Raw genomic sequence first — 72,089 nt, 5'->3', positions numbered from 1 at the left:
CTGGGGATAATCTCTAACTTTGTGGCATGGCTTGCCATATCCGAAATAGACATCACTGCCAGCTCTGTAAATATCCTTGTGGTTCTTACCACAAATCTGACAAAGGGGATTAAATCGGGCACTACTAGCACTGCCTTGACACTTAGAGCCTAGTGCCCTATCTCTGTTGCCGTCTCTGAATTTTGGCACTAGAGAACTGGCTAAGGAAGGAGCTGGAACAAAAAACTTAGGATGAAACTGAAAATGATTTCCTTCTTCTGACTTAGGATGACTGAAATTGTAGCTACCTGTTCTAGCCCTCTTATTCTGCTTCTCTCTCTTCTTAATCTTTTGCTCTTTTATCTGCTTAGCATGGACCATAAGCCTAGATATATCCATCTCACTAATCAACATCGCGGTCCTGCACTCCTTGACCATACTATCATTCACCCTAGAAACAAACTTACCCATCTTAGCTCTGTTATTGCCACTACAAGAGGAGCATATCTAGCTAATTGAGTAAACTTAAGAGAATACTCTTTCACTGTCACCCTTCCCTGTCTGAGATTGATAAATTCTAACACCTTAGCTTCTCCCAGCTCTAGGGGAAAAAATCTATCTAAGAATGTAGTGGCAAACTCCTCCCATTCTACTGACCCTGCATCTGCGACTCTATCTGATTTCCACTATTTTGACCAAGTATAAGCCACATCCTGCAACTGATATGCAGCTAGCTCAACATTCTTACTAGCAGAGACCCCCATGATATCTGTAACTTTCTACACCTGATCTAGGAATTCTTGAGGGTCCTCTTCTGACTTAGACCCAGTGAAAGATGGAGGATTCATTCGGGCAAAGTCCCTAATCCTAGATGCAACAGAATTGGCCACTGGGTTGGCCAGAACGGCAGTTGGCCACTCATTCTGAGCAGCAACTAAATTAGCAAGAGTAGTGAATGCAGCTCTGAACTCTGCATGGGAGACGTGTTTGCCTAGGGGATCTGCATAGATGGGTTGAGGTGCTGACTAATTTCCAGTTCCCCTTTCGTTTATCTTCTTGGGAGACATGTTCTATAAATGGAAGAGAAAAGGATTAGACTGAGATTTTAACTTGAGCTCATGCTCATTCACACGACATGAATATTAAAAGAAGGGAAAACTATTCCTAAAACCTCTCATAGCTTTATGTCCATAAGTGTGGTGCGCGACGCACCCATGCACAAGACTTTACTAGATGCGACTTTCATACTTCCTAGGACTCTATTAAACCTTAGGCTCGGATACCAAGTTTGTAATGCCTTAAAATCTGAACCCCAGATGCTATATGATGCTAATAATCCTGAAGGACCACTAGCTAACTCATGACTGATACCTGCTGCAATAACTGTAACATAATACTCTATAATATGAGATGAAAACTGTCATAAGGTTTAATACTGAATAACATCTAAATAATACGATATCACAATACCAAAACTGAAGTACTGAACAAGATATAGTCTGAAAAATATTTAGTCTGAAAACACTGTATTCTGAAAGCCTCTAAAACTGTCTGAAATAAGGAGTTGATGGGACATGTCCCCAACTAACTCCATCTACTAAAATGAACTAAAATAATAAAACAATAAAATAATCATGTCATCCTCAAATGATGATGACTCATTGCTAGTATACTGCTGCTGAAATCTGAACTGCTAAGTGTGTACGGGAACCTGAGCATCTGTAATACCCCGCATTTTGGGGCTAGTATTTGAACCATTGTTCTTTCATGTCTAAGTTATAATCCAAGTGATTATAATGTGAATATAAGTTATACAATATTAATCATAGTCTATGAAGTGGTTTAGAGGTGAAAAATGTTCATAACAATGACTTAGAACAAAGTTGAGCTAAGATTATTTGATTCATCCAAAATTCAATATTCGATAAAGGGTCTACTTCAAACATATATAACTCTTTATATACATAGAATTTTTCAGATCAAAACCCACTAAATTGTATATAATTGAATTATATTTTCAATGATACCAATTTCGCAAAAATCCGATAAGCAAATAAAAAGTTATGCCACTTTTCGTGTAAGGTAGTAAGCCGACGCGATCTTGGCGCGTCGCATCTACTTCACCTCGACACAAAAAGCTGACGCGGATCCAAGGCTATTTTACATGCTAATTCAATTCCAAAAGGTACTAGGGTTACTTTGGTAAATTCCTCTCACCCAAATCCGTCCATAACATCAAATTTCATTCCCCAAAAGCATTACATACATTCCCAATCATATTTTCCTATCTAAGAAAGCCCTAGATCCCTCAAGAACACCGCGAAAATCCATTCAATTTTTCTTCAAGATAGTCAAGAATTCAATGTTTGCAATCCATGAAATATAAACTTCAAGAATGAAACCAAGAATTAAGCATTACAATTCAAGAATCCCAAGAAAGCATTCAAGATCATCTCCTAAGGTTTTAAAGTCAAATTCAAGATTTCTTCAAGGATCCATTGAATTAAGGTATGTGGGAGTTCATCCATGGGTCATCTTTCACCCATGGAGCCTAAAACTAAAATTTCAAGTTTAAAGTCAAAATCTTTACATGTTTCCATGAATTTTGTTTATAAATTTTCATGAATCTCAAGCTTAAATCATGTTTCCATAAAATTGTTGGTGATATTGAACCTTATATGTTTGAATGTTATTGTTTGCTAAATTTAACCCAAATTGATGATTGTAGAGGTGAAAGCATGCTATTACTACTATTTTTAACTATTCCCATGCTTAGCCTAAACCATAAAGTACAAGTGTTTGATGAAGTGCCTACAAGAATGATTTTTGAACAAGGGCTTACATATCATGATTTAACTAGTTTCAAGATGAATCCCCAAGTTATGAATTTTGCCATGTAACTTTAGTATTCCCTCATGATTAAAACTCTTGTTTTTTAGTAATGAACTTTACATGTTTTGATGAAAAACCCATGTTCTATTTCAAGTGAATTTCATGTAACTTCCCCCAATTCACGATTTTGGTTGAGTAACCATACTATGCTTCCATGCTTAAGATATTCCCATGTCCAAGTATTAATCTCCATGTGAATTGAATAGAGTAATCATGACATGTTACTATGTCTTCTCCTTCATATACAAGTCCATAACCTCCAAGTATTTAATAACATGTCTCAGTGAATGAATTGCAAATAATTGGCGATTGTTGTGTGAGTATGATCATGCCATACTTTACTTTTATGCTATCGAGTCCTGGGGTATTTAATACCCAAAAATTTACCAACATACCTAGAGCCAGTATCAGTTATAAATAGTCTCAGTCATGTCACGATCAACAGTATTCTCAGTCAGTTACAAAACTCATAGAACTCAGCCAGTTACAGAACTCAGGAAAACTCAGTAAACTCGGTATTAGTCCAATCCAGTTCAGTATTAAATTTAGAACTCAGTAGTATTCACTATTCCGTTCAGGCCTCAATAAATTCAATCAGTTAACAGAATTCAGTAATATTTTCATCAATCAACGAAACTCAGTGAACTCAATTTAGTTTAGTGAAACAGTACTGTCAATAATAGTTTAGTCAAGCCTAGTATAAACTCGGAAATCAGTTTAGTGTCTATTCAGTTGGGAGTAGGATTCAGCACTGAGTAAACCCAAGGATGGGAACTCACCTACCAGTAGAGGGTGTGATTCTTATAAATAATCCTTGCATTCTAGAACTACGTAGCCAGCGTAGATTGAGACATCAACCTGCTAGTTGAGGGTTGATGAGGTGGCTTAACCTGTCAGTTGAGGGTCACTCATAGCTTGTCCTTACCAGTGGCGCAATATTGACACCCTTCTAATTGCGGTTACAGATTGGACTCCAATTCGGTTATCTTATTTGGGGTATGTCAATCAAATGACTACCTTCCACAGTTTCAGTTTCAGATTCAAGAATGTCATCTACAGTCACTCAACTCAGTAAAGAACTCATATAGTTCTTCAGATTCAGGACTGTCAGATATAGTCACTCAGCTCAGTAAAGAACTCATATAGTTCTCCAGATTTAGGACTTTCAGATATAGTCACTCAGTTATCAGTTAGTCCTGGATCTGTAGAACTAAACTGAATTCTATACTGAGACTGAATCTGAAATTGGGACTGTGGAAGGTAATCATCTAATCGACATGCCTCTTTTTCTGAATAGATTTGGGTTCCAAGCCTGTAACCCTAGCTGGAAGGATGTTAGTACCGTGTCATGGGTAAACACAAGTGTTGAGTCACCTTCATCTGGCAGGAGCTCTAAATGAGAATAATGGTAGCCTCAACTGGCAGGTAGGTTACCTCACCAACCCTGAACTGGTAGGTTTGATGTCTCAACCTATGCTGGCTACGTAGTTCTGGAATGCAAGGATTTCTTCTAAGGATCACACCCTCTACTGGTAGGTGAATACCCTTCCTTGATTTCACTTAGTGTTGACTGAACTGTTACTGATTTCACTGAGTTCTGTTGAATGACGAAATACTACTGAATTTTGTTAGCTGACTAAGTTTACTAAGGTCTGAACTGAATACTGGGCTGGGCTGGACTGGACTGATACTGAATTACTGAGTTTTTCTGAGTTTCGTAACTGACTGAGAGTACAACTGATCATCACATAACTGAAACTATTTTGTAACTGACACTGGCTCTAGGTAAGCAGCTAAATTGTTGGATATTAAATACCCCCATAACTCGATAGCATAAAAGTAAAGCATCACATGTTCTTGTGAAGCATAACAATGCACATTTGTTCATAATGCAACTATAGAGGCATTTTATCAAACACTTGAATGGCATGAACTAGTATACATGCTTACATGATATAATTTCTCTAGTTTAATTCACATGAACAATTCATCAAACACTTGAAAGGTATAGTATTTGCACATAATAATAATCAACACATGAGTATCACAATTTCAACACCAAGTTCACAATTTCAAGGCTCTAACATAAATTCACATGATACTACATATATAATTATTAATTTCACATAAATCTTGCACTTTATCATGGATTAGAAACCTAATCAACGTTATAATCATGAATACTCTTAAATCCAATCATGAATACTACTCTAACTTGTAGTTCAAGAGCTCAACATGAAGTTCATATAAATCATACTACAATTAACTAGTTTTCATGAATCTTGAGGTAAATCATGGAACTAAAACCTAATTTAATCTCATAATCAAGATTAAACTTGGATCCAACATGAGATCTATAAAATCAACTAACTTGTAGTTTTAAAGAGATTCTTGAACTCCAAGGGTGGAAGGATACCCAAGGATGAACACTTAACATACCTTAAAGCTTGATTTTGAAAGAGATCTAACGTTTCTTGAACATTCTTGGATTGGGAAACACAAATCTTGATGTTTTCTTGATGGTTCTTGAACTTAAAGAACTTGAATATCTTAGTTTCTTGAAGAAGGATTTGAATCTTGTTCTAGGGGGATGATCTTGAGAGAAATCCTAATTTTGATGTTGAATATGAATGAGGAGTTATGTTCTTCAATTGATGGAATTAGGGGCTATAAAGGATGGAAAAAGATCCAAAAATCCCTTTTAAAATATCTTTAAATCGCTAAACGGAGGTGCGGGATGGTTTGGGTGACGAACCGTCGCCCTGGGGACTGACCGTCCCTCAAACTATTGCTTTATGTCCAGAAAATGGACTTACTCCTCAGTTGCGATGGTTTGGCCGACAGTTCATCGGCTTTCCCTTCACACTTTGGCAATTCAAAAAGCTCACTGTAAAACGTCCATAACCTTTTACTCCGATATCATATTTTTACAAAATTGGTATCCTTAGAAAGCTAATTCAATTATATATCTGTTGGTGGGTCATGAGGTCAAAAATTCGTAGTATAACTCAAGATATGCTCATTTGAATCTGACTATAACAATATTCTTCTCAAGAATTCAATTGGTAAGGGATGTTTTGTTTCACCTAGTAGCTACGAGGTATTTAAGGATTTAATACTCTTCAAACTAGATTATAAAACTACCAATGCACTATAATTTATTTCTCATAAGCTTGAAACATGGTTCTAATATTCGTTGGGATTCTTGGAGTATTACAAAAATAAAAATAACAGTTAAATAAATATCAATAGGTAATTGAATAAAGTAAAAAGTTGACAATATTTACCTTACACTCAAACTAGAAATATGGATCAGTCATGTTCATCAAGTTTTGATAATTAAATTCACTAGTCAAATACATTTTTCTTTCCTCTTCTTTCTTACTATTGAAGTCATTAAAGACCTCTTTCTTCTCCACATCAAGAGGTTTGTACAAATTCACTTCTAGTCTATTCTTTCTCCTTGCATTTTTGGCCTTAGAATTCATGGTCAATCTTCCTTTTAAAGCAGGAGTATAAGGAGATTTTCTTACATAGCTTGGATATATAGTCCTTTTTTATTGCTGCCCATCTAACTTTGTTGATAAAGATTTCACTTCATTCAAAAGGACATCATGTTTATCACAACATATTTGACATTTACAACAACAATCAACATTAGAAGCATTCAAGTTTGTTGTTTTTGTCACACCCGGAGTATCTCCCCCCAACCAAGATCAGTAGTATATGAGTCACCTATTTCTACTCCATCAAAATATCCATAAATATCAAATGCAATCTTACCAATGTTATCTCTCTCAACACCATAATTTCTCACAACACTATTCTCCCCACCAACCCTATTAAGATTTTTCTCATCACCAACTCTCTCAAAATTCTCCTCACCACCACTTATATCCAACTTTATTGCAGTTACACATGACAACTCATCTTTTAAAACATCAATTTTTTAATTCGAACAATCTTCATAGGCCTAAATATCTTAAACAAAAATCCTTTCTTTCTCTATGTTTGTTGGAAAAGAAAAGGGTAAACAACCTAATTTTGCATCTGCATTTAAACTTTAAAAAATTACATATAGTTTGGAACAACTAATTTAATTGTTCAACAATAATTTCGATTGTCTGTTGTTATAGGAACAACTTTAACAATTATTGGACAACTGAACTAGTTGCAGGAACAACTTTAACAGTTGTTGGACAACTGAGAAGTTGTCGGAACAACTTCAACTGTTGTTGAAAAACTGAAGAAGTTGTGGGAACAAATTCTACAGTTGTTGGACAACTGAAATAGTTGTGGGAACAACTTAAGTAGTTACTGGAACAACTCAACTGTTGTTGGACAACTGAAGTAGTTGTGGAAACAAGTACAGTTGCCCAGTATTTGAAGTTATTGTTTTTCACAACACAACTAAAATTATGTACATATATAATCTTCACAACTAAAATTATGTAATAGATAATCTTACTTGTTCTTTTGTCTGATCAATAGGATCAACAGTTAACTTGTGAGCAGTTGTTGTGATCATCCATCTAATCATTTGTGGGAATGATCTTTTCGGTGAAGGATCCTTAGAGAGTCGTTGAATTGTCGAAACAGCTTCAATTGTCCAAGCCTATAATATAATAGTAAAAAGTAGCTTATTGTGCACAATAAAGTCAAAATAATAGTTTAACTGATAATCAAAAAATGAAAACTTCAATGTAATTACTTACCGTGAATGCCCATGAAAATCCATGAAGGTTATACTAAGATTTGATTGGATCAAGCTTCTTTAAAAGATAGCTAATGGTAAGATCAAAGCTTATCCGACCCAATGGATATGAATCAAATATATTTTTGTTCGACGCTATCTTTAATTGCTGAGTTTCTATCTTCTTATTTAACTTTTTGAGCATAAAATATAATGCAAGAATCAAACCACACTAAAAGCCACCTTTTGCTTTTTTGTCAACTTTGAATCCATCATCTTCTCTATGAGTACATCAGCATTTGGAGACTTACCCACTATATCAATCAACTTTTCACCTTCTTTTTTAATATATGCTAACTGCTGACTAAGAGGAGAAAGAGAATGACATCAAAGTCCAGTCACGATAGCAAATTCATTAATTTCAAAACATATCGGCAAACCATTATAATCAAACCAAATCTCCTTTTATTTTTTACAAAATATTCGACGAAGACAAAGTCCATGTACTAACTTCATTGAAAGTTGTACTGCTATTTTTCATCCAACTTCAGAAAATGATCAAAAAAAGTCTTTTTGAAATCATTTTCAATATGCTGACTTCTTAGAATCTTTCTAAACTCAACAAATTGAGCTTCAAAGCCAATTCTCGCATTGATCTTTGATTCATATGGCCCAAACACATTTAAATGGGTTTTAAATTTATACTTTTCAATAGAAATTGTTTTAGCATAATCTGGAACTGAAAGAGACCTCACTATTATTATCAGATGATTCAGTACCTTGTGAAAAATCATCACCACCAATATCATTGGTTCTATCTTCTTTTTCTTTTTTGCCTGATTGCTCACTTTCGCTTTCACTATCTTTTTCATTTTTGCTTGATTCCTCACCATTACTCACATCATCTTTTTCTCTTCACGTGATTTATCGCAGCTGTTCTCGCCACTTTTTTCTTCACCTGATTGCTCACAGTTATTTTCACTAGTATTTTCATCAGATTGCTCGCTGCTACTTTCATCACTTTTTTCTTCAATAGATGGCTAGCAACTACTATTTTGAAGTGTTTCTTTTTCACTAATCGTCTGCTCATTATTTCCAGTATTTTTCTTTTGGACAACGGCTCTAGATTTTTTCCTAGCATCTGGGACGGGTGAAGATGCTCTTCTTTGCTTCCTCTTATATCGACCCATTATCTACATAAAATAGCAAGAAGATAAACTAAAAATAGAAAAACTATAAAGCAAAATAGTGCAATTATAGAGCAACTAAAGCATTTCGTAACTGTTAAAATATGTCAAATATATATACACCAAAATTCATTAAAATACTACAAAATAAAAGCTTGAATATAGAAAAGAGAAATCTCCTAATTTTTCTTTTCAATCAAACCCTAGTTTTAAGCTTGGATATAGAAAAGAGAAAGAAAATTTACCTTGTATCAAAAAATTTGATAGAATTGATTATCTTTTTGATAGAAAAAAATGTAAAAAGAAGAGGAATGATTTGTAAGAGAAGATTTGAAGAAAATGGTGGAGAAGAAGAAAAGAGGAAAGGATGAACTGGAGAATGAACTGACGTGAAGAGGAGATGGAAATCAATTTCTCTATTTCATCTGTGAGTTTCAAGAGAGACCATTTCAAGGATGCAAATTTCAAATAATCTAATTTAGTCCCTTTTATGTTAATTATGTTAATTAATTAACTTAAGTAAAAAAAAAAAAAATGGGGTCCACTTGTTCCTTTTATTTAATTAGAAACTTGGGAAGGGTTCTTAACTCATTTTTCGCCACCAACACCCTCAACCTCAACTTTGTCACCCTTAAACCCTCACTTTCCACCTCTTCTACCTCATAATGTGTTGTTAAATTTCAAATAAAGTAAAAATATTTGAAACTTATGTCAAAAATCCTACTAAAAGAAAGAAAAAGACATTCTTGGTCCATCCAAATTGTTGGCCATCAAAATGAAAGAAAATCTAAAAATACAAAAGATAAAGGGGATGAAAAAAAAAAGACCGTGATGAATTACATACCTTGGAATATGCAATCAATTCACACAATCCCAATAAAGTTCCATTATATAAAGTGAGAGAAGATTGAGAAGAAGCCTCAAGGGTTGTTTGATGTGAGGTAAAATGCATGATGTACAGTAGTTTCAAAATAAAAGCCTTGAGGATTAGTTATCTTGTGTTTAATTGTAGGTATTAATTAACCTCAAAATTATTTATAATGAATAATTGATATTTTCTTCATCTTATTTTATGTGTAGTTATTTCTCTTTTGGTCCATCCTAAAAAGGAATATAATATTTCTTATTTAATAATTATTTAAAGACACAATTTCAGTTTTACACTTTTTCATCCCATTTATAAAGTCCTATTTAATTTAAGATAGCAGTACTATATTTTTTAATAAATGACAATTTAATAGACATTATTAAATATTTTTTATTTCTTAAACTCTATATTTGATCAAAATATGTCACATAAAAGAAAACGAAAAAAATATTAATAGCTAATACCAACATTAATTATTTCAAAATAACGTGTTTCAGACAACTCCTAAAATACTAAATATGTTATTGCTGGGATTGGGTCTTTATGTCTATTTTAAAAGACAAACATAAATGCTCAAGACCACCAATAACATATTTCATATAATTTCTTAACATAAAATCTAAAAAAAAATATTAAGCCTCAAAAATAGAGATATTATTTTTGATATATATTTAGAAGAAAAGCCCAAGCCCAACTGATCTATTCGGAGAGGCTAATGATATGATGGATTAATAGTTGGGAGAAGGAAAACAATAGCCTCTCCATACAAAATACAGACACGAAAATGGCTATGAATTCAAAATCTCATTTTTTAGCCATTTTGGTAGTTCGCAACTTTCTTTGACTTTTAACTTTTTTGTTTTTTAAAATTTTACTGATTTTATCTTTTTTGTTTTACTTTTGTTGTTGCTCCTTTTGCTTCTTTTATTATTATTATTATTATTATTATTGTTGTTGTTGTTGTTGTTGTTGTTGTTGTTGTTGTTGTTGATATATAAAGTGTAAAAAATATTTTTATTTTCTGTTGTTGGTTATTTTTTTTTTCCTGGTAGTGTTTTCTTCTTTTTCCCTTTTTGTTTGGTTGTCCTCATTTTTTTTCTTAAAAATTGATGTTCCTAGTTATTTTTTTAATTCTATCAATAAAAAATCAAATAAAATTTTGCAATTCTCTTTTAAAATAATCAAATACTAATCTATAATGTCATGACCAAAAAATTTTTGTAGTTTTTTGAAATATAATTTTTTTAAAATAACATATTTTAATGACTCATATACTTGTTTTAATAAATGATGATACAATTTTTACACACATTTTGTACATATACATATTCTATATAATAGTTATACAATAATGATATAGTTTTTATACACATCGTATATATGTATATTATACAACTATTATACAATTTTTATGCACATTTTAAACATATACAGATTTTATACAACAATGATACAGTTTCTATACCCCTTATATATATATATATATATATATATATATATATATATAGTTTCTATACACATTTTATACAATAATTATATAATATTTATACACATTTTATATAATAATTATACAGTTTCTATACACCTTTTATACATATATAGATTTAATACAACAATGATACAGTTTCAATGCACCTTATATATATATAGTTTCTATACACATTTTACACAATAATTATACAGATTTTATACATATTCTATATAACCTTTAGCTGTAATTATTATTCGAGTGAGTGTGTGTATATTATAAAATTATATAATTTCTATACATATATCTTATCAAGTAGAAAAGGTGAAGTGCAAAGAAATAAAATTGTAGGACATAAAATAGTTAGAATTAAAACAGAAATAAAAAAATAAGATTAATAAAGTGAAAACAAAAAATAGCATTGCTATTTGCATAATATCATCGAGAAGCCGACCAAAGTGTTAGGTCGTGTTATGTATATTTATATAACAATTATATCCCTTTTATACAATTATACTTAATTATTATTTTTAAACAATAAAAAAAATAAAATATTTTTCAGTTTAAAATTTCATATATAAAAAAAAAAAAGTAAAGAGCCAAGGGCCGAAAAATGGCCCAATGGCCAAAGGAAAGGCCTGAAGATGGCCAAGTGGCCCAATGGCCATAAAGTGGGATTTGTTTCCGACAGGATACTATGTGTCCATATGTTCAAACTTAGGCTATTTTTTATTTTTTTTAAAGAAAAAAAGCCTACACAGAGTGTGTTTGGTATGATGGAAAATGTTTTCTTATTTTTTTTTGTTTGGTTGTACTAAAACATTGGGAAAATGTTTTTCAAAATGACTTATTTTCCTCTATTTGAGGGAAAATGACTTCCTTCATGGACCAAGGGAAGTCATTTTTTAGAAAATGACAGATGTGACTTTTATGCCCCCACCCCCACCCCACGCCTCTTCCTCCACCCCAACAACACTCAAATTCATATTACTCAGAAACATTTTTCACTGTGCTTTACTCCAATTTTTCACTTCTTGAAATAAAAAATATTGAAGTCTGAATTTTTTCTTGTTTTCAATATTCGTTGAATGTATTGTTATTTCCATGTGCATAGAGGAAGACTTATCTATGCTACTTTTGTTAATTGCATATTTCATTTTGTCATCGTTGTAGCTTGTTTCACAAGGTTGCATAAGCTCGTTGTTCAAATGTATTTCTATTAATTGTGGTATCTTGAGATTGTCCTGATAAAATGTTTAAAAGTGTCTCCTATGTTTGCTAATTAGTAATTGCTTAAAATTTAGTGACTTGTAATATCTTAATACTTGATATTGATATTATTTGTTATGCTTAAATTTGTTTAGGCAGTGATATACTAGTTAATAGTTAGTAATATTTTCTAAAAAAAAAAATTTCACTCATCAACCAAACACTAGAAAATATATTTCTGAAAATTATTTTCTACTTACCAACCAAACACCATAAAATATTTTTCAAAAAATATTTTTCACTCACCAACCAAACATGAAAAAATAAGTAGAAAACCAACTTATTTTCTAGGAAAACTTTTTACAGAAAAACATTTTCCATGAAAAATATTTTTCATCATACCAAAAACACCCACAATGTCCTTTTCCTTTAATAGTTTGCACGTATTGTTATTGGAAATTAAAGTTGCCACGTGCCACATGTACATTTATTATACCTTTTTTAAAAGTTATTTTAAGAAAATGTTTTTTATAATTAGTAATAATTATTTTTAAAAAAATTCTTTAGTTCTTAATAAAATAATTTATAATTACATAAATTTCTAGGATATAACTATAAAAAAAATAAAATAACTTTATACTAAGTCAAACAATATAGAATAAATTAAAATAGAACATTCAAAGTATTTGGTAAATGACCTACGTATATGCATCTTCCAATTTCAACTTCAAACTTCATTGCTTTTGCATCTTTTTGCTTTTGAAATTCGGGAATTTCTATAATTTTTATTTCGGTCTTTGTCTTTTGGAGGAACACCTTCTGGGAATGTATTTATTATGTAATAACTTATAAATCATATAAAAGATATAAATTATATACTAGGCAAATATGATGCAATGAGCTCATAACTGACGCGTTAAATGAGGATTGGATTCAATTCTAGATTCCCCGAGTTTTCTACGTGAAAGTCCCACATCCTAACCATCCAATCATGTCTCTGTGAACCATTGCTTTTGCATCATTCCTCAAATTTCGGGCCAATTTGAAACCTTCTCTTCTCAACAGGGGTAGCTCAAGCATATTTGTGGTCTAAGACCCAAATCAAATGGAAGTCTTAAATCTTTTTAAAAAAATAATTCTTTTTTAATGAATTTTTTTAATTATATAATCAATTTTTTAAATTAAATTTTTTAAGTAATAATATAATTAATGCATTTAATTTTTTTTGAGATATAGTACTCTAGATATATGAATTTCTTTTAATAATTCTTTATTTTTTTTTATAAATAATATGTAACTTTTTTAGAAAAAAAAAAACAATATATCAGTAAAAAATAGGCCCTCAACTTTGAGGGTCTAAAATGGCTGCCAATTTTTTTACGAGGTTTCAGCTGCCCTGCTTCTCAAAGTGAAGACAAGACACCTTATAGCGAGCTATTTTTGTGTGTTGAGGAGCCATTTGGAGGTGAAATAGAAATCTCAAAAGATTCCATAATTGGGCTGAAATTGAGATTTTATCTCTTTTTCTCTATATAAATAGTGTGAGGTTCTATTTAGTTTCATAAATTTGTTAATTCAAATATATAGTAGAATATTTTTAAATTATAGTTCGTTCTTTCTGTAACAGTCGCCTTATATAATATTTTCGTCGCCCTTTTATTTAACACTTTTTAAATGTTAAGAGTTTAATGAGTTTTTTTTATCGCAACTCATATGTCTTTTAAATATTAATTGTTAATTATTGTAACTTTTACTATTTCTTACTTGTTAGATTCTAAATACATAAATTTTATTTTTAAATATTTTATATTCAAATTTGCGGTTAGAATTAAGAAATTGACTCTCAAAATTCAAGTTAATCACATAAATTAAATGGAGCAGGAAATCACTAAAAGTCAATTTTTTTTGGAATCAATCTTCATCATATCTTACCTCTTTATAACAATTTTTTAATGTATAAAAAAGACATAATATAAAATTATATATTAAAATAACAAAAGAGAAAGGAGTAATACGTGAAAGAAGAGTGCAAAATTTTCTCTATTTCTTTCATTGATTATGGCTATATATATAGCCAAAGACAAAAATAAAAATCATAAAATAATGGAAGGGGTATAGTGTGACTAGGTCTTTTTTGTCTATCACAATGTATGCCACATGTCCTTCCAAAAGGACACATGGCATCCAATTTTACAACACTCCTCCTTAGATGTCCATGTAAAGAAAAATCTACTGAATACGCATTTGAGTGCTCCCTCATTAAAAACATTAGCAAGAAAAATTCAGCGGGATAAAAACCTTGCTTGAGGAAAAAAGAGTACAACGCGTATTCTTACTTCCCCTAATGAAGACCCCGATTCAACTGGTTTAGTCAATCTTCACATTCCAATCTTATGTACCACCTTCTCGAAAGTTGAAGTGGGTAACGATTTAGTGAAAAAATCTATTGAATTATTACTGGAACGTATTTGTTGTACATCAATATCATCATTCTTTTGGAGATCGTGTGTGAAGAATAACTTCAGCGAGATGTGCTTCGTTCTATCTCCTTTTATAAAGCCTTCTTTTAATTGAGCTATACATGTTGCATTGTCTTCAAATATGACTGTGGAACCTTGATATCGAGCTTCAGGCCGTATCTCTCTTTGATGGAATGTGTCACTGATCTCAGCGATATGCATTCTCTACTTGCCTCATGAATAGCTATTATCTCAGCATGACTTGAAGAAGTAGCAATAATAGACTGCTTTGTAGATCTTCATGACATAGCAGTACCTCCGTATGTAAACACATAGTCTGTTTGAGATCTTACTTTATGTGGTTCGGATAAATAACCTGCAGCTGCATGACTCACAAGATCTAAACTATCTTTGTTAGTATAAAATAGACACATATCAATATTCCTTTTTAGATATCGCAATATATGCTTACCTCCATTTCAATGCCTATATGAAAGAAAACTGTACCTGGCTAGCAAATTAACAGAATGGGCTATATGAAGCGTTGCATATTAGCAAAACACATAAGTGTACCAATAGCATTGAGATATAGTACTTCAGGATAAAAAATCTCCTCACCTTTTTCTGAAGGTCGGAATGAATCTTTACTCACTTTAAGTGATCGAACAATCATTAGATTTTTTAATAAATGTGTTTTATCCGAGTAAAATTATTTCAAGACATTCTCAGTATAGGCATATTGGTGGATGAAGATCTCGTCTACTAAATGTTCAATCTGCATACCAAGACAAAACTTTGTCTTTCCAAGATCTTTCATTTCAAACTCTTTCTTTAGATATTCAATTGCCTTTTGGACCTCTTCTGGAGTTCCAATGAGATTTATGTCATCCACATAAATAGCGAGTGTAATAAACTCTAATGTCGTATTCTTAATAAAAATATAAGGAGAAATGACATCATTTATGTAACCTTCGTTTATCAAGTACTCACTAAGACAATTATACCGCATACGCCCTGATTGTTTTAGATCGTATAATGATCTTTATAATTTGATTACATATAATTCTCGAAACTTTAAACTATATGCTTCAGGCATCGTTAATCCTTCTAGGATTTTCGTGTAAATTTCATTATCAAGTATGCTTCAGGCATCTTTAATCCTTTTGGGATTCTCATCCAAATTTCATTATCAAATGAACCATTCAATATTAAATACATGACATTTTTTAGTGTCAGGATTGCAGTCCAAATAAACCTTATGCTAATCGAGAAGCATATTTCACTTGATAATTATTTCTACGTTAGCATGCTTAAATAAACATAGAATTCAGATTCTCATAATATTATACAATATTAGGTGCTATTGTACTAAAGATATCGTCGATGAGATATCATTTGTATCGGTTCAAATTATGACATAACTTATTAAGATCTCATCGTATCATTATTTTCAGGTACCTGGATCTCTTCTGGAGGTTTCACGAAGCGTATGTCGTTGCTCTTCAAGAGCATATTGCCTCTTTATTATGATCATTTGTTCCATTTTCTTTTCAAAAATTATTTTATTTGGAACCGATTGATCTACCATGCTTCATGCATGCTATAGGGTTTGTCCTTCGGGGACATATAGTAGGAGCATTTGCAACTAAATATAAAATCAATTTTGGGTCAACAAATGCTTCTGGTATTTGACTAGAATTATTTTTTAAATGAGGATCGTACTAAGGATAATTCTCAACATATTTCTTAGTTGTTTATTATCTCCCCCTTATGTTAGGAAAACTAACATAGACTCCAATCTACTTTGGAGAATCCCTCTTTGTGAATCATGGTATATCTATTAATTACATACCACATGTCAAAAGCTATTAGATGGAAAATATATGGTTCCTGACCCTAAACCAATTGAGAGGGAAGAATTGATCATAATTTATTGATCTAATACACACAAGTGCTATTGTATGCAATATATATTTCATACCAATACTTTTTATCTTTGCTCTCATAAACAATGATTTAGCTATTTATATGAGGTATTCAATGCTAAATCAACTTGAATATTACCAGCATTATCTGAATTGTCTTGACTACATTATCTGAAAATTATTCTCTTGACTCAATTTAATTGAGAAGGCAACTTTATGAATGTCAAACTGCAGATTGACAATAAACGTACATGTAACCATCTTATGAATGCATCATAGCAATTGACGTGTGAATGGGCCCTTATTCATTTACGTTTTTCAGAATTTAGGAAATTCAGTCCCAACATTAGTTGGTTCAATTAACTTATCATGAGAATAAGTTAATAGTTTTGAAGAATCTTCCAGTTCTTCATTATATGTCTAAAACTCAATATGCTCATCTTCAGGATGACAACATCATTTACGCAACAAATAAAATTATTTAAACTAGTAAACTCCAAATTTATCATGGCATGAGTTATTTACTAGAGTAAACGGTCTACTACTTCGAGAGTAGTTTGCAAGATTTTACTATTGCACAATCTTACTACTTCGGGAGTAAATATCAGATTTACTACTTCAGGAGTAACTTTCAAGATTCTATTATTTCAGGAGTAGATTTGAGATAAATTTCAGACTTATTACTTCGGGAGTAAATTTTAGAATAATTCATTCTACTACTTCTGAATGTGGTTTTCACAGTCAAGTGCACATTTATATACCTTACTAAATATTACATTCACTTCAGGGAATGGATTTGTAATTGTAACATTTATCAAAAATTCTTATTCCCTGAGAATGGAGGATAATTAGCAACTTATCAAAAGTTTTCATTCTTCGAGAATGAAATTAATTATTACAACGTGCCTTAAGCATACCAAACTATGATACCTTAGGACTTTTGTCAATATATTGCTACTTCAGAAGCAAATCTAGGTATACATATAGTTGTAGGAAATTTCTTTATCATATCTTTAATTTCATATTTAATACTTCAGAAGTAAATTTCTGATTTTCTACTTCAAGAGTATTCATATATTCTTCAAAATGAAAATATAAACAAAGTAAACAGTATAGCATTACTAGCACATAACGTATTACACAAACTTTATTTATTTACAAGATTAGTGAGATACTATTAACGAAAATGTAAACTAACATAGCTTAATAGGAAAGTAAAACAATCAGACTATTTCATATTCATCATCTACATAATGATTAACACTCATCATATCCTTTGGAAATTATAAAGAAATCTGAGGCATCTAAGTTCATGGGCTCAGTGTTATCTTCAGAGATATGATTTGCCTCAACGTCATTATCTGATTTCTTAAAGGACACCTGATAGAGTTTCACCAGATGCTTTGACGTACGACATATACGCGACCAGTGCCCGTTTCCTCCACATCGACAACATTTATTTTTAGTGTTCGTCCTTGACGCTGCTTCAGGAGCTTCACCCTTCTTTTTAAACTGTTGGTGCTGAGGGTCATTGTTTAGTGCATGGAGATCACCATGATTAAAATATCTAGCACGACCACGGTCACGATCACGAATAGGGCCAGGGCTTCTTTCATGCCTGGTTTGATGAAAATATGCAGCATTCACTTCAGGGAATAGAGCAGTACCAGGAGGTCGACTTTCATGATTTTTCATTAAAAAATTATTATGTTGTTTCACGACAAGAAGATGAGAAATCAATTCAAAATACTTCTTGAATCCCATTTCTCGGTATTGCTGCTGCAGGAGCATACTCGAGTCGAGAAAAGTAGAGAATGTTTTCTCTAACATGTCGTGATCATTTATATTTTTTCCGCATAAATTCAATTGCGATTTAATTCTGAATATCGCAGAATTATAATCAGTTATATTTTTAAAGTCTTGAGACCTCAAATGAGTCCACTCATGATATGTTTGTGGAAGAACGATCATGTTCAGGTGGTCGTATCTTTCTTTTAAATTATTCCACAATATAAGTAGATCCTTAATTGTGAGGTATTTCATTTTCAAACCTTCGCCTGTCTTAATTTGATGCCTGATTTTCATTTTTGATGGTGTCTGCCAGACCCATTACATCTAAATATATTTCGGCATCCAGGGCCCTAATATACTCACTACTAGAAATTCATATATTTTCGACTGGAAAAAAAATCAGTCGCAAAATTTTGACTACTTCGATCGGAAAATATAATTTTTTATTTTTATTTTTAACAAAATATTTTTTTGATACTATTTGCGACAACAATAGTCAGAAAATTTGGCGATAAATTTTGAAAAATATATATTTCGACTACTTTAGTCAGAATATTTATTGATAATTAATTAAATATATTATTAAATATATTTGTGACCATTGTAGTCGAAAACGTAAATAATTAAATAAATATATTACTAGATATATAATAAGATCCTTATACAGAAAACGAGTCTATATAATTCAATATATACTCAAACCCTTATACAGAAAATTAATAATTAATTAAATATATTATTAAGCATTTATCCGACTATAGTGATCGAAAAGTTATTTAATAATATATTTAATTTATCAATTAATAATCTTCCGACTGAAGTAGTCGGAATTAGATAATTAGATATATTAAATATTTCTGACTAATGTAGTTAAAAAATTATTAATAATTAAATATATTAAATATTTTTGACTAAAATGGTCAGAATATTATTAATGATTAAGTAAGTATATGATTAAATATATATATTCAAACCCTTATACAAAAAATTAATATTTAATTAAATATATATCCGACTACATTGGTTGAAAAGTTATTTAATAATATATTTAATTTATTAATTAATAATATTTCGACTGATGTAGTCGAAATTAAATAATTAAATATATTAAATACTTCTGACTGAAGTGTTCAGAAAATTATTAATAATTAAATATATTAAATATTTTTAATTGAAGTGGTCGGAATGTTATTAATAATTAATTTAGTATATTATTAAATATTAAATATGTCTGACTGATGTAGTCGGAAAATTAAATATATTCAATTTTGCACTGGCCCAAGATTTTACCGACCCAAGTCCATTCTTCAATTAGAGATTTCCCTCAATCTCTCATTCTCAGAAACATTGCTCTCAATCTCTCAATACGTCTCTCATTCTCACAAACGTTGCTCTCAATCTCAACAAAAAGCTCACGACAACTTAATCAAGCGTTTTTCGTGACTCAACAGCTCTTGGATTTTTCGTGACTCAGCAAGAAGCTCACGACAGCTCTTTGATTTTTCGTGACTCAACAGTTTTGATTATCAAGTGTCAAGACAACTTCTTCTTAGTACTCCCTTTTGATTTTTGTTTTTGCTTACAAGTTGCTACACCCATTTATTGAAGCACTACAGATCAAAAAATACTTTTATGAGGCCCGGAGAAAATTGGTAAAACCTGGTTGGTTGAATGATGAAGTGTGGACTCAGTTCTTGATATTATGGGACACTCTTGAATATAAGGCGAAGAGGGAACAAGTAAAGGCAAATCGAGTCTCTGAAATGGGTGGCTCGCTGCACACCGGAGGTTTGATGAGATTCGCTACCCACCAACGAAGACTGGTACTATTCTTGTCCAACCCTTTTATCTATTTACATGTGATACTTTGAGTAGATAATTTGTTGTTATTGTCGAATTTGTGTCTTTTGTAGCTACAATTAAGCTAACTGGAAGTCTGAATTTAGTTTTTATTAATAACCTACCTATTAAGCGTTTAACTATAAAGTCTGAACTTTGATAATGCATAGTGCTTATTAGTCGAATTTCTTGTTTCTTTTGGCTGATAAATATTCCTAATTAAGCTAACTGGAAGTCTTTAACAATAAATGGATAGGGAATACAAGGATTTCGTACTAGAAGTCTTTAATAATAACTGGAAGTCTTTAACTGGAAGTCTCTCATTCCACATAGCATACAGTGTATTTGTACAGGTCATTTTGAATAGCAATGTTCTTGAAAATCTAGGAAAAGAGGTTGTGTGTATTGAAAACCAGCATAATATTATAGTTATATTGATTCTGATCATGTTGAGAAGTTGTGGTATATCCACAGTAAGTGAAAAACTGACATCCTTTTTTGGTCTGTACATTCTAGTATGTTTGCTCTACAAAAGAATATGCATAAAAGGAACTGAAAGTATCTAAAGAGTAATAAAGTAAAAATTAAAAAGTCTATATGCTTGATAGTTCCATTCTATGGCTGCAGACACTAGTTTCACCATTGATAACCAAACAATCCAACAACTCTTTAAAATAAAAAGTAAGGAAAAAAATATTGAAAAAAGTTCTTTGTGTTGTTACTGCTGATAATGATATTATAAAAGGGTTGTGATGATTGCTTCCTTCATTTCTGGACTATGTTCAATCACAGCATCGAGAATAACACGTCCTATATATTGGCAGGGTGACCCGGTTATGGCTTTGAATAGCAAAATGGTGTCTGTAGCCATGGCGGTGTTGCTCCTCTTTTGGTTTGTTCTAAAACAGCAAATCTGAGCCCTCCATAACCTATTTCATTCTCTTGGATGGTGATTCTAGTCGGGTCGGAAAACCAATAGACTCTTGTGATCCGGTCCTTCTCTGGAACTCGTGTATAGTAGGATCTTAATGCACTGGACTGCATTTTTTAAACTAGGAAAGTCTCTTGTTTTTTTTTTTTGTGTATGTGTTACTGTGCTGATAGAAGTTACATAAAGAGGTAGTGATGATGGTGTTTCTATTTCTGGGCTAACCGATTCTGGCATGGAATGACCCGACCCATATCTTGGCGTGGCAACACTGTGTATGCCCTATGATTGAGGCTTCTCTCTCCCCTACAATCAATGTGTGCAGCCACGGGGTGGTTGTCTTCTCTTTTGCCTTGTCATAGAACAAATCTGAGCCCCATTTTCATGAAAAGAGTGAAAAAAGTAATCTTTTTCGTGATTTAATTTTGGAATATGTTAAACACCCAATTTTATACTACAAGCTTTAATTTGAAGCATCTTACAGTCCTACTGTATGACACCATATTTGTTTAGTATCAGATGAATACAACCTTGAAAGGATGAAGAATGAGGCAGTAGCGATTGGGATTTTTCGTAAAGGGTGGTTGCCCTCTCTGCTGTTCCAGTGATTTTCATGGATAACTGAAAAGTCAATAGCCCTTTGAAATAAACATGATAAATAAAAAAATAGAACTGTTATTCTGACACACCCTTTTTGACTATGTTCAGTCATTGTATTGAGATTATCGGACTCGTATCTTAGTGGGGGACCTTGTTTGCCTTTTGTTTAGCAAACTAGTGTCTGCAACCATAGCAGTATCCCTTTCTCTTTTGCTTTGTCATAAAATAAAGTGGATGAAAATCTTTGATATATCAGGGTTCAAATCTCAGCCGAGACATGATTAGGTCACTTTTCATTTATATAAGCATACTTGTGTTGATAAGAGTGATGATAAATTTTCCATGTTCTTTAAGTCCATACATAGCTGAACTTTTACAGTAGCATTGACCTGTATATGGGTAAAATTTTTCAGAAATTCTTAAATGGAGGAGTAGATGCACCTCTTTCTAAGACCTTTGAAGAGACACATAAGAAGAAAAACCCGGACGGTACAAAGAAGAATGGGTCAAATCGTGAGCTAAGGATGCATATGTAAGATAATAAAATTTATATACATTATTTTCTTATTATTAAACTTATCTTGTTTACATAATGATAATTAGTTTTCTTTCAGGAAGGATTTCTAAAAAGCATTGAAGATTGGCGTCAAATCCAACCTGCTTCAGAGGATGGTACCATGGTCTAACCATCGCCTGCTGATACGACAGAATATGGACAACTGTTGTAGGTGGTCCAAAGAAGGGTAAAACCTACGGGCTTGGAGTTAACCAATCCTTAAGTAGTTCTTCCCCAATGTTGCCCAACTCTGCTTTTATTTTGCAAAATACAGAAGAAATGGAAACGATGAGAACAACAATTAAAAAGTTAATGCAACACTGTGCAGTTGGTTATGCCAAGTTTGAAGCATTAGTCAAGAAGCATATGCCGCAAGTATTTGAGGATAGAGAAGATAGTGAATCAGAAGATTATATTGTAGTGGTTGGTTCTTGTTTATGATTATGACATTTAAACTAAAAATATTAGAATTGGTGTTTGTTTTGGATTGTGACGTTTAGACTTGTCTTGAAGTGCTTAAACTATTTGATTTTGCTATTTATTTTGGCTGTTTCAAAGTGGTTGAATTTTTAAGTTTCGATTTTATTTGTAATTTTTAAATTCTAGTTAAACATGAGAGTGTAAGATCCCGCCAAGTCCTAAGTCTAACTTATTCCTTTAAAGCATGATAAGGGATCCAACACTTAGAAAATTTTAGCTAAGTGTTAAGGACTTAGTCTCTTTTTAGGCCTTCGAACTTTGAGGATTTATTTCTGACCTTTCCAACCTCAAAAATTTAATTTTTTTATTGATTCATGATCGGAGAAGTCAATAGTACATCTCGGGTGAGTTTTGGAATTTTTGGACACGCGTAAGGGCATGTTTGGTATGGCAAAACAGTAGCTCGGGGCGATTAGCCCGCGACGCCTCGCCCAGTACAGTACCTGGGGGTCACCACGATGGGCAAGGTGGCGACACGCCTAGTCTGGTGGACTAGGCACCGTGGCGCTCTGGCTAGTCTGGCTAGGCCAATTTCTGCAGTTCAGCCCAGAAATTTTAAAAGCAAAAGGGTCATTTCCCCACCCCTATATAACCCTAAAACACGAGATTCAACCCTTATTAAGCAAAATATACTCACTTTCTCTAAAATTCTCTCAAGAACAAGTCCTAGGGTTTCTAATTGAAGGTTCATATCATCAATATTTCACCATCAATCTTCTAAGAATCTAATAACAAGGTATGTAAGGTGGTCATCCAAGGGTCCCTTCTACCCTTGGAGTTCAAGAATCCATTTTAAAGCTTGAATAATGATGTCCATGTTGTGTGTGTTGATTTATATCCATGTTGATGTGGTTGTATGTATTTCAAGTTGAAATCTTTAATATATTTCATGATATTATGAGTATATATGTGGAATTTTGGTTCTCTTATGTTAAACCCTTGAATTATGAATTTAATATGATGATCATGATGTTTTACCATGTTTTTCATGCCCAAGTACAAGGTCATGCCTTCTAGGTGTTTGATAAAATGCTTAAGTGAACAATTTGTGCACTTATGACCTATTTGTGATCTAAATAATGAATTCGTGCTATACCCACATGTTCAAGATGACTTTCATGTTAAAGATGTGCTTTGAAAATGTTTGATGGAATGTTCATGAGATTGAAATTATGGAATTATTATATGTTAGTATGCATTCCTATTCATGTACAAGTTCATGACTATTAAGTTCTTGATGAAATACCCCATTGATTGTATTATGAATTGTTGACTATTGATATGTACTCGAGAAGTGTCATGTTTTATTAATATTCATGCTATCAAGTCCTGGGGGTATTTAATACCTAATAATTTAGTTGTGTGCCTAGAGCCAGTGTCAGATATAAAGTAATCTCAGTTATGCACGATCAATAGTACTCTCAATCAGTTTTAGAACTCAGTAGAACTCATTCTGTTATAAACCTCAGGAAAACTCAGTAATCTCAGTAAACTCAGTCAGTTAGCAGAATTCAGTAGTAATCTGTCAATCAACGAAACTCAATGAACTCAGTCTAGTTCAGCTCAGTATACTCAGTTCAATGTCTATTCAGTTGGGAGTAGGATGCAGCACCGAGTGAACGCAAGGATGGGAACTCATCTGGTAGTAGAGGGTGTGATTCTTAGAAGCAATCCTTGCGTTCTAAAACTACATAGCCGGTGTAGGTTGAGACATCAAACCTGCTAGTTGAGGGTTGATGAGGTGGCTTAAGTTGTTAGATGAGGGCCCCACCATTCTCCTTAGAGTACCTGCTAGATAAGGGTCACTCACAGCTTATCCTTACCCGTGGCACGGTATTGACACCCTTCTAATTGGGGTTAATATTGGAACCCAACCCAGTTATCTTATTTGGGGCATGTCGGTTAGATAATTACCTCCCACAGTCTCAGTCTCAGTCTTCAGAATAGAACTTAGATTGTTCTACAGATTTCAAGACTGTCAGATACAATTACTCAGTTTAGTATGGAACTCAGGCAGTTCCCTCAAAATCAAGACTGTCAGAAAACAGTCACTCAGCTAACAGTATATCAGTTATCTAAAATTCATGTTATTAGTAAATTCAGTATTGCGATGACTTCAGTTACAGTCTATGTATTCATGCATGTATCCTCATTCAGTCATGTTCATGTTCTCAGTTAGTTATAGTTCATGCATATTAACCCCTTGCATACATCCTTACCTCACTTTGCATACCAGTACATTCCCACGTACTGACATATACTTTTCTCTTACGCTATGGTGTTTTATATCATAGGTTCAGAAGCACGAGCTCCAGAGCACCCTTAGCAGTTCAGATTTCGGCAGTCAGAGTCAATGATGAGTCTTCATTTTTTGAGGACATGATTATTATATATTTCAGTACTTATTTATTTTCAGCAGTTGGAGTTAGTTGGGGGACTATCCTATCAAGTCCATAGTTCAAACAATTTTAGAGGCTTTTCAGACTAGATATTTCAGACTATGGTGTTTTTCAAACAGTATTTCAGTTTTGGTATTGTTATACCGCATTTTAGTTATAGTTCAGTATTGAACCTTATGGCATTTTAGACCATTATTCCATATTTTATAGTATTATTATTCAGTATTTGCAGCAGGTATCAGTCATGGATTAGCTTGTGGTCCTTCGGGATTATGAGCATCGTGGAGCATCCAGGGTACCATACTCGGGGCATTACAAACTTGGTATCAAAGCCCAAGGTTCAACAGTGTCCTAGAAAGTATGAAAGCCGCATCTAGTAGAGCCTTGTGCATGGGTGTATTGTGCACCACACTTATGGACAGGAGGCTATGAGATGTTTTAGGAACAGTTTCCCTTCTTTAAGTATTTATGTCATGCGAATGAGTATGAGCTTAAGTTAAACTCTTATTATAATCCATTTCTCTTTTTCGTTTACCGAACAAGCCTCCCATGAAGGGTAACAGAAGGAGAACTGGAAACCAGGCAGCACCTCATCCTGTTCAAGCAGATCCCCTGATGAGCACGTCTCTCACGCAGAATTTAGAGTTGCGTTCACTACTCTTGCTAATTCAGTTATTGCTCAGAATGAATGGCCAAATGTCGTTCCAGACAACCCAGTGGCCAATTCAGCTGAAGCCAGGATTTGGGGCTTCACCCGAATGAACCCTTCATCTTTTACCTTGTCTAAGTCAAATGAGGACCCTCGAAATTCCTTGATCAAGTGCAGAACGTCACAGATATTACGGTAGTGAGAGCTAGTGAAAGTGCTAAGCTAGTTGTATATCAATTGTAGGATGTGTCTCACACATGGTTTAAATAGTGGAAAGCAGAGAGGGTCGCGGATGTAGGGCCCATTGAATGGGAGGAGTTTGCCTTTGATTTCCTAGATAGATTCTTTTCCCTAGAGCTTAGAGAAGCTAAGGTGTTAGAATTTATCAACCTCTGGCAAGGCAATATAACAGTGAAAGAGTATTCCTTCAAGTTTACTCAATTATCTAGATACGCTCCTCATGTGGTGGTAGACAACATATCTAAGATGAGTAAGTTTGTGTCTAGAGAAAATGATAGTATGGTCAAGGAGTGCAGGACCGCAATGTTGATTAGTGAGATGGACATAACCAGGCTTATGGTCCATGCTCAACAAATAGAGAAGCAGAAGAATAAAGAGAGAGAAAAGAAGAATAAGAGAGCTAGAACAGGTAGTTTCAATTTTGCTCAGCCTAAGTCGGAGGGTGGGAATCGTTCCCAGTTCCACCTGAAGTCTTTTATCATCTGGCAAAGCCAATGTAGTGACTGATTCTCGCATTAGGATGTCTATGGGTAATATGGCTCATGTTGAGAAAGATAAAAAAGAAGTTGGTTTAGGAAGTTCACCAGCTTTCCCGACTAGGTTTCCGCTTAGTCGATTCAGCCGAAGGTAGTGGGTGGGTTCAGAATAGTTCAAAATCATCTCTAGTTTCCAAAGTAAAGCAAAAGCAAGATAGAGATCCCAGTGTAGTCAAGCTAAAAGAGTCAGTCAGAGATCAGAAGATTGAGGTTTTCTCCCAAAGGGGAGATGGTGTGTTGCGTTGTCAGGATCGCTTATGTATGCCAGGTGTAGATAACTTAAGGCAGCGTATTCTTGCAGAAACTCATGGTGCGCATTACTCTATTCATTCAGGGGATACTAAGATATATTATGATTTGTGGGAGATCTATTAGTGGAGTGGGATGAAGGGAGATGTTGCAGAGTTTATAGTTAAATACTCAACATGTCAGCAGGTCAAGATTAAGCATTAGAAGCCTAGTGGGTCTATGCAGGAGTTCAGTATTCCCACTTGGAAGTGGGAAGAAGTGAATATGGACTTTGTGATGGTTTTGCCTCGTACTCATCGTCAGCATGATTTAGTTTGGGTTATCGTAGATAAGATGACTAAATCATCTTATTTTCTTCTAGTTCAGACCTTTTATTTAGTTGAGGATTATGCCAAACTCTATGTCAGAGAGTTAGTTAGATTGCACGGTGTTTCATTATTCATTATCTCAGATAGAGGTGCTCAGTTCACTTCTCATTTCTGGAAAGCATTCCAAAAGGGTCTTGGTACCCGAGTTCTCCTCAGTAAAGCCTTTTATTTATAGACAGATGGTCAGGCAGAAGGGACCATTTAGACCTTGGAAGATATGCTAAAGGCGTGTGTAATTGACTTTAAAGGTAATTGGGATGACCACTTGCCGTTGATTGAATTTTCATACAACAATAGCTATCATTCCAGTATTCAGATGGCTATATTCGAAGCCCTCTACGGTAGGAGATGCAGATCTCCAATCGGTTGGTTTGAAGTCGGTGAGGCCGTAATTTTAGGGCTTGACTTGGTATTCGACACCTTAGAAAAGTTTAGTTGATCAGAGAAAGGCTTAAGACAGCTCAGAGCCAATAAAAATCGTATGCAGATGTACGTAGAAAGGATATCGAGTTTGATATTAGTGATTATGTGTATCTGAAAATCTCTCTTGTGAAAGGAGTGAAGAGATTTAGCAAAAAAAAGAAAGCTCAGTCCTTGATATGTCGGTCTCTTCAAAATTCTCAGTCGTTTTGGCAAAGTAGCTTATGAGCTAGAATTGCATTCAGATCTAGCTTCAGTCCATCCAGTGTTTCATGTCTCCTTACTTAAGAAGTGCATAGGTGACCCAGCAGTTGTAGTCCCTATAGAGGGCATAGATGTTTAGAACAGCCTCTCTTACAAAGAGATTCCAGTCAAAATTCTTGACAATCAGATTCGTAGACTGAGGAACAAAAAAGTCCCTCTAGTCAAAGTTCTTTGGCGGAATCAGTCCATTGAGGGAGCTACTTGGGAAGCAAAAATAGATATGCGGACCAAGTATCCTCACCTCTTCTCCGTAAACTCAGACTCAGCCCAAGGTAACAATTTTCCTTAAGCTTACTTAGTTTCATATTCAGACTTTCATTATAAACGTGGTATTAATTACCATTGCATATTCAGTCATATGTTTATGTATCAGTTCAGTCATGTACTCATACATCAGATATGCATTCTCACTATGAGAAAACTCAGTTTATCAGAAATCCCAATCATGCATTCATGATTCAGATCAATCATGTACTCATGCATCAGATATGCATGTTCATTATGAATCTTAGTTTTCCAGTAGTGTCAGTCATGTAATCATGTTTTAGATGTTCATGTCCAGTAAATAAATTCAGTCTATCAGTGTTCTCGATTCAGTTAGTCTCATTCGAGGAAGAATGTTCCCAAAGGGGAGATATTGTAAGATCTTGCGAAATCCTAAGTCTAACTCAGCCCTTTAAAGTATGATAAAAGATCTAACACTTAGAAAATTTTAGCTAAGTGTTAAGGACTTAGTCTCTTTTTAAGCCTTCGAACTTCAAGGATTTATTTCGTGACCTTTCCGACCTCAAAAATTTAATTTTTTGGTTGATTCATGATCGGGGAGTTCAATAGTACATCTCGGATAAGTTTCAAAATTTTTGGACACGCGTAAGGGCATGTTTAGTATGGCAAAACAATAGCTCAGGGCGATTAGCCCGCGATGCCTCGCCCAACGCGGTACCTGGGGGTCACTGCTATGGGTAAAGCGACGCCTCGCCCAGTCCGATGGACTAGGCACCGCGGCGCTCTGGCCAGTCCGGCTGGGCCAATTTCTGTAGTCCAGCCCCAAATTTTAAGGGCAAAAGGGTCATTTCCCCACCCCTATATAGCTCTAAAGCACAAGATTCAACCCTCATTAAGCAAAATTACTCACTTTCTCTCAAATTATCTCAAGAACAAGTCCTAGGGTTTCTAATTGGAGGTTCAAATAATCAAGATTTCACCGTCAATTTTCTAAGAATCTAATAACAAGGTATGTAAGGTGTTCATCCAAGGGTTCCTTCCACCCTTGGAGTTCAAGAATCCATTTTTAAAGCTTGAATAATGATGTCCATGTTGTGTGTGTTGATTTGTATCCATGTTGATGTGGTTGTATGGATTTCAAGTTAAAATATTTAATATATTTCATGATATTATGATAGTATGTATGTGGAATTTTGGTTCTCTTATGTTAAAAGATTGGATTATGAATTTAATATGATGATCATGATGCTTTACCATGTTGTTCATGCCCAAGTACAAGGTCAGGCCTTCTAGGTGTTGGATAAAATGCTTAAGTGAATAATTTGTGCACGTGTGACCCATTTTGTGATCTAAATGATGAATTCATGCTATACCCACATGTTCAAGATGACTTCCATGTTAAAGTTGTGCTTTGTAAATGTTTGATGGAATGTTCATGAGATTGAAATTATGGAACTATGGTATGTTAGTATGCATTCCTATTCATGTACAAGTTCATGACTATCAAGTTCTTGATGAAATACATCATTGATTGTATTATGAATTGTAGACTATTGACATGTACTCAAGAAGTGTCATGTTTTATTAATATTCATGTTATCGAATCCTAGGGGTATTTAATACCCGACAATTTAGCTATGTGCCTAGAGTCAGTGTCAGATATAAAGTAATCTCATTCATGTCACGATCAGTAGTACTCTCAGTCAGTTACAGACCTAAGGAAAACTCAGTAAACTCAATCAGTTAGCAAAATTCAGTAGTAATATGTCAGTCAATGAAACTCAGTGAACTCAGTACAGTTCAGCTCAGTATACTCAATTTGATGTCTATTCAGTTGGGAGTAGGATTCAACACCGAGTGAACCCAAGAATGGGAACTCACCTTATAGTAGAGGGTGTGATTCTTAAAAGCAATTCTTGCATTCCAGAACTACGTAGAAAGCGTTGGTTGAGACATCAATCCTGCTAGTTAAGGGTTGATGAGGTTGCTTAACCTGTTAGATGAGGGTTCCACCATTCTCCTTAGAGTACCTGCTAGATGAGGGTCACTCACAGATTTACCCATGGCACGGTATTGACACCCTTCCAATTAAGGTTACAGATTGGATCCTAACTCAGTTATCTTATTTGGGGCATGTCGGTTAGATGATTAGCTCTCACAGTCTCAGTCTCAGTCTTCAAAATAAAACTCAGATAGTTCTAAAGATTTCAGGACTGTCAGATACAGTCACTTAGTTCAGTACGGAACTCAGTTAGTTCCCTCGGAATCAGGACTGTCAGAAAACAGTCACTCAGCTAACAGTTTATCACTTATCAGAAATCCATGTTATCTGTAAATTCGGTATCGCGATGAGTTCAGTTACAGTCTATGTATTTATGCATGTATCCTCATTCAGTTATGTTCATGTTCTCAGTCAGTTATAGTTCATGCATATGAACCCTTTGCATAAAGCCCTACCTCACTTTGCATACAACATACTTTTCTCTTGGGCTATGGTGTTTTATATCATAGGTTCAGAAGCACGAGCTCCAGAGCACCCTTAGCCGTTCAGATTTCGGCAGTCAGAGTCAGTGGTGAGTCCTTATTGTTCGAGGACATGATTATTTCATTATTTCAGTACTTAGTTATTTTCAGCAGTTGGAGTTAGTTGGGGGACTGTCCTATCAACTCCATAGTTCAGACAGTTTTAGAGGCTTTTCAGACTAGATATTTTAGACTACGGTATTTTCAGACAGTATTTCAGTTTTGGTATTGTTATACCGCATTTCAGTTATAGTTCAGTATTGAAACTTATGGCATTTCAGCCTATTATTCCGCATTTTACAGTGATATTATTCAGTATTTGCAGCAAGTACCAGTCATGGGTTAGCTTGTGGTCATTCGGGATTATGAGCACTATGTAGCGTTGGGGTACCAGACTCGGGGCGTTACAGAGAGGATATTTTGACTACAATGATTGAAAATAATCTATTTATTAAATAATTTTTTTTATCAAATTTTCGATAACAGTGGTCGCAAATAATTTATATATTAAATAATTATTTATTAATCTTCCGACTACGGTAGTCGAAAGATTAATAAATAATTATTTAATAAATAAAAGCTTTCCGACTACGGTGGTCGAAAATTTGATAAAAAATTATTTAATATATAAAGTATTTCCAACAACAGTAGTCGAAAATAATGTATATATTAAATAATTATTTATTAATCTTCCGACCACCATAGTCGGAAATTTTTTATTTATTAAATAATTATTTATTAATCTTCTGACCACCGTAGTCGGAAGTTTTTTATTTATTAAATAATTATTTATTAATCTTCCGACTACATTGGTAGAAAAATTTATAATTATTAAGTAATTATTTTTAATTCTTAATTTAATATTTCCGACCGTAATAGTCAAAAATTTCCGACAGATGTGGTCGAAAATATTTTTCCGATAAGATTTTTTCCGACTACCACTAAACAGTAGGAATGTGGTCGGAAATACCTTATATTTCGACTACATGTGCTGTCGGAAAATACCGAATTTCTAGTAGTATCTAAGGCAACAAATTCGCATTTGGATATATTTTATATTATTTAAGAAAAATAAACACTTACCTTTATTACCTGTATTTGCTCGAAATGGTAGAGACTCGTGTTGATAACGTAATATAAAATTATATATTAAAATAACAAAAGAGCAAGGAGTAATTGATACCAAGAAATGTTTGTAAAAGATATCTTTGGATATGCTTCAACATACAAATTAAAATGTTATAAGTTGGTTATGTTGATAACTACTGTGGGTATAACTTTCTTAAAAGCTCGATCATGTGTCATCTTCTTGGATGAACTTGATTCTCTTGACCCTCCCAGGGGCGTTTTTGGAGATTTCGTGGGCCTAATGGATTAAGTGGTTTCTTAGGTATCAAATTCATTGGTTTATTTGTCATATTTTCTTCTTTTTTTCCACTTACATATTGCTTGTTATACTAAATATATGTTGTTTACAGATGCTTGCTGAAATTGATGGTACGAACAACTCTACTCAGGTTACCCTCTACATAGGTACAAAATAGATCTTTTTCTATATTTAATTTTATAAAATAAGTAAAATCACAAAATAGTTCTTTATTCTGTGTCTATAATCGAGAAATATCTAAGAACTATCTGGAAACGGTTCAAAACTTGGCGTAGAATAGACTGGTCCTTCTACCTTTCTGCACTTAATAAGTTATTTTTGTCTTTATTGAATTTCAGAATCGTGACTACGTCTAATGTATATTTAACAGGTTGCACTCTTATCACTAGACCAAAGCCTTGGGGCTAGTGTTTTGTTCCCGTGGTACTTATCTTATTTGTGGATCTAAGTTTTGACCCTTCTCATATACATGACTTTTTTTATTATTGAAGCTAGTAGCATGCCAAATCTTATTGATCCTGCCCTTTTGAGGCCAGGGAGATTTGATAAGCTCTTTTTTGTTGGCATTAATTCTGAAGCCTCGTACAGAGAAAGGTATTCTTGTATTCTGACCCTCTCTAGTACCTATCTTTGTATTTTTCGTTTGATTTCTCAAATTTTCTAAAATTATTAGGGTCCTTAAAGCACGTACACGAAAATTTAAATTGAAAGAAGATATATCTCTACTCTCAATGGCAAAAAGGTAACCCTGAACTTCATGGGAGCTGACATGTATGCACTGTATATTGATGCTTGGTTCCATGCTGCGAAGCGCAAGGTGTGTGTTTGCACCTCATATTTCTAAGTTTTGAATACTTTACTTATATAGTGTTGGTGCAATAGGTAACATAGAGTAACTTTGCAATTCTAAACAATCAACGATATCTGATTCACCAAGCCCGGATGATCCGAATGACTCAAGTCGACTATGAACATTATCCTAACGATTCAAAAAGAGTGAATTTAAGATTTGTGAAGACTTGCAGGTAATGTATCTTGCCTCATTGCTCCTTCTGCATAAGACTTCAAAGCAATGACACACCGCATTGAAGTCTTCATGCATATTTTTAGTGTTTAGTTCTTATGTATACATGTTTCGTTGTAGAAGTATTTCCGACATTTGAAACACTTTCTTCGTGGTATCTACACAGATTTTCTGAATTCGTGTTGGCTATTTGAGAATCCAAAAATAACGTGAAATAAGGCGGCTTCTTAACAAATTTTTCAAATAATGGATTAAAATATTGTCAAAATTTCTTTTTCCCCTTCAAACTAAAAAGAGCGTGCAGCAAAAAAATCACATCACTCTTTAATTATTTTTCTTAGTTGAGAGTATTTTGTACTAGTATTATGAAGATGACTTCTTTTGATTTCTCTATTTAGTTCTTGTCGATGACAATAACGACTTTGATTTGTTCTGTTTTCTATGTCAAGGCAGGTACTCCTAGTGAAACTTGTAGTTCTTGGCTATGTAAAAAACTTTGTGAATAGAAGTGTCAATTAAGTGTCCTATTGCTGATGTCTGGTAGGGGAGATGATAGATATTCTGTGAAGGTACATGAAAATTGGTTCGAACACCATGATCATTGGAAAAAAAAAAAAAAATATGTGAAGAAATGTGTTATGTATTCATTAGTTTGGGAAAAATATTAGATGTGGTTAAACTTTAAAATTATTTTTTATGTAATAAATAGGAGATGTGGGACCTCTTTTGATTTTTGGCATGTTACTTCTTTGATATTTTGGACTCCCTTAATCAAAATCATGTCACTGCTACTGCTTCCATCAGTCTGTTTATTTGAAGTGTTAATGGAAGAGATTTTGCATGTCTTTATGACTTTATCTGTAATATAGATAAAATCAGCGCAGACAGTCTGAACCTCAGATATGTAGATAAAGATGAACCAATTAGTAGCACCATTAATGAAGCTTCATCTACAAGAATATAAATTCTTAAAAATTGTTGGTAATGAACAATATCGATCAGATGCTACTTTAATTCGTTTTAACTTTGCAGTTAAGTTGATATTTGTATTCCTATGCGGGTGTTGATTATGTATCCTTTAATATAATTGAATCACAGGAAAGTCCTTGACATGGCAAGAGAAAAATGAATTGACAATGACCATCAAAAGTGGAAAATTACAGGTACTCACACTTTGATTGTTGCATTGCTCAACTATTGGTGTTACATTGCTCTTGAACTTGTTAAGTTTTGTCCTCTATTTAATTCTAGTTAGAACTCTAAATTCAAGTTGTTTCTAAAGAAGTACCTAAATTCAAGTTGTCTATCACAATGTATGCCACGTGTCCTTCCAAAAGGACGCATGGCATCCAACTTTACAATAAAATTTTCATTTTTAATAGTAGCTTGTAGTAAAATCACATTCTCTATAAGAATTGCTTTTATAAATAGTTCGAGAGGTTTTCGCTTACATAATTTTATAAAAACAATTATTTCATTTTGTTAAAAGATTTGCCCATCTATTTTTATCGAATAATATTTTGTTATTTTGTATTAAAAAATTTGAAGAATATGTACTAATTTAGTGCACTATATGCAACATCTTGTGTCTGAAGGATAGAAAAGATCAAGTTTAAAGGAATCGAGTGAAAACCGATAGCAGATTGAATGTACATGTCACATTTGAGACATGGATGATTATGAAAACTGAAAAGATATTGTTGGAAAGTGAGGAGTCATGTATCTATGGAATATACAGGCCATAATTTGGGCATATATGAATGATATTAACTTCTTAGTTAAGGATCAAGATTAAGCAAGTGTACCTCCCAATCTACAAGGAATTGAAGGTTGTACAATCTATAAAATTACGTTTTTTCAGTTTCTTTCCAGCGAATTAAACCATTTGGCAGTCTGAACACAAAAAAAGTTATATCCATTTTAGAAAATCGTATCACCAAAGGACTTAGAGGCATTCGGAGAAAAAAACATTCAGTTAGGTCACCACCATTTGGTGCCTGTGGCCCGGAAAAGCTTATAAAAGGCTGATAACACCTCTAGACCTTCATTTTTCACTTTCATTGGACCTCAATAATTCCAAAACCCCTCTCCTCTCATCATAACTCACGCAGGTGATCTCTAAATGTCTTCAATGTATATCCCTTCATCAATTACGTGAATCTAACACAAAGTTTTCTTCAATTATAAACATTCAAGGTTTTTTTCTTCATCTAAGGATCAAGTGAATATTTTCGGAATTTCTCTTCTATAAGGTAAAGACTCTTCTTATAAGGTAACTCTTCTTTATATTTTAAGAACGTTAAAATATTGTAAGACTAATCCCCACAATCTTAGAATTTCATCATGTTCTCTATAATGATGTGTTTCTCCTATTCGATTTGTTCCTCGTATTGAACCACTGTATGTTTCTCAATGCGAAATGATAGACTTTGTGTTGTGTGCTTAGATATTCTGGAATTTTTATGATTATGTTTTTAGTAGAACTCTCATGTGCTTTCCTTAGATTATAAATTGCAAGTCATAGCAAGACTTCTTAAATTGCAACTAATAATAAATTTTTTAAAAAATAAAATAATAAAAAATTTAAAACAAACAAAATTAAGAATAAAACATTATTTTATATGCTAATTAAAAAAACTTTCATTTTAATAGGAGTTAGTTATTATATGAGCTAAAATTATGAAACCTATTAATGTGCATATTTTTTCTATTTCTTAAATTATATTTATATTCATTTTTTAAAAAGAAAAACAAATACTTCTTCTTTTTCCATAATTCATTTTTACTCAATCTCTATTTTAATTTCTAATTCATGAATTTTGAATTCACAATAGATTTAGTGATAGTAAATATTTTATGTTAATAATTTATTTTTAATTTGTGAATTGTATACAACCTATTATTCATGTATTATTTTATACAATTAACCTAAAATCAATTTATATATAACAAAGTCATATTCTGAATGATTTTTTATTTTTGGGGTCTCAATTTATGAAATTGGTATATAAGATTTTATATAAATGATATATCTTATAACTGTTTCTAGTGTATGAAAATGGTACATAATAAGATATCCATAGATTAGTTTAATAAATCTTATTAAATTCATTTTATACCCTTGTCATACTTAAGAATTTTTTTTATTTTTATTTTTTTTTGGGGGGGGGGGGGGGGGGGGGATTCTCAATGTATGGAATTGACATTAAAATTGATATTGATAAAGTTTCGTATATGTCACATTTGTATGAAATGAGTTTTATGAATGTGACAATTGATACGAAATATGGTATTGTACATTACATAACTTTTTTAGTGTATGTAATGGATATTTAATGAAAAACTATCACTGTACATATTGAAAATAAACTAACCAATAATTGTTTGGTATCAAATAACTTTTTGTTGCGATAAAAAAGGTAATATATATTAGCCATAGTTGATATTGGTGTTGATTCACTATATTAATTTTGCTTTCTGCAATCAGTATAGTTCAATAGTTATACAAAAATATAGTTACAATTTGCAATAAACAATCTAAAAAATACATACAAATATAATGTTCACTTATAATAAAACTAAATCTATTAACTGGGTCAGGATTTTAATTGATAAAGTGTCACATTTTTTTACAATATTGTACTTCCCCGTTTTTCATTTTTCCTATTTAATACTTTATTTGGCAAAGTTAATCCTCAAAATTTGTGTCATATTTTTAAAAAAAAATCAAAAAAGAATTTTTTTAATAAAATTTTTTTTAGCTTTATTTTATCATTATTTATGGAAAGTTACTGTTGTGATAAAAAAATGAAATCTATGAATAATGGAAGAAGAATTGAAGGAATAATGTGTATCAATGTAAAAATATTTTACCAAATTTTACTTCTTAATTTAAGAACAAATTTTGTTACTTTACTGATAAAGTTTAAAAAAAAAAGTATAAATAAAGATAATTATTGAAACCAAAATTTATTCTTAACATTATTATCAACAGAGTTAGTGAGGAGAGATAGAATATTAAAGACTAAAAAATAGGAGATAATAACAAATACTTATTTTTTAAAAAAATATTAATTTTTAAAAAACTGTTATAACTTGCAATTAAATCTTTAATTCAATAATTATGTAAAAGTATTGTTATAACTTACAATAAAGAATTTAATAATTATATACAAGATAATTTTCACTTTATATATGACTACTTAAATGTAGAGGTGTCGAACTGGGCTAGCCCAACCCAATCTAATTCAATCTTAGTGGGCTAGAGAATTAAATGGGTTGGGACGAGCTAGCCTTTTTAACTAAAGGGCCTTTAAAATAGTGGCCCAACTCATCTCTAAGCGGGCCGCGGGTTGGGGCGGGTTGACCCTTCAGAAAAAATAAAAGCAACCCAAAACATAATAAACGAAAATATTATAAGTACTAGACTATCACCAACTTTTATGATTTCACTTTAATATGTCTCCTACTAGTTTTTAGCATGATATAGACATCTTACTAATACCTTCAAGGGTTGTTAAGTTGGGAAAGAGTTATCTTGGGATAATTAATCTCAAAATTATTTATTCCATTATGTATACAGATAATTTATCTCATCACTATAGTGTAAATAGTGCTATAAATAATGTCGGTGCTAACTAATATCTCACTCCAAATATGAGATAAAATAATCCTTCATTTTATCTCAGACTATTTATCTCTTATACCTCATACCAAACGATCCCTTAGTTGTAATTAGCTCATGGCATTTACTGTAATAAGCAAAGAAATGATGATAAGCTACAAATTTCATAGAAAAATTCTAATATGGTTAAAATAATAAATATAAATATACACAAAGTATTTACATAAAAGAAGCAAGATTATAACGGAAGAGAGCCTGAATTTAAAGAACAGAATATTACATTAAGCAAAGGCAACAACTACTAAACCATCACGAGTAAAAATAATTTTTTGAAGTTCACAACTAAAAGTATCTTACCGTCCATTTCAAACACACATTAAGAACTTTCACAAAATTAGTATCAACCAAAGAATGGATAAAAAAAAAAAAGTAACTAGTTAGAAAAGATTGACAAAATTTTAATTTCTAATAAATAAATGACCAACTTAAAAATATTTAATAATTAGTTTTAATGTCTCAGCCCATGGGTTGACCTCTGAGGTTGACGGGTTAGGCCTCTAAAACCGACAGACCAAGTGAGGCTGGGCTTATAAGCTTCATTTTTAAATGGGCTGAAAAAGACTTAGCCCAATCCTACTTAATTAAAGGATTAGGTTGGACCGCTCTCACGAATCAAAACCATTTTGACAGCTCTACTTAAATGCTTGAATAACGATATGTTCATTACTATAGATTTATAATATAATATGAACTTTCCAAAGTAGTAGTTTTTTTCTTTATATATAATGTCTCGTATATTTAAAAGTGTTAAGTTTTTTGTCCTAATTTTTTTACCAAAATTTTACGTTTTAATTTCTTAAAAAGAAAATAAAAATAATATCATAATTAATTTTAATTTTAAATTTTCTAAAAATAAAATATGAAACTCTACCATATTTGATTTTATTTCTTACTTGGAGGAAAAGTTTCAAAACTCTATAAATAGAAATCATTTTTCTCATACCAGAACATCATAGCTTCCACGAAATATTCATCAAAAAGTCTTGTTTAGAGAAAATTTTCTTCTAATGAGTTTTATAATTTTTCAATAGGTAGGTGAGTTGGCTAAACTATATTAACAATGTTATAAATGTATTTACATTATAGTGAATGTCTATTAAAATCTACTTTGATATCTATTAGGATTTGAAGCATCCGTCTTTTACTCAGACTAGGAGTAAATTTCCCCTTAAATAGAGGGGTTTTGTTCATTGTATTTATAATCTGATGATCTTTCATCCCTCAAAAGAAGAAATAAGAATCACTCTCTCTATTTCATCTACTATCTTCTTTATTCTTTCTTGGTTAATAACACGTTATCAACACGAAGTCTCTTACCAATTGAGATCTGTACTAAATCTCTTATCAATTGAGATCTGTTCGTACGTGGCTACACAAGTTTTTGAGTCTCTAACTAATTTAGATGATCAACACGAGGTTCTGCCAAATAAGGTGAGATTATAAATCTAAAGGTAATTTCAAGGTTAGTAATTCCTTATGTTATCTGTCTTTTGCTACTAATAATATAATTATTGTTGGATTTGAGGGAAAATAATTGGTTTAGAACCATTTATATTTTGAATTTATTTCTCAAGAATAATATTATCAAAAGAGATGATAATATGTTGGGTTCAAGTCCCATCGATTTATGCCTAAGAAGCCTTTATATGTATAAGACGTTGAGTTTGAATCTCAATGCAACATATTGATATATTATGATGACTAAGGCAAAATAATGGGTATTTGATAAAAAGTCATGAAATTCGACCCATTGAATATTCTCCATTCCATGAAGTGAATGTGGTAGAAATATATGATAAGTCTAAAATATGACAACTTACTTCATTCTTGAGGTGTATGTGGTAGCAGTGCATAATATGTCTGAAAGAAGACAAGTGATTAAATGCATGAATATATGCGTAGAGGGACAATATGATAATGATCATCAAAAGTGATGATATTTTCACACGCTTATATGATTATAAGATATGCTAGAGAAAAATTCTCTACATTATATGTATGCCTCGATTTACTTCTGAAATAGCAAAATCTTGAAAGAGGTTATAAGCTATCATAATTTGATAGACTTAAGGCACGATTATATTCCATTCCTGGGGAATGAGAAACTTATTAATGCAAATGTGCATTAGATCACAACTCACCTCCGAAAGAGGTTGAATAATTTTGAAATTTACTTCTGAAGTAGTAAATCTGAAACTCATTCATGTAATAGTAAATCTGAAATTTACTAAAGAAAAAGTACATGTCATGGTAAACTTGGAGTTTACTAGAATAAAAGTTCATAAATTGATATGAACGATTGTGACATCTCGAAGATGTACACTTATTAAAGAATTAGAAGATTCTTCAAGAATTGTTTATGTCGTTTGTTCTCATGAAAAGTTGGTTGGACCAACTAATATTAGGATTGGATCCCTTCAAATCTGAAAATTATAAAAAATGAATAAGGGCCCGTTCACCTATCATGTGATATGTTGAAAAGATGCATCAATAAGACGATCACATGTACATTCGTGGTCAACCTACGTTTGACATTCATAAAGTTACTTGTTCAATATAAATTGAGCATAATTTTCAGATTGTGTAATCAAGATAATTCATCTTGATGATGATGGTTTAGCATTGAATGTCTTCGATAAATATCTAAACCATTGTTAATGAGAACAGAACTTAATGTATTGGTCTAAAATATGATATATTGCAATAGCATTTATATGCATTAGACCAATAAATTATGATTATTTTTTCCCTCTCAATTGGTTCAAGGTCGGGAACCAATTATTTCATCTAATAATTTTGATGTACGGTATACGATTAATGAATATACAATAATGCACAACGATGGATTCCTCAAAGAAGTAGAGGATGTATGTTAGTTTTCCTAACATAAGGGGTAGATTATAAGCGCTATGAAATATGTTAGGAATTATCACCATATCCTCATCCAAAAGATAATTCAAGTCAAATGCTGAAAGCATCTCATATTAAGCGCAAATGCTCTTATTTTGTGTTCCTAAAGGACAAAGTCTATGCATGCATGAAGCGTGGTAGACTGATCGGTTCCAAATGAAATAGTCCTTGAAAAATAAGGAGCAAATAGTCATAATAAAAAGGAAATGAGCTCTTGAAGAGCCTACGACATACCACTTCATGAAACCTTATGAGAGGTTCATGTACCTGAAAATAATGAAGTGATGAGATCTCAAATGTTATGTCGCATTGTGACTGATACAAAATGATATATCATCAATATCTTTGACACAATATTGGTGCAATATTGTGAAAGATTACGAGGATCTGAATTCTACATTTATTCAAGCATGCTGACGTAGAAACATTTATCAAGTGACATGAAAAAAGGAATTTTGATAAGCATAAAACTTATTTGATTTGCAGTCTAGACACTTGAAGATGTCACTCATAAAATGTTGAATATTGTCACTTGACAAAACTTATGTGAAAACTTTTAAAGATTTAAACTGCTTGAAACATATAAAAGTTTCTGGGAAACTTAATTATAATCCTTATATTGTATAAGTTTATTGCTTGAACATCATTGGAACTCTTGGAGAGTTTTCAAAGCAATAGATTATTTGCTGAAATTCAAAATATATCGAATTGGATTGGTTATGAAGTACCATATTTTAGTGCAATTGATGCACTCATGTACCTTGCAAATACTACAAGGCCTATAGCTTTTTTAATCAATTTATTAGTAAAGTATATTTCTGCTCCTACTATGACACATCAAAATGGGATAAAATATATGAGCTTGTTTTATTCTAAAGATTCCAGTCCCTATCCTACTGGTCATGCTGATGTTGGGTACTTATCTGACTCGCATAAAGTTCGGTCTCAAATAGGCTATGTGTTCATATGTGGTGATACTGTCATATCTTGGAGATATACAAAGCAGTCTATCATAGCCACTTCATTGAATCATGCTGAGATAATAGCTATTCATGAAGCAAGCCGAGAATGTGTATGGTTGAGGTCCATGATACACCTCATTCGAGAAAAATATGGTGTGAAATATAACAATCTACCCACAATTTTATACAGAAATAATTCAGCATACATAGCACATCTTAATGGAGGATTCATAGATGGAGATAGAACGAAGCGCATTTTGCCAAAGCTTTTCTACATATATGAGCTATAAAAGAATGATGATATTAACATGCAACAAATTCGTTCAACTGACAATGTGACTGATTTATTCACCAAATCTTCTCCAATTGCAACTTTCAAGAAGATGCTGCACAAGAACGAGATGCAAAGGTCAAGGATGTTCTTATTAGGGGAAGTTAATACGTGCTGTACTCTTTTTCCCTTACGAGGTTTTGTCCCACTAGGTTTTCCTTGTAAGGTTTTTAATGAGGCAGCCGAAATGCGTATTATTAGAGATATGTACTCTTTTTCCTTCACTAGATTTTTTTCCCTACTGAATTTTTTCTAGTAAGGTTTTAACGAGGCACATTATCTACCAATTAGACATTCAAGGGGGAGCGGTATAAATGTATTTACATTATAGTGAATGTCTTCAAGATCTACTTTGATATCTATTAGGATTTGAAGCATCCGTCTTTTACTCAAACTAGGAGTTACTTTCTCCTATAAATAGAGGGGTTTTGTTCATTGTATTTACAATCTGATGATCTCTCATCCCTCAAGAGAAGAAATAAGAATCACTCTCTCTATTTCATCTACTATTCTTTTTTATTCTTTCTTGTTTCATAATAAATAATATGTTTTAGCATTTTTTTTTTTGCCATCTGAATATTGCTCCAGTGGTTTGAAATTAATTAGCTTCCGCATGCGGCATGACACTCTCTCAATTTCGACCCCAACAAAAGAACCTCATATTATCAAAGCTTCCATAAAAGATGAATCTAAATGCTTGCATGTCCTCCATACTTGGATAGCGTTTGACCATTGATTCTCAAATAAACTTTATAAGTCAATTTTAGATGAAGTTTCAACATGTGTTTAATAATAGCTCTTGACAAACATATTATACTTTTTAAAATAAAAACATGAAATATGATTTATGTCAATAATAACAATAAACCCAGTGTATTCTCATTTAGTGGGGTCTGTGGAGGGTCGAGTGTATGCAGATCATACCACTACCTCAGGAGAAGTAGAGAGACTATTTTCGATAGACCCCTGACTTAGAATCAATAACAATATATCAACCAAATATAAATGCATATAAACTTGTACAAGCAAAATAAACTACCGCTAGCCACAAGATAATACTAGTGCCACAAGATACTATTAAAACTATATATCCGAAACCATAGACAACATACAACCCACAAACAAGAAACTTCAGACACAAATAAGGAACGCTTCCTATTTCAACCGACATCCTCTCACCCCTAACACTCTATCCTAATCCACATCCTCCACACCTTTCTATCAAGGGTCATGTCCTCCGTAAGCTGTAACTGCTTCATATCATGCCTAATCAGCTACCTCCAATATTTCTTCGGCCTATCTCTACCCTAAAATTATTGATTCAGTCTCCATTATGATTTCTGGATACTCCCCTTGCTCTGTGCATACTAGTAAATACTGTACGATACAAAACTTCATTAATACTTGACTTAAAACAATTAAGCTGAAGGAACCACTTAATTAACCTGCATTGTTTTGAGTGTCTTCAAATTAACAAGAAAGTTTGCTAATAATTTGAAGGGGTAAGACACAAGAACCTCGCTAAACTATGGCCGTACCTGCTATGGCATACTTTAATTTAGCAGGATCCTATTATCTCTCTAAACATATTTTTTTTTGTATCTTTGTGATGACATGACTGCTAAATCGAACAAAAGAAGCACAAAAATATTCTGTTGCGTGACAACAACCTTAGCAAAAAGGAGTACAAAAGTACAGAAACAATAAGTTTAAGAGGAGTAATATAACATCGTAGAATTTAGATGTGTAATAACAACTTTAAACATAACGTTTGGGGTAATCACATTCTTATAGAGGTCATTTAGGCATGTTATTTATATTATTGTTGTTTCTATATATTGATTAAAAGGTTCCAAAAACTGAAATGATAAAAAGTCATCTTAATTAAAGATGGAATCAACTAAAATATGCTTAGTAGTTAATCATAGGTAACCAATTTCAAATGTCATCAAAGGAAGCATTGTTAGAATGGATACCTAATTAACTCTAATATATACAGACAATAATGCAATTTATGAAGACATGGTCTTTTCAGGATTACTACTATATAACATGCAAATAGAATAAATATAAATATTATTGTTATATGATTGAGAAAATATCTGATGGGAAATCTATTAATTGTTATGGTAGCCTTGTCAAAACAATTATTTTATTTGACACTAATAATTTCTAAATCTATTGAAAATTAGCGTTAAAAATTATGTATGCATTAATGATGTTACAGACAAATTAAACTTTGGTACTAAACATGGCAGTACTATTAAGAGATTAGTAGAGTAAATCTTCGAAATGAATTTATAAAAGAGGAGCGAGCTTTATGATATTATTGATAACTAGTTTAGGATACGTGCATTGCACGTGAATTTTTATTCTTATAAAAAATACTTAAATATATAATTATAAGAATGAATTATGTGTAATATAAATTAACGCTTAAATAAATATAATATTCATTTAAATGAAGAGATAATATTAATACATTGACACAAAATTTGTATTCCAAGTAAATTGAATATTTTTTGAATTTGCAAGGACAATCAATATATATTATTTAGTTAATTATATAGTATATGTCCCTGGCTAATGTGGAAAATGACTAAATATGTGTGTTATATATTTCATCAAAATAAAAGAAAAAAGAAGATACTCATATTATTTTCAATATCTCTATCTAAAAAACAAACAAATATAATAACTAAAATATGAATTATTAAGATTAATACCTTCATCAAATACTCTATCTTGCATACTTAACAAATTTTAAAAAACAGAAGATTCACATTTACAAAAATCTAATCTAAAAAACTTTTTCTCCTCTAGAAAATCGCTATTTAAAAAATAAATAAATATAATAATTAAAATTTGAATGATTAAGAAAACCTTCATCAAATACTTTGGTTACATGCCTTTTGTTCAAAAAATCTCTATGCAAAAAATAAATAAATATAACAATTAAAATATGAATGATTAAGATTAAGACCTTCATCAAATACTCTGTCGACATACCTTAACAAATTTTTAAAAAGAAAAGATCTAGATCTACAAAAAGTATAGTTCAAAAACTTTTGCTCCTCTAGAAAATCTCTATCCAAAAATTAAACAAATATAATAATTAAAATCTGAATGATTAAGATTAAAACCTTCATCAAATACATTGGACACAGACCTTAACATTAAAACAAAAAATGTTCAACTCCTTGTTATCCTTTCTGCAACTTTAGTCTCCAAGCTCCCTTTTGCTCCAACAACTTCTTCATGACCATAATACACTTTTTTCACGTGAATAAAGAAATATGTTCATTAGTTAGAAGTCCAAACTTTTAGGAAAAAAAATATAATCAAAACCGAGTTTCAATTAAACGTAGAAAGAAACAAAAACAATCTATCTAAAAGATAACGTCATAAAGCTATTCTCAATCGTTGTTTTGTTTTTCTGCTTTCTAAGTCTAATATTTCTGTAAAGTTGTAGAAATTCCTTGTCAATTCTACAGTCAATATGTTCACATCCCTAAATATGATATAGAACTTTGTGTTAAAAATTGTAATGCAATACAAAATTAATATTATTGAACTTAATCGATTTACATTATAAAGTTGAAGTACAAATCCATTTGAAAGACATCAATAGAAATTGTCTATGAAGTTGATAATAATTAGTTTTTGTAAATTTCAAGAACATACAAAGATTTTAAAAAACTTACCTCAAATTACAAGCAAATTTAACTTATTAAAAGTTTAGAAAACTTAACTCAAATCACAAACAAATTTGTATCTTTAATCAAAAGATATACTCCCTCCGTTTAAAAAAGAATGACCTACTTTCCTTTTTAGTCCGTTTCAAAAAGAATGACCTCTTCTCTTTTTTGGCAATACTTTAATTTCAACTTTCCACCTGACATGTTTATGACCACAAAATTAAAGAAATTTTTTATACATTTGACACTACTTTAATTTAAAACCACAAGATTCAAAAGTCTTCTTTATTTTCTTAAACTTTGTGCCAATTCAAAGTAGATCATTCTTTTTTAAACGGAGGGAGTATCAAGATTCCATAAAAAATTTCGCATTAGCAACTTTCTATCAAAAATACATAATGATTTGTTTATTGTAAACTTCAAGTACATACTAAAAGTATAGATAACTTACCTCAAATCTCAAACAAATTTATTTCTTTAATCATAGATACTATCAAGATTGTAATTATCAAGAACATGCTAAAATTTTAGAAAACTTACATTAAATCATAAGCAAATTTATCTCTTTAATCATAGATGCTATAGTCACCCTACAACCCTAGAGCCATCACTATAGTCAACATATTAGAATTTGAATTCATCAATCAACTAGACGAAGAGTTGATATCTAGTAATTGTAACCACAAAACTTCAATTTAACAAAAACAACAACTTATAAGGTACTACATAAATTGTAAAAATATAACAAAACTTATCCTCCATAATAAACTATGTTTTCTTCTCAATTTAAGCATTTAAGATTAGTTTGTAAGTATAGACATACTTCAAGATCCATCCATCTATAAGTTTCGATCTATGTTGTCACGACATTGATTTTTACCTTCACCCTGGCAATACCAAAATCAACCACTTTAATGACCTTAAAAGAAACATTAGGTAAAATTTTATGCTATATTGATCTTGACTAAGCTAACAAAAGATACAACATGTATATAATATTTTTGCGTACTCAATTAGAAAATACAAAGCCTTAAAAAAAGATATATTGGATAATTTAACACTTAGTCAATCATACTGAGTGATTCTCTTAGTTGAAAAAATTACTACATGATACCACATATAATAGTTGTACCTTTGTCGCACACATTCTTTGTAATGCAAAGGTCTCTTAGTATATCAATATATATTCCCGCCTCGTTCTTCTGACCTTCTCACCATTAAAATAGAGAATGATCATCTGAAATCACAGTACTAAATCACATCAACTCCGATATAATATAGATTTTCTGCATTCATAAACATAGTCAAGATTTCATACATTAAAGAATATGAACTTAAAAAGAAAATATATCTTTCCCGAAGAAAAAAAAACGAACAACAATTCGAGTGCTTTCTATATAAAACAAACACGAGAAATAATTCTCTCTCTATATATATACATAGATATATAACAAATTATAAACATATACTTGATAAGTAACAGGGTAAGTATTAGAGAATGCTCTGGCAACACTTCTGTTGCATCCATTAACGTTATTCCGACAAAATATTGAGCTAAAATAACTTAAAACGGATTAAAAAGAGGTGAATATTTAGAAAACACAAGCATAAGTAAACCAAATAAACCTCACTGACTAAAATAAATTATAACTCACTGAAAATAAACAAATAAGCACAATACTAAAAATTTAAAAACTCAAGTTTTTGAACGATGATAAAACTAAGTTATGAGAAAATATTGAGTTGTTGCCATAAGCTCAGCAGATCACGAATCCATGAAGACTTCGCCTAATTTTGTCTCTCACAAGACCCCTTGTTCTCAAATTACATTACAATTCGTCAATTATGATAAGTGCAGATGTGAAAGACGATGGTAAGCAGACTATTGTTTTTCATGATGAGTTTCATTCAGATGTGAAACACGATGATAGTAAACAAGCTCTTGTTGAGATTCATGCAGATCATGTGAAACACGATGATAGTAAACAGACTCATGTTGAGATTCATGCAGATGTGAAAGACGATGGTAAGCAGACAGTTGTTTCTCATGTTGAGATTCATTCAGATGTGAAACATACTCAACATGATGGAGATGAAGAAGATGAAGAAACATTAGAGGAGGAGCTTCCTTATATACATGAGTTGAAAGACCTCTACAATTTGCTCTGGGTTTATAATTTGAATTCGACAGTTGAAACCACAGACCTGTATACAATTTTCTCGTTGTTTGAAGTGATAACTGCTCAAGTTTTTAAAGATGGCAAGACTGGATATAGCCTCTGCTATGGTTATGTTGAGTTTCAAGACGAGTTGGACTGTGTGCAAGCATATTTTACGATGAATGATTGGGATTTTATTTCTAGTCAAAAGGTACATACGGTTAGGAGTCCTTTTTATATTAGGAGACCTTTTTCTATCATTCTTTTCAATATATTTTAGGACTCATATATTTATTTCTTTCCTTATATTTATTTTATTGAATTTGTAATTTAAATAGAATATGCGAAAAGACAATTTTGTCTAAAGGAAAGATTTTTAATGAAGGGCAAAAAGTTCAAACGTGATTTACAAGACCCTTCACACTTTTAAGATAATAGAGATTAGTTTAATCACACGTGTCTCGCACGTATAACGTTTGATTAATTAAAATTAAATGATTTTATTCATTGCAGAGATTTTTAATAAAGTGTAAAAGTTCAAATCACAATTTCAAAAATCTTTCACACTTTAATATAATAATGTAAACATTAACATATACACATATATGTTGGCCAATATATATTTTACCACCAAAAGTTTCAAATGGTTGGTGGATCAATTACTTTTGGTTTGCCATATAGTACCTCTTTCACTTGTTGCCACACACTAAGAGAGACGCATCAATTTGAATCAATTTGTGTTATGATTATTTTTCTTTTTTATATATATTTAAAATCTTTCCTTATTTTTAAAGTCAAATCTTTATAAAATCATTTATTACATTCTTATTACATAGTTAAAACTTTTAAAAATCTGATACTTCTTAAATTTTTTTCTTATTCTAATAGTTTTATATCTAATTCTAGATTTTTCAAATCTTCTTAAAATCAAATTTAGTTGATTTAGAATTTTTAAACTAATGAAAAAAATATCAGTTGCCATTAATTTTGATGATCTTTAATAAGGAAAGATTTTACCATAAATATATTTAATTAATTTCAACTCTTAAATTAGGAAAAAATATTGAAATTCTGATAACTTCTAATAAGGAAAAGTTTTACCATAAATATATTTAATTAATTTTTAACTCTTAAATATTAGAAAAAATAGTGAAAAGACGATTTTGTCTAAAATAGTGACTTTTAATGAAGGGCAAAAAGTTTAAACAATATTTTTAACGTTCTTCACACTTTTAGTATATTATTATTATTATTATTATAATTATTATTATTATTATTATTATTATAAATATTAATATTTATATAGATTATAGATATCGATATAGATTATGGATATAGATGTAATTCGGGATATTAAGAGATAATATCGGAAAAGACTTCATTTTTCATTGCTTCAAAGAATTTAAATTTTTAAAAGGGAAAAAGGTCAAATATGCTCCTGAACTTTGTGAAAAGGTTCAAATATACCCTCTGTTACAAGTTTAGTCCACTTATACTCCCACTGTTAAAGTCTAAGAACATATATACCATTTTGATCGTTAAATGATGTGTTGGAGATTTACAAACCCCCTTTCCTTTTTCTTTAAAAAAGTTTTAATTATCACATAAATAAAATAACTGTCACATCACAAAATATAAATCCACCCAACTTTTCTGCCCTAAATTCGATCCGTCCCATTATCCATTGACCATTCTTTAACTCTTCATTCATTCTCTCATTTTCAATTTGTTTATCTTTATTCGCCGGCCTAAAAGCTAAATCGGTTAACTCCAATAGTAGAGGATTTTTAAATAAAAATATACTATTAAAATGATATTCCTTTCTCTTTCTTCGTCTCTTCTCCTACATACCATTTGTTGGGTTCGAAATCGAGATGACGTCATGCGGAAGCTAGTAGTTACAAACCATCATGATGATAATTCAGATAATAAAGAAAAAACATACTAAAAAACATATTATTGATATGATTTGGTCAAACGACCTACATATTATAAACTAATAAACTAATATTAAAAAAGTATAGAACCTATTGGAAGAAATCTTTCCCTAAATCAAACTCTTTTGAGGACTACATAGTGGATGCTACTGTGTCATTGTATGAGAAGGAAGGGTTTTCTGTTTATAGCGTTCCAAAACCCTTCCTCTTAAAAAGAGATTTGCCAAATATGAAAAAGTTTTATATTTCTCTTTCAAAACAATAAAAATAATTATGATATTACTTTTATTTTCCTTATAAGAAAAATAAAACTTAAATTTGGTGAGTAAATCAGGGCAAAAACCCTAACAAATTTCCTCTTTTTGACTTGATTTTCTTCACTTGATCTGCATTCTTCACATCACATGCATGAACTTTCATTCTTGATATAATCTTCATAACTGTTGCTTGCCATGGTTAAAAATAAAGTTTAAAATATCATGATTAAAAATGGATTAAAAATTAATAGTTTATTTTTACTTTTAAAGATACAACAACAAGAATGTTGAAAATATAGTTGAAACTTGTTCTTCACATGTAGTTGGACAAAAATCTTTATTATCATTCAATTAATTGCAAATTGATTAGAACCGCCTTGAAATTATTTTCAGTCTCATTTCACCAAACCACTAGATCTTTGAACCGTAGGCTCTAATACCACTTGTTGGGTTCGAAATCGAGATGGCGTCATACGGAAGCTATTAGTTGCAAACCATTGTGATGATAATTCAGACGACGAAGAAAAAACATATTATTAATATGATTTGGTCAAATGACCTATATATTATAAACTAATAAACTACTATTAAAAAAGTATAGAACCTATTGGGAGAAATCTCCCTCTAAACCAGACTCTTTTGAGGACTACATTGTGGAAGCTACTATGTTATTGTATGAGAAGGGAGAGTCTTCTATTTATAGAGTTCCAAAACATTTTCTCTTAGAAAGAGGTTTGCCAAATATAAAAAACTTTTATATTTTTCTTTTAGGAAAAGTAAAAGTAATTATGGTATTACTTTTATTTTCCTTCTAAGAAAAATAAAACTTAAATTTTATAAGAAAATCCGAACAAAAATCCTAACACCATTTTTCTTCTTATAACAAACCTTATGCGTTTTGAGATCTCATCACACTGTCATTTCTCAGCAAAAGTTGCTCAAGCAAACCTCCACTTTTCTTGGAAAGAGGTGGGGGTGCGGGGTTCACAAATTCTTTATATACATCTTAAGAATTTTTCACTAATTTTAATTTTTATATATTGTTTCGTTGTTTACAGATATTCAGTTAATTTAAGTGGAGGGATGATGGAGAAGAGGAGACTATAAGGAGCAGTTTGTTATGTTGCTGCTTTTGTTGCTACAGTTTTAGGAAGGCAAATTAAGATAAACAAATTGGAAATGGGAGAATAAATGAAGAATTAAAGAATGAATAATGAATATTGGGCCGGGCCGGGTTCAGGATGTAGAAAAGTTGGGTGAATATATATTTTGTGATATGATAATTATTTTGTTTATGTGGCAATTAAAATTTAAAAAAAAGGGGAAAAGGGGTTTATAAATTTCCAGCACATCATTTAACCGTCAAAGAGGTATATATGCTCCTAAACTTTAACAATGGAGGCATCAATGGACTAAACTTGTAACAGAGAGTATATTTGAACATTTTCACAAAATTTATGGGCATATTTGACCCTAATCCCCTTTTTAAAAGATTATTGATGGTAGAAAAAGAACTAACATAACTATTCGTTCAAGTTTGATGTTTAGAAATCCAAATATTCGTATTCCCATAAAGTAGGGTTTGAGTATACTAAATATACACAGTTCATATTACTATATTAGAGGGGGAATAAAAAGGCTATGTTCCATTAACCAAATGACCCTAAATGGACAAATCCCAAGAATATCAACAACAATATAGCAATATATTTTCGTAAAATAGAATCTGAAAAGGGTAAGTATATGCAATCTGTAGTTGATTTTGAACTATGTCAAATGTGAGTTAGAGAAAATATTTTCCATAGATTTCTATCTCAAGACAAAAACAATTCAAAAATAAAATAAAATACAGAAGCAATATATATTAAAACAACAAATAATAATAAAAATAAACTATTATAAAGTAATACTCCAGTTGATCTATCCAAGACAATCCTAAGAATATGAGTAAAAAAAAATCATAAAAATTAAATTACGTGTTACTGATTTGATGTAGTAAGTATCTCATAAAATTAAAGATCTACACAAATTGATCTGAACACCATAATCCTAAAAAAAATAAAGTAATCACAAAAATTATTACAAAAATGCAATTAATTATAGCAAAGAGAAAAACCCTAAAAATTTTATGTTATAATATTTCACAATTTATTAACCTCCCCCCACTCCCCTCCTAAAAGAACAAGAGAAAAAATGAAATTACAAGAGAAACTGAAATTACGATAAAAGGGAAAACCCTAGAAAATCATGAAAATAGCAAAAAAGGTAATTTATTTATTTTTATATTTATGTACTCCTAACAGATGGAGATAAAAAATAAAAATATAAATAAACTTATATATATATATTTCCGTCTCTGTTCTTCCACCTCTCAAATCTCTCTCTTTCTAATTTAATTTTATTTGTGTCTGTCTAACACACAGCTTCCATTATTCACCATTTGACAAAAGCTTCAGGTTTTTGCCTCTTTTCTTCGATCTACTCTTTTTATTTTCATTTATTAATTTTATTAATTTAATTAAACTATTATTTTTTTAAAAATTAGCTTCTACTCCCCCCTTTTTTGGGCGTTTTAAGGTTTATTTGTATCTTTTATTATGTGGGTATTTATTGTAATTTGTATTTGGGGTGTTGATAATTGTAAATTCCTTTTATGAGTTTTTGTCAAAGTTGGGTTTTTAGTAAATTAGTAATTGATTCTTGAAATTTGGTGAGTTGGGTTTGGAGTATAATTGGATTTTTTGTTTTGGGGTTGTTCTTGATTTTGTGGAAGTTGGGTTTGAATTAGGGTTTATTTGGGAGTTATCCTTATGTGTTTTTTCAGGTGTTGTATAGTTGTGAATTATAATTTCTTCTTATTTGGAATGTGCATAAATTTGTAATTTTTTGGTCAATGTTTAAGATTTTTTTAATGTAATGTGTATGTAGGCCTAGGAGTTCTTTAGATAACTGTAGTGTTCAGCATGTTGCATTGGTGTTCAGCATGTTGCATTGCTTTCTACGAAAACAAATAATGTTTGTTGTTTTTTTGAATTATTATTATTGTCTTTCCATATGGATAATCTGGAATTAAATGCACGGACTCTTCATTTTTTATGCCGCACCTGTATCGGATTCTCTGAATATATACTTGTGTGGAGAATCCAACGTGGACCCATCAGTGGCGGCGGATCCATGATTTTCACTGAGTGGTTTTAAAAATAAAAAAGTTTTGTTTGGGATTTGAACTTGGAACCTCAACCTCTAGGTGAATTTAGAACCTCCCTCGACAACTAGGACAACCTCTAATCTTATGTTTAGGAGGTTCAATCTCTCTCTCTCTCTCTATATATATATACATAAATTATTTAAAAAATACCTTATATATACAACTTAAATTTTTGCGGAGGGGGTTTGGGTGAACCCCCTCGTTCCCCTCTAAATCCGCCCTGGCAGCCGTTGACATTTTTGAAGACGGGCAACATAGCCTTGAATATACAATTCAAGGGTTTTGTTAGAGCTTTTAGATTTGAAGGTTCAGCCTTTTGTATGGATTTACCTTTCTGTTTCTATATTTGATGTGGTTTAATCATTTTTGGATGGAAAAGGCGAGGCTTTTAGCATTTTGGTGGGAGTTGTGGGCTGAGAATGGCTTCAGGTGCATCTGAGGAAGCAGGTAGCACTAGGTCTTTGGAGGCACTGTCAAATGGCCAGCAGAGATGCCAATCTAGTGAAGGGTTGGCCGAATGGAGGTCTTCGGAGCAGGTGGAGAATGGAATTCCGTCAACATCGCCTCCTTACTGGGACAGTGATGATGATGAAGATGCTGGTATGCTGCTAGTCATTTTCTATGTTTTTTCTTTTCATACTTTTGCTTCTTGAAAGACGTTCTTTGCCAGTTCCAATGTTTTCTTTCCATACTTAGTTGAGGGAAGTTGAACCATTCGTGTGATAGATTGGTAGTTGCTTGCAGTTTTTCATTACAGACTTATTTTTTTAATCTGCATCACCATTATTCCTTTCTGCAAAAAATTAAGTGGAATCATTGACATCTTTCTTTTTGGTGTCAGAGTTCTGATTATTATTGAGTTTGAGTTTGAGTCTTGTTGATGATGGTGTAATTGGTTTAATGTCTTGCTCAGATTTTCTTAAACTGCTTACTTTGAAGATGAACCAAATATCAATTAAAATTGATTGCTTATGAACTACACCCGTCATTGGTGGGCGGACTTTCTCCTGGTTTTTATGATAAACTACATCAGTTACTCTACTGGAAGAGGATCTTTACTTAGGGGATGCTCTCTTTTTGTTTTTGTATCCAGGGATCCAAGATTATGTCATTGACAGCACTATCTCACTGCTTGTTCTGTTTCAATAACTATACTTGTCATCGGTGGTTGTTATGTGGATTTCCTGGTTATTTGAATTATTTATTCAGTTCTAAGTTTGACAGAGTGTTCAGTGATCTGTTGTTTGATGGAAACTGGAAGATTTTTGGATTAGAAAATCCTTATTTACAGGATTGTGGCAGTGCTCCTTTTGTTTTTTAATCAATATAGAAACTTTCTTCTTGAAGAAATTATCTTGTTGATTGATATCTATATTGTTTCAAAATATTCTGCAGGTAGGCCTTTATAATTTTTAGTTTTATACCCAGTCCTCATCTCAAAGTGTGTTCTTAGGATTCGTGTTTCTACAACAAGAATATCTATTTGGATTAATTTGACTATCTCATTCAAACCTCGTCTAAACTGCTTACTGTTTGTAGGTTAGCTTTTAGGATATACTGTTGGTTTTCAATTTAACAGTCTCTTGGCCAATATATCCTGGCTAATTGGTAGTTGACCAAACCCACACACATGTTTCTTACTCCTAAATCAGTTCCATAATTCTCCTCTTGTTGTGCTTTTTCTAGTTTGTAAATATAAAGTAAACCAGTCTAGTGTCTCAAATGTATAAATTCTAGGAGGGTCCAATGATCAACATAAATTCTAGGAGGTTTACTGCTATCTAAGACCTAAGCAATAATGTGAAGTAGATTTTACCAGAAGTAACGTTTTCTCTGCAGTGGAATCTAATTACACTATTATTGAAGAGTAGTTTTCTTTTAAAGCTCCTTGTCTCCGATTTACATTTGCTTTATTCATTTTGGGGTTGGTGCTGATGTTGGACTGTTGATAAAAAAGAAGCAGTAGCAGCTATCTAGAACTGTTTAGCAGCCTGCTTTCCATAATGCATGTGGTTTTGAAATGCCATTACTGGACTCTGAGTTGTGTGTGCCTCTAGGCTGTGAGACTACTAGTATTTCTTTAGAAGTTTGTTCCTTACGCTTCACTATCTCTCTCTCTCCTTTTTTTTTTTTTTTTGAGAATGGTAACATGTCTTACAGTTTGCCATCTCTTTCTTTTTGTATCCTTTTATGTGCTTATTGGAAGCCCCTTTGGTTATTTATTCATTTATTCTCGCTTATTGTTCTTAGGACCTAAACCTTCTGAGCTTTATGGGAAATATACCTGGAAGATTGATAAGTTTTCACAAATTAACAAGAGAGAACTTCGGAGTAATGCATTTGAGGTTGGAGGCTACAAATGGTATGATCTTTGGGAAGAATTATTTTCTGACACGTACTTGTACGGTGGCCCTTGTATGTGGTCTCATCCCTTTAAATTTGGCCGGAAAGAACTTATGCATTCTTATATTCTTAACTACTTGTAGAACAAACTATATATTGTTCAATAAGCATAATTCTGTACGTGCAGTGCGTATCAATTTCAAAAACTATGCTAATGCTTTCTCTATGTCTATGGATGTCTACCTGGATAAAGTTAAATGTAGTGGGAAGAGAATTGGACTTCTCTATTTTCTACCGGTAGAGGTAGGAACTAAGAAGTTTGTGGAGTGAGTTATTTATGCACATACTTTTCATTAGTTTGGATCCTGTTCCATTGGTTTAGAAGAGGAGCCAGGATATAAGAGGGGAAGAGAAAAGGGCTATTCCCCGTGCTTGGTTTTGAATTCAAATTAGGTGAGCACACAACTCATCCATGTGATAGAAAATTGCAGAGAAACTTGTTTATAAGTGCATACTTTGTTTTTGGTTTGGAACATGATAAGTTTGGCCTAGATTAGGAGTCAAGTGCAGGATTAAACAAAAGAGAAGGGGAAAGGGTTTTGTGGTGCCTTTGTTAGGAAGTAGAAGTAGAGGGACATGCACCTTGTCCAGTCATCTTTACAATCCTACTTGAAATTGGATGAATATAAGGAATTTGATCTATTTTGACTTCCTGGTGGATACTTACCTTAGAAAAGTGTAGGAGCTTCGTCCCTGCACCCCCATGTTACCTTTTTTTAGTGAGAGATTGCATGACTGCTGATACTGTTAATATACTCTTAGAAAGTAGGCTGACGACTGCTGGAGTTTGATCACTAGGTTATCCCTTCCATTGATAGAGAGGTAATCATAGACACCGTTAATCTTGCTTCCTATTAAGTTTTGTAGATTGTGTTGTAGCAAGTTTGATATTCTTACACCCAAAATGGCTATTTACTGTAATCTTGTATGACCGTTTATTCCTCTTATTGAATGACAATTCGCAGTTCAGGAATTATAGAATTACTGACAAATGCTTGTTGTGATCAAACTGTTTGCGGCAGGTATATTTTGATTTACCCACAAGGATGCGATGTGTGCAATCATCTCTCTTTGTTTCTGTGTGTGGCTAATCATGACAAGCTCCTTCCAGGTGTGATAATGTTGGTAGTTCACCCCAAACTATCTTCAAAGTCTTGCTGCAGCTGTGATGTTGATATTTTCTTTTCTTTTGATAAGTACAGGCTGGAGTCATTTTGCTCAATTCACTATTGCTGTGGTGAACAAAGATCCTAAGAAGTCTAAGTATTCGGGTGTGTAAATTACATTTGGTCTTTTGCAATGAATCTTGAAATCTTTGCTTGTTCGTGTTGACACAATAGCAAATTTCTGCAGATACATTACATCGATTCTGGAAGAAAGAACATGATTGGGGTTGGAAAAAGTTTATGGAGCTTTCAAAAGTTTTAGAAGGATTTATTGATGCTGATACCCTCATAATTAAAGCTCAAGTTCAAGTTATCAGGTCTTTTCTCACTTTAATCTGTATATATAAAAAAAAGGCAGCCCGGTGCACTAAAGTTACTGCTATGCGCGGTGTCCGGGGAAGGGCCCCACCACAAGGGTGTATCGTACGCAGCCTTACCTTGCATTTCTGCCAGAGGCTGTCTCCAAGGCTTGAACCCGTGACCTCCTGGTCACATGGCAGCAACTTTACTAGATACTCCAAGGCTCCCCTTCCACTTTAATCTGTATATATTCTAATTTTATATCAATTTTTGTACATTGCGTTACCTACGGCATGGTTAGTTGTAGCCTCATAGCATGATTTTCCACCACCAGTTGCTAGTCTATTATGCACTTGGTAAACACCAAAAGTGCTCATGAGCCAAAATAATGATTTTTCAACTTTTAAGCACTTTTGGTTTGTCCAATCTTTTTATTGTTTTCTCCATCTCCATTTTATTTATTTCTTTCGTTCATATTTTTTTTTTCCAAATAAAATACTTGTAACTTGACATTTTGGTTATTTTAATGGAAAAGTGCTCATCAACATTTCTTTCACCAAACACACCAACGACTTATTATCAGTTTCAACACTTTTATCCAAGCATGTAAGTATTTAAATCAATTTCAATTTATTAGTTATTTTTAATATGATTCTGCTTCATGCCTGGAAGCTTTTAAAGGACTAGTTGGTTCGACCTTTTCGTTCAACATAGGTTTTCACATATAAAAATAGTATCAGAGATGTCAACATGGATAGAACATGCATAAATGTTTGACATGGACGTGCTGACATAAATTTTCTATGAGATGCTTGACACAGCACAATGGATTTTTGGTTTTCAATATTTTCCTCTTATAGCATCACTATTAGCATGTATGGGTTCGAATGGAAACTAAAAGTTGAAACACATTCTTGTATTAATATTTTATGGTTATAGTACGTAACTTGATAACTCATTATTACCTCACATAGATAGTTTCATTGGTGTTACTAGGTTTTGTATATCTCAGGAAGAATGAGACATGGGATAGGAGTCTTCAAATATGCTGATGTCATGTATTTGTTGGTTAAACCATGAAAGGAAAAGTTGGGAGATCAATGATCTGTTTAACCTGTTTGATGTATGTCTGCATTGGTCATGTCAAACATGGTTCTTGATGTGGACATGATGACATTTAGAAATGTTGGTACTTTGCATATAATAGAGTTTGTGCCTTAGTTTCTTTTATTTTGGGTGTAAATAGGACCTTATGGGGAATATAGATGACTTAGTAGAATTCATAGGAAAAGTGTAAAGTCTTACCTTTTCAGTTTCTAGCTCTTTCCGATGTCCTCTTGGACCAAAAAAAATATATCCCCTCGACATCATTTTAGGTGACGGGTTTTTGTGATATATGAAATAGTTATCTTTTTTTTTTTTAAAAAAGACTATTTGAACCCCATTGCCACTTGCACTAAGATAGACTTAGGAGACAAGATAGTCTTTTGTATGAAGGCAATATTATTTTGGAAGTTTTGTCTCTCTTTTAAGTTTTCAGGTTAACTCTTTTTTTCCACCGCTAGAAAATCCCCCCCTCCCCTCTGTTTGAGCGTAAAGTGCTCTTCTCTTTAAAATAATCCGTACTTTATAGTATTATCTAGTGGTTTGTTACCCCATTTTGTTGTTTGTTTTTACGTTTTCTGTTTGTTATACTATTATTTTTCATGAGCCGAGGGTATCAGAAACAACTTCTCACAACTTCTCTACTTCATCTGAGGTAGTTGTATGGGGATGGCATACACTTTACCCTCCCCACCCTGGACCCCACTTTGTGGGAATACACTGGGTATGTTGTTGTTGTTGTAGTATGCTAAGCTGATGGATCTCAAATGGAGATCCTGACTAATCTGAATATGTCTTTGTTTGTAGGGAGAGAGCTGATCGTCCCTTCCGTTGCCTTGACTGTCAATATAGGAGGGAGCTTGTTAGAGTATATTTGACCAATGTTGAACAGATCTGCCGCCGTTTCGTGGAAGAGCGTCGAGGAAAACTTGGAAAGTTGATAGAGGATAAAGCTAGATGGTCGAGGTAAGGTGTAAATTTTCTCAATTGATTACCTGGTTCCAGAGACTGTTAGCCTAGCTTTGTAGCTACTATTATCTATGTTTTGTCGTGTCTTATTTATCTATCTCAATAGTGGTGATGAATATGGACATTATTTTGTGTTGAATGTCATATTTGTTCCCCTTATCTGTGACATTTTTAGCTTTTTGCCTGAACGCATTCTGACTTCTCACTCGACATGGAAATTCAGTTTCTGTGCTTTTTGGCTGGGAATGGACCAAACTTCTAGGCGCCGCATGTCCCGGGAGAAATCAGATTCGATTTTGAAAGTGGTGGTCAAACACTTCTTCATTGAAAAAGAGGTTACATCTACTCTAGTGATGGATTCTTTGTATAGTGGTCTTAAGGCTATTGAAGGCCAGACTAAAGGCAAGAAAGGAAAGGGGAAATATCTGGATGCAGAAGAACAACTGGTTCCTATTGTTCGTTTGGACAAAGACATATTTGTCTTGGTGGATGATGTCTTGCCATTGCTTGAGAGGGCTGCCTTGGAACCGCTGCCTCCAAAGGAGGAGAAAGGTCCCCAGAACCGTACAAAGGTAAGTCACAGAATTCCATGGTTGAAGCCCTATTCAGAAATGCTACAAAATTTATGGCTTCAATTGCATCACCTACTGCAACTGTGTCTTCCTTCACTGCTGAAAATGGGTGTTTATGATTGAAACTGTTGTTAGTGATTTTCTTTTTACCTGTTCTAATATTGCATTAGTGTTTCTTGTTATTACTGCTCTAGGATTTATTTCTTTGTTTTAGCAGAATCTAGATTATCCCTTCTGTCAAAGGTTTTATAATAGATAAATATGCTTCAGTAATATTCCCTATTTGTTGACAAACACACATTTTATGATTCATTGACATGTTTGGATACATCTGAAGCTGCTTTCGTGGATAAGTTACTGAGTGCGAGTAAGAATGAGATTGAGATTTTGGATAGTCATAGAAAGAATTATCAAGTGGTCGAGTAAGTGAACTTTTGTTTGTTATGGATGATATTTGAACTGGGTCGCACTTGAATGTCTATGAGAACTGAAAGAATCATATATACAGCCAAGAGTTAGTTTAGTCAGAGTCACTTCTCTTACTACCACTTTTTTGGGTCTTGCCACATTCTAACATCTCTCCAGGGGAAAAGAACGAAAATAAAAGCACTTGTTCTTTTCTTCGTAGTGTATAATATCTATCCATTCTCATTTACTTATTCTATCATTCTTTGTTCAGGATGGTACTTCTGGAGAGGACTTTAACAAAGATTCCATTGAGCGTGACGAGAGGCGCCTAACTGAACTTGGTCGTAGAACCATTGAGATATTTGTCCTTGCACATATTTTCAGGTAACCATTTTAATCACTTATTTGCTCTTAACTGTGATCAAATGCAAAACTAACTGGTTGAACAGCTTTCCCACCCAACAAACAAACAAAAAAGGAGAAGAAGAGATTTCATTGCTATTGTTATTGAAATGGCTATCTATGACTCATCGAGTTACTGTTGCCGCCATTTAATGTTAGAAGAGGTCCACAGAGATTCTCTAACCTCAAATTCGGAAGCAGCTGGATTTGCAACTGTATTTTCTGCATTAATGCGGGATGATGTGTTGTACCTTATCTCAAAATTTGTGTAGTGATCTAGTTTGTGTTAGTTGTCATACTAGAGCTTTTGATGGTTAAAAATGACTTGATTATACTGATAAAACACATTTCACCCTCTGTAGTAAAATAGAGGTTTCATATCAGGAAGCTGTTGCTTTAAAGAGGCAAGAGGAGCTCATCCGTGAAGAGGAGGCTGCTTGGCTGGCTGAAACTGAGCAGAAAGCTAAAAAAGTGTCTGACAAGGAAAAGAAGTCGAAGAAAAAGCAGGTACATATCCTTTTGCATATGTTTATATTATTTGATTACACAGTTGAGATATCAGAATTATATTTTATTCATACTATGCCAGGATATCTGTTTAAGTTATGCTACCAGATCAATGTTAAAGAAACTCATGCATCTTTGACATTGTCTTTGTTACCTGGTACACATTGCTGAGTCTTCACATGGGATGAGAATTTCTCTGCCAGCTAAGAAAAGCTGGGCTATTAAATTTATACCTTCCCTACATAGTGGAATTAGGTATTAAAGTTTGAGTCTCTGTTATCTGCTATTTAACTTTAGGGGATGGGCAGCAACGTTAGTTAGGTGTTCCTTGGAATTCTTCTTATTGGCAAATTATGCTTATAGGAAATGCTGAAGCAAGGAGCTCTTTATGTCGGCTCAAGTTTTTATAGTTTGGCTTGAAAACCATGTCATGACTATCAATTATTAATGTAGTTTCCATGCTGTATCAAATGATTGTATATTCCCCTGCATCGCCTAAATTTTGTTTTCTTTGGAGATATAATCAATGAGCTTGGCTGATAAAAGCTTCTTATGCAGAAAAAACAATGTTCTCCATGAAAAAGTGTTGAAAGCTTGTATTATAATAGCAGAAAAGAAAAAGAGAAGAAGAGAGAATAGAAATTGAATTAAATGAAGGAGGTTAAGGATCCTCCCCGGACCCCACTTTGTGGGAATATACGGGGTTTATTGTTGTTGTTGTTGAAAGAAGGTTACGGATAAATTGACAAGAATCTGTGCTGAGACAGATTCAAAGTTGTGTAAAAAAAAAGTTGTAGACTTTGTCATCTAGTTTGTGCGCAAGCTCTGAACTGTTGATCGGGGGTTAGTTAATATACTTGACCTTTTTGCCTCCTGAAGAAAGTGCTTTGTGGAATATTATAGATACACTTTTATCATTTTTACCTTGTATTTCAGGGTAAACAGAAAAAGAATAACCGCAAAACGAAGGATAAGGGGAGGGATGAAAAAACTTGTATTATTGAGCAAGAGAAGACTGAACAAGATGGGTGTATTGTAGATGGAAATGACTACGAGACTGAGGAGCCAGACACAGCACTGGGAAAACCAGATATTCGGGAAGATGTTTCCGATGTTTCTGATTCAGTTGATTGTGTCCCAGAAGTAAACCAAACTGATTTTGAAGACAGAGCTGCTAGTCCTGTCAAGTGCGATACTTACACCTCTGAAATGCATCCTTCCACAGAAACTAGCTGCAGTGGATTAAATTGCCTTTCAGCTGCACAGAATGGTAGTTCAAGAAGAAGTCTTTATGCAATGGATGATAGTTCATCAACGTGTTCTACATACTCAGCTCCTTCAGTGGCTATGAATGCGCCTCATAGAGGGACTTCTTCAAACCATAAAATCCAGAAATCGCCTAACAGGTAAACCTTATTTAAAAAACTTTGGCATCCATAAATATTTTTTATGATTTGTGGTTTTTCTAATTGCTGGTGCCTCAACTTTTTAGAGTGGTTAACCTCAGAAGCAAGTCAACTAGTAATGCGACTGACTGGGCTAGTGAAATACATAGGCAGCCAGTAGATGCTCTTCCAGATTCAGGAAAGCCAACTAATACAACTGTAAGTTGTGGGGCAACTAGATCTGTGTCTCAGGCTATAGCGCATTCGCACGAGCAGGAAGTGGTGAAGAAGGTTTGTCATTTTCTCCCATTATGCATTCATCTCTTATTCCGCTGACTCTATATTATCCTAGAAAAAGAGCTTTACTGAGGATTTCGAGCTATAACACTCAGAGCATATTTATGGATCTTCTTTTGTTTTTGGGTTGCCCCTCTCTTTTCAGCATTTTCCTTCATGTTTGTTTATATAGCGAATGAAAAGGGGATGAAAGAACCTAAATAATCTCACAAGCTGAGTACCTGGTTCTTATTCTATTCATGCAAAAAAGGGCAAATTATACATTTTGCTGGTTGGCTAAAAATAATTACATTCTCTAGCCAAATATACAAAAAAATGGACGCTATTTGTATCATTAATGTATATTTTAAGTGTATTATTCATTAATATACAATAACATTTGCTGAGCCGGGGTCTATCGGAAACAGCCTCTCTACTTCTTCGGAGGTAGCGGTATGGACTGCGTACATTTTACCCTCCCCACACCCCACTTTGTGGGAATGCACTGGGTTTGTTGTTGTTGTTGTTGTATACAATAACATTTGCTGGCTATTATTTTTGTAAAAAGGCTATTTATGTCAATGTCTCAAAAAAAAAACCATGTTTTCCCGATATAGTGATGAACTGCCTAGGTTTTTTTTTCTTTTTTCTTTTTCGGTGGTATGCTGTTGCTCGTTTGTTCTTTGTGTTAATTTTCGTCTTTTGATTTTAGATGCAACTTTACTGTGGATGCCATGATTCTGCTTATGCTGTTTTTTCAGTGAATTCCAACTTTCATGCCAGATTTTCTTGTATGCAGGAAGTAATAGTTTCACAACAGAGAAAGCTGTCTGAGCCTGATTCGGGGAGACCTCCCTTGGAGAAGCCACATGCCATATCTCCTCCTAGAAGCCCTGCAAAAGGTTCAGTGTGTGCCATTCAGTCGAAGTCAGACCTAAAGGTCTCGACCACAAGTGATCCAAACTCTGTTAAAAGATTGTCTTCGGAGAGTCCTAAGCTGGTTCATAAATCAACTACTTCAGCTAATTCAGCTGAGACTGCTGTATTGTTGAAGGGTGATCCTCCTAAAGGTATAGAGCGACAAGTGGTGGAGAAGGCCTCGGTGCATTCGGCATCTATTATGCCTCAGAACTTCCAATCCCATCAAGTGACTGCCTCTGTGACAAATGAAAAGCCCAAATCACAAGTCCCTGCCTTGTCCAGACCCTTGAGTGCTCCTGTAGTACCTGGGCCTAGGCCTGCTGCCTCTGTTGTTTCCATGGTTACAACGTCGCCATTACTGGCACGTTCAGTGAGCGCAGCAGGTCAATTGGGCTCTGAACCTTCACCAGCAACCCACAGTTATGTTCCTCAGTCCTATCGTAATGCAATTGTGGGCAATCCCGTTTCTGGAAATGCTGGTTTTAGTCAACCCTATTCTCCAAGTTCAATGGTTAACAGTTCGAAGGCATACCCTCAACCACCTTCACTGATTTCTGGGCCATTGTTTTTACCCCAGGGCTCAGAAAGAATAGAAACTAGCTGCATCAGACCAAGTTTTTCATATGGAATGATGAATCATGATACCCTGCAGAATGGACTTCAATGTGAGAGTTCCCAGCGGGACAGCAGGAGTATATCTCGGGATCATCCTTCTGTATTGAACAAGTTTCAAAACTTTGATGTGTTCCAGCCTGTAAGTAGAACCCATGATCACATCCCATCTGAGTTCCCAGCCTGCACGTCTGGGCGTCAGTCCCAGAGTGCACTGGCTGATGAATTTCCACATCTTGATATCATTAACGACTTGCTGGATGATGAGCAAGGAATTGGAAGGACGTTAATGCCAACCACAGGCTTCCAAAGTTATAGCAATGGGTCACACCATCTGCATCGGCATTTCTCTTTCCCTGGTGATATTGGAATGTCTGCTGACTTAGGTCCTTCGACAAGTTCCTGTAGGTTTGAGAGAACGCGGAGTTATCATGATGACATCCAACATAATTTTTATGAAGGACCATTTGATAGTGCTAGAGACATGATTAGGCAGCCTAGTCCACGATTTATAAGTGGGCAGCAGATCGATGGTTTAATACCAAACCCGTGGCAGCAGCAGATGATGGGTTCTGATCCATCCTTTCTCAGAATGAGAACTGCAGAAAATGACCCCAGCTACCCATATCACGTCCCCGACTATTCAAACGTGGCTTGTGGTGTAAATGGCTATGGAGTATATAGGCCTCCAAATGGTCTTTAACAAGCTATGGAGGCTGCGCGCTATCTTGCGTTATAATAATGTACTAGAGGAGAGAGCATTTGGTATTTGGATAGTGGGAGTGAGGTTGTAACCCCCTGGCAAGGAAACATTTTGTAAAGAGTGATTATGCATGCCCTTGTTGGTTTCCATTTTTATTAGCTTTCAAAAATATGGCTTTTTCCTTATCACTTCAATTGGGGTTTTGCTGTTTTAAGAGTTTGCCCTTTCTTTCATCAAGTCTGATACTAGGGTTCATTTTCTTTTTTAGATCTTGATTGGAGACTGGTCTATGGGGTAACGACTAGGCCTATCATCGATAGTTTATCCTTATCTCACGTACCATACGACCCCGTATGGTATTGCTATCAAAAGGTCTAGGCCAATTCTCTTCTTATTGCTTAGAATGGTTTAGGGTTATTGAGGAATATATTTCATCCTAGTCTTGGTATGCTGAGTACTTCTTTCAAAGCCCACAAAGTGACTCATGGTCACGCCTAACAACTATAAATAGGGGTCAAGGTCACTTGTGATGACAAGGGTTGAGATCACTTTTGATAACGTCTAACAACTATAAATAGGGGTTGAGATTACTTTTGATAGATATCCAATAACTGAAAACCATTATTCCCCTTTAATTACTCAAAGTTGTTGACTTATTTTGATTTGACACGAAGTTTAAGAAAATAAAGAAGATTTTTGTATCTTGTGGTCTTAAATTAAAGTTGTGTCAAATTTATCAAAATATCCTTTAATCTTGTCGTCTAAAACATGTCATGTGGAAAGTTGAAATTAAAGTATTTCCAAAAAAGGAAAGCGTCATTTTTTTTTAAAACAAACTGAAAAGGAAAGTATATCATTCTTTTTTAAAACGGAGGGAGTATTATTATTTCTCTTTTGTACCACAATGCACCACTATAGGAGTAAGATCTCTTATTGTTTTCTCATCTTTATTTTTGTCTATTGTTTCTTCGATATATAATTGCATTAATTCCTCTACACAACTTGTTCAGAGCGAGGGAAAGTGAAATTCAGTTCGGTAGTCTTGAGAATAAATTGATCAAAATTTTTTAAAAGCATTTTTCTAGGAAAATAAACTCTTTAAAAATGAGGAAAATGACTTCCTGATATAAATAGGGAAAACAAGTTTCACTCATTACATTTTACATTGAATGTGTTCTCCTCACCTTGCAAATCTCCTCTCCACTCCTCTCCCCCATCCCCACCACCCCACACCCATATCTCCCATATACTATTTATCTAAATATATATACATACTTTTAAGATAAAAGTTTTTACTTACTTACCGAATATAAGAAAATAAGTACTTATTGAATATAAGAAAATAAATAAGAATTCATTTATTTTCTGTACGCACCAAACACACCCTTAGAGCGATTTTGATACAAGGAATAAGAGAGAACAAATAATTTTAGGATGAGCTTATTCCATGTTTGGTTGGGATAAAATGTATTGGTTTACTCACCCCGTGATTAGTTATCTCAGGATTGTAATATTATTTTTATTCTACTTTTAAGAATGAAATAACTAATTCGAGATAGCTAATCCTGAAATAACTCGTTTTCAATCAAATGACCTCTAGTATATGCACAACAGCAGTGGCGGAGCCAGAATTGGCATCAAGGGATTCACAAATGAACATACGAACTAGCCGAAGGGGGTTCAACATCTACTCTATATATATAAAAAATAATTTTAACCATGTATATATAATATAATTTTCCGTCGAAGGAGGTTCGGATGAACCCTACCTTATATGTTGCTCCACCCCTGCACAGCAGTGACTAGATCAAGTAGTAAGTATCGATGAATCATACTATCATTCAACCCACACTCCACTGTCAAGCATGCACGTAAATAATTTTTGCAGGGAGGAGCTACCCTTTGCCATATAGAACGTAAATTATGCTATATATGCATGGTTAAAATAAATTTTTTATGTATATATATTAAATGTTGAACCCCCTTCGGTTAGTTCGTATGTTCATTTATGAACTCCCTTAGTGCAGGAGCGGATCGAGGATTTTCAGTGAGGGGGTTCAATAGTACATATACGGACTAATCGAAGGGGGTTCAACCTCTATTATTTATACATAATTTTTTTTTTACCATGTAAAAATAGTATAATTTTCCGACGAAGAGGGTTCGGATGAACCCCTGGAATACATGTACATCCGCCACTGCCTTAGTGAATATATATCCTGACTCCGCCACCGAATTTGTGCATTATGAAATATAAAATGTTTTTGCTTTTCACGTTCGCTACTACGTACTCCATCCATTTTATTTTACATGAGACATGTTCATATTTAACTAGCCACTAGTTTTACGCGAAAACCAAGAGTACTCTTAAAATTTATCAAGTCAAACATTTCGTGATATTTCTTAAAATTTATCAAGTCAAACATTTCGTGATATTTCTATGGCTATGAAAGAATAAAGTGAGAAGTTTAAAGTTAATTTTTTATTTTCAAATGTCGAAAGGTATCAAAAAATAATTAGACCCATAAAAAAATAGATGCTCTTTGTGGTATATATTCCTCTGAGATGATTTTTCTAGTTTTTAAACTTTCTTTATAGTTTTATGACTTTTTTTATGCACAAAAGATCTTCATTTTTACGTAAAGATCCAAAAATATTATTTTCTTTTAATTCAAATTGTAAAAACGCAAGAAATCCCACAATTTCGTCGTTCATAACCTATTTATCATGGAGGAGTCCTTTTTCAAAAAGAAATATTTTTTGGTGGTCTAAAATATATACGAGGTGGTCTGTTGTTTGAAAATTCAAACGAGGCCTAATTAACCTAACTAATCCTTTCCACTGTAATTTCTGTTGAAGTTGTTTTAAAGAAACGAAAACCTCCACATCGGAAATTTACTTTGGTTGGGAGGAGGTTGAGAGTTATAAATAAAACTCCACCTTCTTCATTATTGGTACACACAAAAATATTTATTTCCTTATTTACTATTAAAGAGGTTTAGAGATAATTCTCTTGGAGATCTCTTTGAGAATAGTATTTTAGGAAGTGAGGGTGTGTGAGAAAAATATTGTGTATTGTATGGTGTAATAATTTCCATATAGTGAATATTTTTCTGAGAGACCCATGGTTTTTCTCCAATTGGGGAGTTTTCCACGTTAAATCTTTGTGTTGTTATTCTCTTTAATTTCTCTGTTATTTTCTGCTTGAAAGCGGTCCGGAAGGGGCGGGAAAAATGGTCCATTTTTTCCAACAAGTGGTATCAGAGCCTTTGGTGTGAAATAATTTTTTTGAAATTTTAGTATGCTCTGTGGTTGCAGCTTTGTCTGATCTTCCACATCAGAAAAAATTTCTGAATTAGAATTATTGTTCTCAAGCAGAAGTTTCGTCCCGGTGGAGTAGCAAGTGGAGTCTGATTCCGGTGGAGTTTGCTATTCTGGTGGAGTTACTTTAGGGTACTTGTATATTTGGTAATAGTGGGAATAAGTACAATCTAAAGAGGTTCTAGCTAAGGAAAGACTTGGTACTTAAGTGTATCCCTTATGATCCACCTCTCTTTTCTGGGAACTAAATTTAGTGGGTACTTTACATTACTATTGTTCATTTATTAGTACTGATAAACAAGATGGGGATAAAATTTGAGATTGAGAAATTTGATGGGAGAATTAATTTTGGCTTGTACAAGTCAAGGATGTGTTAATCCAATCTGTATTACACAAGGCATTGAAAGAGAGACCAACTAGCGGAAAAGGTGATAAGGATTCAGAAAAATCTGAAAGCAGTAAAGACTCGGAAAAATCAAGAATTAGTGATGAAGAATGAGAAGAGATAGACATGAAAGCGGCAAGTCAAATTCGCTTGTGTTTAGCTATAAAGGTTCTTGCTAATGTGATTGGATTGTCTACAATAAAGGAGTTGTGAGAGAAACTTGAAGAATTGTATCAAACCAAAAGTATTTCAAATAGGTTATATTTGAAGGAGCAATTTCATAAATTGCTAATGGCTGAAGGTACAACTATTTCTGATCATCTGAGTGTCTTGAATGAGATTGTTTCTGAATTAGAATCTATTGGAGTGAAAATTGATGATGAAGACAAGGCACTTCGACTCATCTGGTCTCTTTCATCTTCCTACAAGCACATGCAACCCATTTTAATGTATGAGAAGGAAACTGTGATTTTCTCAAAAGTGACAAACAAATTGATTTCTGAGGAAAAAAAATTGAAGAATGGAGATGAAAAGTCTTTAGAAGATTCAGCTCTTGTTGTTAAAGGAAAATGGAAGCAAAACTCTAAGAAGAAGGTCATCTGCTGGAATTGTAAACAATAGAGATATGTTAAAAATAATTGTCCAAATAATGGGGCTAGTTCGGTTGGAAGCTCCAAAGAAAATGCTGCCAATGTTGTCTCCCTAGAACAGTGGGATGATATTTCTTTGTAAGAAAGATGAAAATCCTCATGGCATGAATGCTACTTTTAGAATTACCATGGAAGAGAATGTTTAATTGGTAGCTGATCCACAAGTTTGCACATGGGCATTGGTTGATAGGTGATGCAAGGTGTGTGGTGGAAAGGATGTCGATGGCTAATGAACTCTCAAGAAATCAACAAGAGAGTTGCACCATAAGCTATTAGCAGTTTTTTCGATATGTGCCGAAAATGAAATTTTTGAAATTAGGAAGTGATTTCAAGTAAAAATTCTTGGATTGTTTTTTTAATCTCAGTGGATGTACTCTTTATGATGGGGGTATGATAATTCTTGAATTTAGAATTATGATTGTCAGTAGCAGACAATGTGGAAGTTGCAGTTACATATGATTGGCCGAGTTTAGAGTCAGGTGGAGAACTGATTTTGTTATGTGTAGCTGGACAACTATAAAGGGCCAACGGATTGTATTTTCTTCTCTTCAAAAGATGGGGATTTGTTGAAGTTGTTTTGAAGAAAAGAAAACCTCCCACATCAAAAATTTACTTTGGATGGGAGGAGGTTGAGAGTTATAAATAAACCTCCATTGTTGGTACACACAAAAATATTTATTTCCTTGTTTACTATTAAAGAGGTTTAGAGATAATTCTCTTGGAGATCTCTTTGAGAATAGTATTTTAGGAAGTGAGAGTGTGTGAGAATAATATTGTGTATTGTACGGTGTAATAGTTTCCATATAGTGAATATTTTTCTGGGAGGCCCGTGGTTTTTTTCCAATTGGGGAGTTTTCCACGTTAAATCTTTGTGTTGTTATTCTGTTTAATTTCTCTGTTATTTTCTACTTGAAAGCGATCCGAAAGGAGCGGAAAAAATAGTCCATTTTTTCCAACAATTTCCACATATGCAGTCAAAGTCAGCAAAAAATATTACCTTTTAATTTCAAACCAAACTTATTAAACAAGTATTCATGTCTTTGGATTTGTAATAAATTTAAGGAATAACAATCTAACCTTCTAATTACTTCTTTCTACGTAACATTGCGAAAGTCAACACTTCAGTGTTTGTTCGGTTAGTAAAAATATTATTATGTGTATAATTCAGACAAATACTATGAAAGGCAGTTAGACAGGGATAAGCAGGGACGAAGCTATCTTTGGGTCGGGGGATTAATTTTTTTTTTTTTTTTTATATATATATTTATATATATATATATATATATATATATATATATATATATATATATATATATATAGTAGATGTTAACTTCCATTTCGATTGGTTCGTACGTTGCCTATAAATACACTCGAGTGACATGTCATAGTCCCAAAAAACCTCAAAAAAGAAATATGGATAACCCGAGAAGATTCATTTCTTTATTTCTTATGGTTTCTATTATCATTGTTTTAACTACAAATAATTATTTATTATTATTAGCAGAAGGTGCAAGGCCATTAGATATGGCTAAATTGATAGACAAAGAAGCCATTCTACTAATGACATCGTTGCCTAGAGGTCGAGTTCCACCATCTCGTGCTTCTCCTTGCACCAATATTCCGGGGAATGGTCGCGGCCACGGTGGCTCTTGCCACTAAAAAAGACGGATTCACAATTTAAACTATAAAAGTTTGAGGTCGAATTCAACAATCTCGTTAGCTTGCACGAACATGCCTATCCATTCTGTGAATGTTGCAGGCACCCACAATATATGCAGATCCAAAATTTGAATTTTATAGGCTTGAGGTTGAGTTTCATCACAATTCATTAGATTTATCAGGCTACTCAAAATTATTGTAGGAGTATTTAGTTAGTAAATTTCTTAAACACAAGGTCCAAGCAGTGAGTACTGAAATAGGATAAAACAATTTTGAATCTCTTTCACATGAGATATATTTTCATTGTAAATTGTAATAGGCTAGTAGTCATGAAGTTCAAAAATTACTTTAGGTTCAAGTTCAAATTTTCTGAATTTTGGGTCCGTCACGGATCAAAGTTATTATTATGTGCGCCCCATGATTTACCATAAAATTATATACTATTCGCTCCGTTTTAAAATGATTGATCCTTATTGACTTGACAGTTGACACTCTTCTTAAAAAATATTTATTTGGAGTTTATTTTGCAACATTAGCCTTATGTGTTGAAAATAATTTGATTATATATATGCTTTATGTAGTCATTTAGGTTGTATTTGTTTTTATAAAGATTCAGACATCTGAATCTGAATGCATATCTGAATGATTAAGATGTTGTCTTCATATCTGAAAACTGAATGATTAAAACTATTTGTTTTTCAATATTTGAATATGCAAAATTTATTTATTTGCATATATAATAAAAAATATAATTCAAATAAAAAATAATTATATATTAGAAAAATATTTGATTTAATGCAATAGAATTATTATTTAATTGAAAAAATATATATATTTGTTAGTGATAATGGAGATTGTTTTTAATGGTGGTGGTGGTGATAATGATTGATGTTAGTGATTAGTAATGTTGGTGGTGATAGTTGTGATGATAGAGATATTTGGTATTATAGTAACTGTTACGATGCTGACGATTGATAGTGGTAGTAGTAGTGATGTGAAATTGGTTTATGTTAGTTGTAATACCCCGCACTTTCCTAGCTCA

The 72,089-nt window shown here is 32.9% G+C and overlaps 2 protein-coding genes and 1 long non-coding RNA gene across 6 annotated transcripts; 2 read left to right on the top strand and 1 right to left on the bottom strand.

Annotated features, from left to right (window-relative positions):
• Nucleotides 1-17,937: 17,937 nt before the first annotated feature.
• LOC107865755 lies at nt 17,938-18,444 on the bottom strand. The gene has a single exon (XM_016711944.2). The coding sequence runs from the start codon at nt 18,442-18,444 to the stop codon at nt 17,938-17,940; it is 507 nt and encodes a 168-aa protein (XP_016567430.2).
• A 13,559-nt stretch (nt 18,445-32,003) lies between these two features.
• Nucleotides 32,004-41,961, top strand: LOC124897016. 4 transcript variants are annotated; one of them, XR_007053441.1, is made up of 7 exons: nt 32,004-32,137; nt 32,226-32,280; nt 32,505-33,159; nt 33,612-33,727; nt 34,257-34,321; nt 35,355-35,410; nt 41,905-41,961. It is a non-coding gene; the product is annotated as an uncharacterized LOC124897016 (long non-coding RNA). The 4 variants fall into 4 exon arrangements; XR_007053442.1 differs by having other exon boundaries at nt 32,505-32,557; nt 32,626-34,321; XR_007053440.1 differs by having other exon boundaries at nt 32,505-33,727.
• A 10,435-nt stretch (nt 41,962-52,396) lies between these two features.
• On the top strand, nt 52,397-65,226 carry LOC107864615 (TNF receptor-associated factor homolog 1a). Its single transcript, XM_016711031.2, has 13 exons — nt 52,397-52,552; nt 53,684-53,904; nt 55,555-55,666; nt 56,730-56,818; nt 56,910-56,978; nt 57,061-57,190; nt 59,085-59,243; nt 59,470-59,818; nt 60,498-60,610; nt 60,991-61,135; nt 62,072-62,541; nt 62,628-62,811; nt 63,596-65,226. The coding sequence occupies exons 2-13, from the start codon at nt 53,724-53,726 to the stop codon at nt 65,030-65,032; spliced, it is 3,438 nt and encodes a 1,145-aa protein (XP_016566517.2). The 5' UTR covers nt 52,397-52,552; nt 53,684-53,723; the 3' UTR covers nt 65,033-65,226.
• The last annotated feature ends 6,863 nt before the right edge of the window (nt 65,227-72,089 follow it).

This window comes from Capsicum annuum, chromosome 3 (genome assembly GCF_002878395.1).
Source record: "Capsicum annuum cultivar UCD-10X-F1 chromosome 3, UCD10Xv1.1, whole genome shotgun sequence".
Lineage (NCBI taxonomy): Eukaryota > Viridiplantae > Streptophyta > Magnoliopsida > Solanales > Solanaceae > Capsicum > Capsicum annuum.
The sequence above is the reverse complement of the archived record's forward strand: the minus strand, read 5'-3'. Positions and strand labels throughout refer to the sequence as shown.

Bases quoted from the DNA above. Each gene is read 5' to 3' on its own strand.
- LOC107865755 (XM_016711944.2), bottom strand. From the start codon at position 18,444: ATGGGATTCAAGAAGTATTTTGAATTGATTTCTCATCTTCTTGTCGTG.
- LOC107864615 (XM_016711031.2), top strand. From the start codon at position 53,724: ATGGCTTCAGGTGCATCTGAGGAAGCAGGTAGCACTAGGTCTTTGGAG. The intron at 56,979-57,060 runs GTGTGTAAATTA...AAATTTCTGCAG, and splicing joins TAAGAAGTCTAAGTATTCGG to ATACATTACATCGATTCTGG. The intron at 59,819-60,497 runs GTAAGTCACAGA...TTCTTTGTTCAG, and splicing joins GTCCCCAGAACCGTACAAAG to GATGGTACTTCTGGAGAGGA.